At 39.2% G+C, this 54,817-nt stretch overlaps 1 protein-coding gene across 1 annotated transcript; it reads left to right on the top strand.

The window, feature by feature from the left end:
* Positions 1 to 10,361: 10,361 nt before the first annotated feature.
* Positions 10,362 to 29,270, top strand: LOC104275810 (cadherin-like and PC-esterase domain-containing protein 1; the record flags this gene model as incomplete). The annotated part of the gene is made up of 6 exons (XM_009871866.1): positions 10,362 to 10,479; positions 16,901 to 17,037; positions 25,977 to 26,197; positions 26,459 to 26,560; positions 26,759 to 26,846; positions 29,124 to 29,270. Coding segments are annotated over 6 exons (813 nt in total), but the record flags the coding sequence as incomplete, so codon positions are not given.
* Positions 29,271 to 54,817: the final 25,547 nt, after the last annotated feature.

Here is a 54,817-nt window from a genome sequence, read left to right as displayed (position 1 = left end):
GTGTGGGTAGAGCCCTTCCCATAGCTTCGTTAACAAAGCCTAGCCATGATGATGATGAATATTTTGCTGAAAAAAATCAGTATTACATTCCTTTTCTCATGTTCAGAGGATATGCAGGAGAATCCAGGGCAACCAGTTGGGACGAAAGAGATTTAAGCATCCTGAGGGAAACACACTAGGTCTAAGCAGTGTAGCTGGACTCCTTATGCATTGTGGGGAGCATTAGTAAGTTAAGGCTTGCAGAGAAAAAAATAATTATTTTTACTTTTAATAGAGCATCCAGTACAACTGGAGGAAGAAAGGACACACAAAGGGTACAACTCTTTTTAAAATCTGAAATAGAGGAGTTCAGCTTGCAAAACCAAGATTCTACACGAACCAGCACACTGATTAGGGAGTCAGATGTATCACTCCATAGAAAACTATAGGAAAAAGAACGTATCTTAAGTGTACCTTTCTCTGGGAGTTACACATCCAGTCTTGGGTTACAGGAGAGCCTTTGAATTGCTGCACGCTCTCTCAGGGAGCTAAGTGCCTACTTCAGTCGGTCCTTTCTCACACAACAGTTCACAGGGAGCCTGGTGGTGCTCCCTCTATCTAGTTTCACCCTACGTTCTTTACACACTTTGAGTTTATGAGTGCAACAGGTTCAGGGCTCTTTACAAGTCAGTATTTAATTGTATGTACAAAGCAAATGCAGACAGCTTTTGTGGGAGAGCTTGAGATAGAACCGGCCAGAAAAGCCTAAAGCCTACTGACTGAAGGGAAGACTCTGGGAGCTTGAACTGAATTCTCTGTTGCAAATCAGTTTAAAAAGGGACTTTAAACTGTGTTTGCTCTTCTATGAGTTAATGCTTTGTGCACTACACACTCCCACTGGTATGTCCTGAGAACACCTATCAGATCAAGCACTGTTGGCAAAGGGGGTTTTTGAACTTTGTTAGGACTAGAGGACCTGACTAACAAAGCTCAACTGAGCTGTGAGTGGTTTTGCCTATGCCCACTAGAACAAACTTAGGCCTTAGGAGGATGGTGGTAACTGAACGAGACTTTTGGGATGATACATCACAGGTGTAGTGTTGGGTGGGCCTCTAAGTCAACCACTCAAGCTGATAGAGAAAATAAGAGGCAGAGTTGTGAATTGAATGCAAAGATCCTAAATCTCTCCTTGGAATCTTAACCTCAATATGCCTCAAACCTTAAATAAAATTAATAGGTGTTCTTGCAAGGTCTGTAAGATTTTGTGTTAAAAGTGATAAAGAAGTATTTCTGGTGTGGCACACCCTGAAACACTGAATTAAAATCTGAAAGCCTCGCTTACTGTGAAAAGCAGTTTAACAGTAGCTTTAGAGTATATATAGATGATTGAATTGACTTTTCTTCAATCCATTGTATTCATTGTCAGAATATTTTTATTTTCAGAATTCATGAATGAAAAGTAATACTTTTCAACTCATTCTTTCTTTCATACCTTTTCATACTTTCTGAATATAGTGATAGCTATTCAATCTGAGAAGTTCCGATGTGTTTGTCATGGCTGTGATATAAATGTCTGAAATTAAAGGGACAAGGCCAGAGCTCAAGCACCTCTTGCATATAGGATGATGTAGAGTATAGATCATTCTACGATGTACACTGTGAATGCCATATACACTGAGCGTGGGAGGGTAGAATAGAATGCCGCTTAAAAACAGCTACAGGGCTGTGGGATTTCTCAGCTGATATAGTACATTTTTTACCTAATTACCAGGGAAAACCATCAGGGTCATGTCAGCACTTTGTTGAGAAAGAAAAATAAATACCTAATAATTCCTTCGGTTATCCCATAAGATATTTACTTCTTGCACTGTCAAAGCACATGGTTTTCTCAAGCTATTTCCAATTTTGAGAGAGTAGACTTGCCAAAATCTAGGTCAAGTCACATTCAGAGCTTGCAATGGGAAAATATGAGGTAAAAGAGTAGAATCCCAAACTGATGCAGCTCTTAAGTCTCTGAGTCAACATTACTGTCTCACTTTTTAAACTAAAAAACCTACCAGAACCTAAAAAAGTAAAATGCTTCTCTTTATCTGCTATTCTGTGTTCCTATTTTATCTTCATTTTGAGGGAGGAAGAAGCAATAAATTCCTTTCATTCCTTTTTTTCTTGTTCTGTGTTATAATTGTCACTATTTTTCCCTGGGAAAAGTATCATTAGAAGCATTAGGAAAACATGTTTGCTAAGAAGGCAATTGAAAAATCTGTGCAGATGTTAGCTTCAAATACTGGGGGGAGGGGGGAATAAAGAGCTGACATTATTTTTAGGATTTTTAAGTTTTCCAAAATTTGTGTTTACAGTCTTTTATTCTTGATGGAGTTGATTTTCATATTCAGTATTCTTACTTCACCTAATACTGCTGCATATCTGAGCTGTTCTGAATCATAATTTACAAGTCTCTGGTAGATTAAGAGTCATGGTTTTTAGCCTTCATGAATATTGTTGTTCTATGGCTCACAAATGCAGAACTTTGAACTACTGACTGGGAGCAGGAAGGCAGGTAGAAAGTCTAATTGACACTGTGTGCAGTATTAAATGTGATGTAAAATGGAACTGAATTAAAACATATCATAGGTTCTTTTATATTCTTAATACACAAAAGATATTTAAAAAGTGGTATGAAACTTGCAATATTTTCTCTTTATAAGCAATATTTATTTCTCAAAACAGTTTCTTAGCTTTCTGTAAGATTAGCCTTCTCAGTCCTGAGGAAGCCACTTTGCATCTGCTCTAGTGTCAAGATGAAATTTATTTGTCCATATAATCTGCATGTTCTTCGAGACAGTTGTTTTTGTAAAGAGGCACCTACTGGGATTTTCAAAAGCTCTTTAACAGACAGTAAAGATATTGTGTGGATGTGATATTCTTCTGTCACTTTTAAAAGCATGTAACTTTGTTCCCAAAAAACTTCCTATGTAGAAGTTTGTGACTGAGAGAAGAAAATCCCGCAATTCATGACATGAATGTATTCTTAAGAAAAAATAGGAAGAATTATAGTAACAACACGAATAGTGATAGTAAGAACTTGAAATCTGTTTAGATTTGATGGCTGCACTTTGTCCACATTTCAAACTGTTCTTTAACATCTCCATGCCTTGACAATAGGGCCAGTATCTCAGCTTTTCATATCACTCCCAGTCTCCTGCTGATGCCTGTGCACTGCATGCTTCAACCCTGTGAGTGCCTAGACTCCTCTTCTAAAGTGCTTTTTACAGCCCCTACCAGATCCATGTAGAACCGAGCAATTTAATAGTCTTTTAATGTGTTCTTTGTGACAGTGCCTTTGGGGTCATTAGGGAAATATTATCCCATTTTTGCAGATGGAATGCATTATGTTCCTTACAAAATGCAGCGGTAGCAGTTTCTTTCCTTTAAAACATAACTGCGACACACAGACACATTGCTCCATTAGTTCAAACCATTAATCCTATATTCTTTAATGGATTTGTGTGTCTTTTGATGTAGGCAGTCTTCTTCCATGTCTTAGGTCATGCTTTATGAATGCTAGTAATAGCCATTGTCTTCCAGCCAAAAGCTGTAGTGAAATGAAATTTCTTGGAAGACTGCTTCTCTCCTTGTGAGAGATTTCTGGGCCTATTTTGTACACCCAGGAGTTTCAGTCCAATCTAGTTAATTTGAGTGTTGAACTGAACCAGTCTGAATCTGAATCTTTGGAGGTTCATCTATCACAGAACAATGTGGCCAGATGGAAAGGAGAGGGTTGAACAGAAGTCAATATGCCAACTGTTCCTTCATTTATTACTGCCATATTAATAAAGCTGATAGAGTGGAACTAATCCATCTGCTCACAGTTTATTGCCTAGCAATAAGATACAATTTCACTATTTCATGAGCTCATTCTTTGACTAATTTTATTAGAATTCCTTCCATAGCATCATTTTAAATCACTTTTCAACCACTTATTGTTATGTTTAAAATAGTAGGGAAATATGGACAGAAGAGACGTAAAAGGATTTCATGAGAAACTAGGATCAGCTTAAATAGAACCAGATCAAATAAAGTTAAGTTAGCAAGCCTACAAAGGCCAACAAAAAATTACCTCTTTCACAGGAACATTTATTCTGTTGTGTCTGAAATATAAAGTCAAAAGAAATAAGGCAACCCTGGCAGTATCATAAGATGGACAGAAGAGATATGAAAGGATTTCATGAGAAACTGGTGGTGCCTGGGTGGCCTGACAGGCTGATGGGTAACGCTGGCCAAACGGCTGCAGAGTCAGAGCTCCTCCCTTCTTCGCCAAGAACTAGTGAATGAGGTTTGTTTCATTTACTAGTTCCCAAACATATGTGCGTGCTGGATATTAAAAAGATGCAGGGTTTTGCCTATATGTTGTTTGCATGCAATGCTAAAATTATTTTCTCTGAGCTTAGTTATAACTCTTTTTTAGTTTAAAACATTCTGATACAGTGATCTTTTATTAGTTTAATAGGGGTAATCTTCTGTGACTTGGGCTGGCTGTCTTTTCAGACATGACTACCCAAGCAGAAACTGTTACTCGAAGTGTTGAGCCCACCATTCCCATTGCTTGCTAGAGTTTTTAATACAAATGCAAGAAGAACTCTTACTGAGAAAGATGAGTGTAGGGCCTAGATGCAGAAATCCTGGGTGGGAGTTGCCAAAGCATTACATTCCTTAACATGAGTCTACTTCCATTGAAAACGATAGTTTTAGCAACAGCCCTGAATGGGCAAAGTTGGGTTTCTCCAGAAAAGTTCTGAAAACCTTTCCATTTTAAAACGCCTTTTTTGATCCGATAGGTGGCAGCAGCTACAGATTCTAAAAGTAGCTTTATTTTTGTGAGGTGGTACTCTGTTACTGATGGAGCACAGACTGATCAAACGAACACAGAAGGACAATTTGTCCCTATTTGACATGACTTTTCCCAGGAAAGTCGTGGATTTCTTACTTTTTTTCCTTTTAATTACTTCCTGTTTGGTGGAAGCATATGGGGTTAATTTGTAGGCAATTACTTCAATTTCAGAGTAATCATTCTTTCATTAGGGTGGAGATGGTAAAAAGGAACAACGTCAATTAAAAATCCATTAGTAGGTACAATAGATCTCTTAATCTAAAACATAATTGCAAGTACAATGGTATTATCTATGATATTCATTCCATGATACTAGATGCCTGAGTGTGGATCAACTTTATAATTCTTTAGTTATCTTTCTCTCTCATATCTATATGGTTTTACAGCTGCTACGGGTTTTTAATATTCACTGATTCACAGAATCACAGAATGTCAGGGGTTGGAAGGGACCTCGAAAGATCATCTAGTCCAGCCCCCCTGCCAGAATAGATCACCTACAATAGATCGCACGGGAACGCAACCAGGCGGGTTTAAAATGTCTTCAGAGAAGGATACTCCACAACCTCCCTGAGCAGCTTGTTCCAGTGCTCTGTCACCCTCACAGTGAAAAGGTTTTTCCTAATATTTTTTGTGGAACCTCCTATGTTCCATCTTGTAGCCATTGCCTCTTATCCTGTCATTGGACCTCTCTAAAAAGAGCCTGGCTCCATCCTCCTGACACTCCCCCTTGACATATTTATAAACATCAATGAGATCACCCCTCAGCCTCCTCTTCTCCAAGCTAAAGAGACCCAGCTCCTTCAGCCTTTCCTCATAAGGGAGATGTTCCACTCCCTTCATCATCTCTGTGGCTCTGCGCTGGACTCTCTCAAGCAGTTCCCTGTCTCTCTTGAGCTGAGGGGCCCAGAACTGGACACAATATTCCAGATGTGGCCTCACCAGGGCAGAGTAGAGGGGCAGGAGGACCTCTCTCGACCTACTAGCTACTCCCCTTCTAATACACCCCAGGATGCCGTTGGCCTTCTTGGCCACGAGGGCACATTGCTGGCTCATGGTCATCCTGCTGTCCACCAGCACCCCCTAGGTCCCTTTCTCCTACACTGCTCTCCAACAGGTCAGTCCCCAGCCTATACTGGCACATGGGGTTATTCCTTCCCAAGTGCAAAACTTTACACTTGTCCTTGTTGAACTTCATAAGATTTCTCCCTACTCAGCCCTCCAGTCTGTCTACGTCTCTCTGAATGGCAGCATAGCCTTCTGGTGTGTCAAATACTCCTCCCAGTTTTGTGTTTATGTACACCTGAATGAAAATCTGTACATATATGCATATGCCTGTGCATATGCATATGTGTATATGTATATAATGAGATGAAATGGCCTGTATCAGAAATGGTGTGACCAGCAGGAGGAGGGATGTGATCATGCCCCAGTACTCGGCACTCGTGAGACCTCACCTCGAGTACTGTGTCCAGTTTTGGTCACCACAGTATAAGAAGGACATCGAGGTGCTGGAGCGGGTGCAGAGAAGGGCAACAAGGCTTGTGAGAGGTTTGGAAAACATGCCCTATGAAGAGCGGCTGAGGGAACTGGGTTTGTTTAGTCTGGAGAAGAGGAGGCTGAGAGGAGACCTTATTGCCCTCTACAACTACCTAAAAGGAGGCTGTAGTGAGGCTGGTGCTGGTCTCTTCTCTCTAATTACTAATGACAGGACAAGGGGAAATGGCCTCAAGTTGCGTCAGGGTAAGTTTAGATTGGATATTCGGGGGAAGTTCTTTACTGAGCGAGTGGTGAGGCACTGGAACAGGCTGGCCAGGGGGGGGGGGGAGGCACTGGAACAGGCTGCCCAGGGAGGTGGTGGAGTCACCAACCCTGGAGGTGTTTAAAATAAAAGTAGATCTAGTACTTGAGGCTATGGTGTAGTGGTTAGATATGCTGGGATGAAGGTTGGACTAGATGATCTTCAGAGGTCCCTTCCAACCCCTAACATTCTGTGATTCTGTGATTCTGTGAAATACAACGCATTTATTGAAAGCTAAGTAAACAAAATTCTTATTAAATCAGGCATCTGGACTATAAATAAATGAAATAACATGTTCATTAATACCTCCAAACTAATAATTTAACAAAACTGTAAAGTAGCAGGCTCAAAAATACATGTGATATCTTAAAGGCTGAAGCTTTATAGAGAATAGAGTTCACTGTAATGTAGTCTGAACATAAACATTTCTCATTTCACACAGCAGATGGACTCCAGAAATGTTCACTCTCAACTACTCTCAAGTATCAAGTGATGTTGACTGAAACCTATCTAAATGCACAGAGGAAAGTTTTATTCCTCTTTTATTTCCTAATTTCCAGAAAATCTTCCATATAGATAAAAGAAAATTTACTAACAAAATGCCAAATCGGTCTTATAAAGCCTCAATTCTAACCATGCACTGAAGTATGTAATGCAGTGGAATTGTTCTTTTGATTCTAGTCCAGACATTTCAAGGATATTTTTATGTCTGCTTTCTAAAAATGTAGGTTTGCAGGGAAAACAGACACAAAGCAAGAGCTATCATTCAAGTTTACATGTCTGGCTCTCACCTTTGCCATGAGTGATCTTCTGTAAACATACTTAAAATCAGAAGATGTTTCATCTTTGGGCCAGACAAGAAAGATGTCATGTCACTGGAGTACTCAAAGAAAAAAAACTTTAAAAAAATCTGCAGGCAGTTAGAAAAGCCCTAAATGTGTCGTATATTGGTGGAGCACATTATATTAATTATGTCAATGATGATAAAAGGTAGGTCACCCAGAAAAGTAAAGATGAGGCAAACAAAGCTTGTTCAGTGATTCACAGACTTTCATAACCCTATGGTTTTAGGTGTGAATTAGGTATTAAACATGAGCAGTGTCCTTTAGAATTCATGATTTCCATAATTTGAAAACATAAAAAAGTCAAAGGGAATTGGTGACGTAGTTTGACCTGGATATCGATTGTGGTTAGTAATAAACCAGCCACATGAAACTGTTGTTAATGATATTGTCCAAGGAATGCAATTAAAATAGGTTTTTGTTTGTTTAAATATATACCCTGGGCAGAGGTAGGAACAAGAAAATCCCTGTTATTTTATGGCACTATGTTGAGAGCAATGGCAGCACATTCAGGAATTTCGGGCTTTCTTGTGAAGTCCTGTGCAAATTGTTTTACTGCAAGGTAGGAGCTGTCTGATGTCAATGTTAGTTGAAGTAATACTGTTAAATAGCTGTACAGGGTGTCCAGACCCAGACGCTCCAAAACAACATCACAGTTTAACACTAGAAGATACTGTGCCAATCATTTTGTCATAACAGCATTCCCTACTTAGGAAACATTAAGTAGAGGATTAGAAAACTGTACCTGAGAACACCCACACATCTACTATTTCTTTGACTTTTTGTGCTCAAAAATTACCTTAGTCATTTGAAGCCAGTGGGAAAAAGAAAATTTACTTTTTTTTTTCCCATCATGGAATTTAATGAAATCAGAATAATTGTGAAACAACTATTTCACTTTGTTTTTTGATTGCATAATCAAGATCCACTAGTATTTGCTAAATTCCAGGATGGATTCATATCTCCAACTATATCAGGGACATATATCCTACTAACTATCAAGTTTCATTTTGACGGTATTAGGACATAACTGTCAGTTGCTCATTTGGTCCAGTTTAGGCATAGCATTCTAAATGTAGCATAACTTCATGCAAACAGTGGATGTTCTTACATGATGTTATATGACAATTGCCAAATTAATTTTAAAAAATAAAAACAGAAATTAGTGAAGAAAAAATGAATGATTGTTTTTTCTTTTTGGAGAAAATGTATTATTCTTTTTGTTTTAAGAACACTCCTTCTTGAAATTAACACATTGCAGTAAAAATTTCTTCCATGGTGTAGGTAGATTGTAACTAGTTCGTAGTACTAAGCATATTCATTTCATTTGAAAGATAAATTTTGGATTATTGAATATTACCATGACTAATAATCCATTTAGCCAAGAAGGGCCACAAGTGCATTTTTTGTATAGTATATATATATATAAAAATCATATTAAGTAATGATTGCCAAGAATAAATTTTCATAATATTTTCTCCTTCTTGATAAAGTTAATATTTTCACTATTTTAAATCCCATTTTTATAGATTTTTAGTTTCAGAGAAAAAGAAAATCTCACTGGGTTCTGGTGAGCTTATCGCAATGCAGAAATAAGGGTGAGACAATGAAATATGAGGTGGCAGGCAACATTTCTTAATCTAACATTGACCTCAGAATGCTCCTATCTTCTGATGAAACAACTGGCAGGAGCACCAGTTTGGGTAACACAGTATGGAGGATGACTAGTTTGACAAAGTAATTTGAGGGGAGATTCATTTGAACTGATGTAGATATATGCCACTGAATTGTTCTAAACTCTTGTTATAGTCGAGGTAGAAATGCATTTTTAGGATGTGATTCATTTTATCCTGAAGTGCACATATAAAACATGAAAAATGTGTCCTAGAAGTGCCCTTTCTCTGCAGAAATGATGAAGGAAAGCTAGAATGAGCAACTCATACATCCGTATATACTGTAGATGGCTAAAATTACCAGAATATAGGCCCAATGTCACAAATGTCTTGATGTCGTCTATACTATGTCAGAGGATGTTTGAACACTCCAACACAAGACACAATGTTGATGTAACTACTTAAAATGTAAGAACCCACCTGCACTAAAATTTGCAGCAGGAAATCACTATTTATCTGGGTATTTTGTCTGAAATTTTGAGGAGTGGGTGGCTTCTCTGGGCTTCCATATAGAATAATGTTCAAGTTTTCTAAAAGCCTGTAACACTCTTCCCCTGCAAATTCTATGGGAGTTCATTTCAGATTAATTGATTGGTATTCCAGGTTGTTACTGCTAATTTTTTAGGCATCTGACATCAATTAATTCTCATATACATTCCAGCTAATGCCTACAAAATTTACCAGAAATTATCAAAATGTGAGAAGCTCAGCTCCTTATGAAGTGTTTTTAAAGTGCATGCTTTTGCATTAGCAGTCTCTAATTCCCTGCTACACTGTGTTGATTTAATAACCAGTCTGTATTTCTACACCCGAGTATAAGCATAGATAAAACATTTCTGTGTTAATTAGTAAACTTGTCTTTAACCAGAATGTGAAAAAAGTCAGATTCTTTTCTATGAAGAAAATTAATTAGAAGGTGAATGTTTCTAAACATAAATATGTCCATTATTTGTGTTACCTTTATGGTAGTGCCTGAGGTTTACCACAGATTACATCTGACATGAAGACCCACAAGAAGGTTATATTTATAGTTGTAGAGTCATATATTAAATCCTTTCCTTCAGTACCCTAATAAGTTCTTGTTTTGGCTTTTTTTCCTCTCTAAATGTCCTTGAAGAAGGTGTCAGAGTCATATGGATGAGTGCAGTGCTGTCATTTTCACAAATTTCATTTTAATGCAGGACTGTGGTTCTCGAATTCGTCCAGAGGAGTCCTGCGGCTTGCAGCCTCTGTCCCATGAGTACCTCGCAGCAATGTCACAGATGGTGTTTAAGACCTGTGAGACTGGAGACATGAAAGGTTTGTACTTGATCCTCTTTCTTCTGAAAATTGCCCAACGCACCTCTGCAAAGTCAAACTGGAAACAATGCTTCCTCTTTTCTGTAGGCATGAACTAACCCACAATAAACTTAACTCATTGCTTGTAATAGTTACTGATATTTAAAATCAGGTTAACTAGTTTATGTAACAACGTTTTGTTGAATTAGCTTCTAATCAGTGATCCACCACTGCTTGTGTTAATGTCATGGAGCCTTTGAAATACTTTGAAATATTTCCATCAAAACTGTTTAAAATTAAAATGCTTTATTCAAAACAGAAAGGATTATTTACTCAAAATTAAAATTAGCTTTAGAAAAAGAATACAGCCTTTTGATCCATTTGAATTTTTTATTTCCATTTCTATATTTGAAACACAAAAACCATTTACAATTTGAAACAGTAAAGTATGTGGTTTTGATTGTTAGGTTGATTTATTGCTTATACTTTGAAAAACAAGATGGACAAATCAAATATTATACAAAAAACAATACAATCAAGACATTTTTTTGGTTTACTTAGAATCCAGATTACAACAGTTTGTTAGACAGATATTCGTGTTTAGATTACAACAGCATGAAGATTTACCCAAGTGTACTTTAACAAATCTGAGTAATCAACAGGACTACTTCGGTATGCAGTTTTACTCAAGTTGTTACTGGATTAGACAATAAATCATCTAGTTCAATTCTTTATTAGACAAATGAAAAATAACCTAAACTGCCTGTATGGTCTACTACACAACTGTAATTTTAATCTTGCCATAGGTAGGAGCAGCTTCTCACTGCAGTAAATTTGCACAAACTCATGGAATAATAAATACAAAATAAAAGCATTGCAGGATCTGCCTGAATGCATCATTTCATGTGAAAGAGGCATATATTAATTTTGTGGGATACAAAGTGGATGCCCACTGTTGTCCCCAGTAGGATATTTTAATCATGTAGCAAGCTGTGAATTATAAAGAAGCACAACCCATCCTATGCTAAATATATCAGGACCTAAAGTTCCTGACTAGAAAGCCCAACCAAATCCACAGAAGAATGTTTCTGGAGCAGACGGTGTTTCTCCTGATATACAAAGTGCGCCTTTCGAATACTAGCTAAGTGAAGGTGAACAGAAAATATATTTTATAGTTTTATTAAGAATAATATACATAATTAAAATGGAAACAAATCTCAGACATGTAGTCTTAAAGGACAAGTATATTAAACAGGGAAGAAAGCAAAGATTTCCAAGAGGTGCTTAGTGAGCCTAAAATTGGGGTCTGCAGTATCTGGCAACAAGTGGCTGTACAGCTTTAATGTATGTCACAACTTCCAGCTGGATCTAGAAATCATGGCTTTTTGTGGAAAATCATTCCAAATCTGTAACAACTGGATGATATCCCAATCCTAGCAGCCAAAATTCTCCTAACACATATGGGAGCAATCCAAATCCCCAGCTAAAGTGTAACATCTCTTTTACTCCAATAAATTAAATTTTCAGAGAAGCCAAGCAACGTCATTTCCTCTCAGAAGAAAGCTCAAAACTTCTGCAGAAGTCAGGCACTGTCACACAGTGTTCTTATAGCAGCTTAGTTGTATGGGGCATACCGAGGTATTACCACAGCAAAATGTATCTGTGCTGGCAAAAGCCTATGTTTGTGCAGACATAGGTAGAGGCTGAGACCCAGCAGCAGTGATAGAGATGAAACCTTTGCTCCTCTTGACATTATTAGTAAAACTTGGAGGTCTGCCGTGCAATTCAGTATGACCAGGATTTCATGCCTCGTTTCTAGTCTTTTGATGCAGCGCAGAGACAGTATTTCAGGGTCCAACCAAAGGCAGAACTGGCCTCCTCCTCTCCCAGCACTGTTCTTTGAAGGAAGCTCAGCATCTTACCACATATGCACTTAAGCTATACCATTTCTTTCCCTCTCTTCCTGCCTTCCTTCCTTCCTTCCTTCTTTCCTTCCTTCCTTCCTTCCTTAATTTATTTCTTTCTTTCCTTTTTCTTTCCTTCATTCTTTCTTTCTTTCCTTCTTTCTTTCTTACCTTCTTCCTTCCTTCCCTTCTTCCTCTCTACAAATACAAACTGGAATATCCAACTGGGCAAGTTTCTCTGTTTCCACCCAGTTTAGATCATAGAAAGAGATTATGATTTTTATAGCAACAGAAATCCGTTTTCCTACTTGAAATCTGCTTTGATTCAATACGTTTTGAACCAAGCCATCACAAGAAAATTAGCTCTTTCTTCATTATCGGTTTGCAGACAATTACAAAATCTGGTGGGTAGGAGATAATAGCTTCACTTTTAATGTTCTGCCTCGCTGCTGTGACATGTGTGTTTTAGTTCTATCCTCCTTTCCACACTTTCTACAACCATATCCAGTTTCCCATAGATCTGTATGAGCTCTCTCTTTGCATCCAACAGCTATCTGGATTTGGGTCCAGCATAGACTCAGACTGATGTTCAGCCAAATGAGTGTCTCCTTTGACTACAGGGAGTACATTTCAGTTTGGACATAAGTACATAGCCCTAAGGCCACTTATTCTGTAGCTTCAAAATCATGTTCTTTTAAAAATAGTTTGTTTTTTTTTTAATTTTTTTTCTAAAAACAAAAGAAAAGAAAACTTTCTATAGCCTATTCACAGAGAAAAGTCTTCGTAAAGGTCTTAGGGTGCCAGATAGACACAAAATACAAAAGCAAACAAGTAATAAATCAACAAACTATCTTCAGCATCCATTTAGGTTAAATATTTAAATATTTAATATTTAAATATTTTTTTCTTTTTATATGGATAATTGTTTGGCACTGTAGAAAAGTTTTGGTTTTGATCTTGAAAGAAAAAAATATGTATTTGTGTCTATGACAGTGTTTTCACCTGTTGGTTTCATGGAAACAAAAGAGGCTGAAAGAAGAAATTAAACTAAATTAAGTGTACAGCCTCTATTGCTTTTAACTTAAAGCTAATTTTTTTTTTTTTAAATACAAAGTAAATGGTCCTAACAAATTATTTTAAAAGTATATTTCTTTTCATGCCATTTTAGGAGAGAGGATTTTGGGAGCACTGGGAATGTTTAATCTTATATCTTAAGCAGAAGATTTATGTATGCAGCTGATAAACTGTTCTAATGAGCCAAAAATTCAGTTTACTTTGACTCTTCCTGTGGAAACCTCCTACTTACAGGCTTTTATAAAACTTTGTTTTTCCCATGTTTTAGTTTGTGAATAAACTTAAAAGCAGCTCTTTCTCTCCTATTCTCTTTCACCGAATTGTAGGCAACTTTCCCTGGTAGAGCTGATGCTATCTCTTCTAGCTGAAACACCACAAACGCAGGCTGATTGAAATGGTGCTGAAAACTGCATTTCATGCTGTTACCTCATCTAAATAGGGAAAAAGCAACTTATAATTACAGTAGAACATAAGCTTAATTTCCAAACTAATATTGATTACTTGCAATTTTTCACTGTTTTTCACTGTTAATTATTGCCTTCTTTTATGTGTGAGATTAATTTTATTTTTTAACACAATCTTATTTTTTAAGGTTAAGAATGCATTGACTAACTGTTGTGAAGTTACTACTGGAAAAATTCATAATTATTGGATTAAAAAAGCATAAATTTACATGCATCATTTAAAATATCTATGTAAATATGAAAACTACAACTATTCTGTTAGCATTAAATATTAGTGCTTCCTATAAACATGAGTTTATCCCCACATATCCTTGTACTTGAATTTTTTTACATTTGCCATTAACCTTTATCATATACCAGAAATTGATCTATTTTTTCTTAATATACTTAGAGAGTTATTAAATATAAACCAAAGTATTTGAAAAGCTTTTCAAAAGGTACTTATTACTTTCAGTTGCCAAAATTTAATTTTTTATTGCTCAGATACTTCAGCTCCTCAATATTCATTTTATATAGTTCTACTTTTCTAGTTTATTACCTAAAACCAGCTCAGCTCATAAATGGATGGGATTTTAAAAAGAAAATTCCATAAAATGAAGGATCTCAGATGTTGTAGACATTGCCAGAAATTTTACGCATGTGGTTTGAAAGAAAAATTATGGTATCAGGGGAAAAAAAAGCCCAGTTTTCGTGTAATTTTTAAATATAAACCACTGCCCAAACCAATTTTCAGATAATTTATGAAGAACTCTACAGCAGTGGTAGACTCCAAGTCTAGACCTCAAACCAGCCAACCATTCTGTCCCTGCTGTTACCCAAAAGGCACAAAGCAGTAAAAGGTGTTGACATGGCTCCTTTTGCTATCTGAGACCCTGCACTTTCCAGTCTTCTGCTGTGAAACTGGGAATGACCCTTCAGCCATGGATTGCAAATGCACTGTAGAGGGAGCCAAGGGCAAGGTCAACAAGTGTCAGCAGAAATCTTGGAAAGTGTGAAGCATGTTCGGTCCCAGTGGCAGCCAGGGACTAAACTCTGGGTTTCTCTACTCTCCCCCAAAATTCCAGGTTATCATCATAGTTTTTCCCTGTCCTAATGAGTTTTGAACTTTAAAGTGGTCCTCAGCTGACAAGAAGAGTTGTCCTTAAGGAAAAACAGTTATGTGATTAGGACACAAACAATGTAAATCTGAAATTCCTCTGAGCGAGGACCACTGGGCAGGTCCAGCTCCTCACTTGCACCCTACCATCATGATCCTGAGTGTCCCTCATACTGTGCTGAACTGGGCTCCTTGCCCAGCAGCGCCCTTCAAGAGGCACCTGCACACGTGGGAACCATGGGAGCTGGGTGATGCTCACTGACCCACAGCATAACAAAGTCAGTGCCCAGACTTTTGTGTACATCCAATCTGTCATTATTTGCTCCACACCATCTGCAGGTGTAGCTAAGGGTGGGGTGAGCATGTTCTGCATGGGGCAGAAGCAGCGTGCAGGCTACACAGCAGCTGGGGCTGCACGGTCCTTGCACTGTGGGACATATTCTCCCTTACATGTTCCACTGTGGGCTCCCATAAAAGCAATTCTCAGTGCTTTTCTTTAGAAGGACTTCTTTATCTGCTAAAATAACTCACCCTGCTACTTACGAAAAATATATTCACTTGGGATCTTTGCTCAGCACAAGAACAAGGTGCATCCCTGGAAATTCCCTTGCTCCTGAGGTAGCAGCTCAGCCTCCCAAGGGATCCTGCAGTGGTTCCTTCACTCAGCCTCCCACTCCATCCCTGGCCTGATAAACCTGCATAGGCAGCAGCCTCTGGTATTTGTTGTGGCTTCTCAAGAACCAGCAATCTTTCACGTATGGAGAAGCACACCTGGCTGGCTGCTGAGCTGGCTGCTAGCAGTGAGGATCACAAACTCGAAGGCCAGGTCTGCTCGGTAAACATTTGATTTTAGATCTATTTGCCTGGCTGCAGTGAGAAATCCAGCTGGCTAGGAAAGCCTGATATCACTGACACAAGGAGCTGGGGGCCTCTGCACTGTTCCTTGTGTAATGCCTGTCATCAGAGCAAAAGCAGGTTTTCCTGGCAGAGGTACACAGACACTGGGAGATATTGTCAGGACAGTGCACTTGTATGGGCTAGAAGAAGGTTTTCTTATGTTGATCTGAATATAAAGGCAACTCAATTTTTTTCTGTCTTCCTTCAGAAGTTAGATCCCTCAGACTTCCATTTTGGAAACGAATACCTGTAGAAAACCAAAATAACAAAACCATTCAACCTTAGGTAAGAGATGTCTAAAACTTTCTGGTACCTAAAACCTTCTGGTACCTAAAACCTTCTGGATACCTAAAAACTTCTAATAATCCTACATTATGCCCCTAATCCGCAAAATCATTTTTTAAAATAGGGATCAGGCTGTAACAAATCATATAGGTTATTCATATCACATTGCTTTTACCTTCTGAAATGTGTGTGTGTAGTCTGGGACAGTTCTCCGAATTCTCACAAATTAAAGAACTGAGTATTTTCAAGTGAAATTCATCCCTTTTTCTGTCAAGGGACTCTCAAAGTCCAGCTTTGACCAGCCATCCAGATTTTTAGATGTTTATTTGTAGATGAGAATGAATCTTGTCTTTATACATTTCTGAATGTGAATATTTTCTTTTTGCATCCATCCCTCTCACTCCCTTTCCCTTTCTCTTATCTTTTCTGTGGAGAAAAGGACAAGCTGCTATGAGAAAGGCAACACAGACGGAGAAATGAACCCACAAACAACTGTCAAATTTGAGCATTCCCGGCTCTTGCAGAGAAAGGAAAAACTCCCACCCTAGCTAAATGAAAAGAGCATAATACAGAGGAAGGAAATAGTCTCTTCAAAGGGTTGAGGGGTATTTAATTTAAGGAAAATTCCCACAAAAAATACTCAAAAATATCTCACTTGCTGTATAATAAAGCAGCTTACAAATCCCCAGAGGAGGTGCTGACATCCCACTGCTGTTTTCCAGGGCAGTGGATTGTCCCTTGCCTCAGCTGCTTTGACAACAGGACCTGTGACTGGAGAGAAATAACGTGGCAGCCCCACGGCTGCCGGTACTCTGTGCTAGCCAAGCCCGAGCTCCAGCGCTGTGTGGAGGGCAGAAGGGTATGTAACAGATTTTACATTTCCTTTTTATTTACACAGATATTTGGTGTCCTGAAGCTTTGAAAACAATTTGATAATTGACATGTAAGAAAAAGTCCTTTTTGTTATAAATGGAAAAATATTCTTATGGAAAATCCACAGGGATGAAAACCATTATCCATAATTTACGTAGATACGTATGGATATGCATCAAATGCAGACACAGTTGTCTGCTGCCACTTCAGATAGGATCTTAGGTCACACCAGTGGAGTTTCAAGACCTCCAGTGTATGTGTTTACCAATTAGACCTGCAGTGAGTACGAAAGGACTGGAAATGCATTTGCACTGTTGTCTCAGTTTGTCTCACACTTGACATGCATGTTGGGTTCCTTCTGCTGCATACCTAATGCATGGCATTGCTTGTGCACACTAATCTTACCAAGTCTTCTTGCACATTCTTTTCTTGTAGTGAAGCTTCTAAGGTGATTGCTTGGAAATACAAGGTCTCCTTAATAAGCATGCTATGACTGTAAAACTGTTGAGAGAGAGCTCTAATCTGATGCTCAGGTACCTTACTGAGGATACAAGTATCCAGAAAGTAAGTAATGAATTGTTATAAAGATTTTTATAGTATATTGTCTAGGTAAGAAAATCATAACTAAAAGCGGCAATTTGATAAAATGTGAGAGCATTCTATATAGACAAATACAATTTGTCAATTAACATATTTTCTGGTCATTTCTTGTCTCATGTGATCCTTCATGGCCATTTGGCTTTATTTCTGCTTGTGGTTTTCTCTGTTAATGTAGTGGTGTGAGTTTCTCCTAATGTATTTTTCTAAGAAACATAGTTTTATAAAACAAGCACTTGTGGATTGACCACAGCAAAAAATATAGAAAAATTAGATAGCTTTGCTTTGACCTTTAGTTTTCATAGTCATTGGACTGCTTCAATAAGCAAAGACCCTTTGGTCAGACATTTGAAGGATGCCATAGAAACAACATGCCATGATGGAAGTGGATTGCCAGGATATTGCTGGGAGAGTTATGCTGACATCCTCACTTCTTGAATCCAACCACTCACATTCTCAGTCTCCTTCTCTGGAGACTTTCAAAACCCATCTGGACGCGTTCCTGTGTGACCTACTGTAGGTGATCCTGCTCTTGCAGGGGGATTGGACTAGATAATCCCTAGAGGTCCCTTCCAACCCCCAACATTCTATGGTTCTATGATTCTATGATTCTATGATTCACCAGTGTCCAAAAGAGGACAACACTTGCTAAGGACCCATTAAAATGAAGTACATGAAATGAATGTTTGTTAGCTTTATTTCTTAGTTCAAATTCCATTATGTCTTGACTCTCTGAGGTCACTGTTCTATTCTAGTGTGAGATGAGAGACAGATCCTATGTGATCAACATTAACACCATGTGAGAAAAATCTCCGTGAAACTAATTTACTTGTTTCCCATCTGCATCTTTTGCAAAAACCTTCCATCACTGTCTGATAACCTTCACTGCTCTGTAGAAAACTGGTGAATGACTCCTGTTTCCTTTGCACAGATGTCCATTTAACCAGTTTATTCTTTTAAAGTCATCACTCTAACGCATGTTCCCCATTTGGCATCTATCGCCTATATCTTTCCCTCTGATGTTAAGGCGGCCTGGATCTTTTATAAGAGACTTATTGAGTAGACAACAAGATACAGCTCTTGTGAACAAACACATTTTTATTACATAAAAGACTTTGGTAACCATCTATAAATATTTATGTTTCCTAATTTGTGATACTGGTTTCAAATCATTACATAACTTGTCTTTAAGCATTACAAAGATCACAATGCTGGAAATGGAAGCAGATTGCAAAAAAAAAAAAAAAAGCATGAGTGCAAAACATAAGGGCAAAAATCATCAATACAAGTGAGGACATTGAGATAGTCTAGAATTCCGTAATTTACATTGTTATTTGCTGAACTTAGCTAAGAACAACAGAACTCACTTCTCAAAAATGGGCTTGGCTAACCTGTGTGCCTCCATACTCTGGGGATTTTCAGTGTGCCACCACACTTTAAATATTCAGCTTGTGTAACTTTTGTCTCTGGAATTCAAAATCCATTACAAAGAGTCATGCATCATGATCTACATTTGAATTCCTGCTCAAAATTTATTTGAATCTAAGGTAGTAAAACCTGCACACACTCCACATAATTACCAATTCCTCCTCAGGAAAGCATTTCTGCATGTAGGTGTGTAGCATCTTTGGGTCAAATTATGTTATACCTTCCAGCCCTCTATGACTGTATTTCACTTCTGAACACTTTCACAAAAAATTCAGGCAAACAGGATTTCACCAAGAATCACAGGTAAAGCAAGTAGTGACATTCATGATTCACTAGGCTGAATTCTCTGATTTTTGTAGCGGAAAAAATGCAGTTTGGTTTTGGGAGTCTGATCTGTTGGCTTTACTTCTTACGACTAAAAACATCGTGATGAGACATTATAAATAACAAGAGTTTCTGTGTTTATGTCTTTTAACTAGGAGGTGTTAATCTCCACGCTGTTGTCAAATTCCAACTATGATAACTGCAGGGTGTTTTCTTATGCTGCCTTATGAGTTTTTATTAAAAAAAAAAGAAATAGAAAAAAAACAGGAAAAAAAGCCTTCTCATCTTTCTAAGTTTAAGGAATGCGAAGGGAAGCATGCCATGAGTAAACTGCTGCTGTGCTTTATCCCTCCCTGATCCAGGTGCACTTCAGCAATTGATGAAATAAGATGTAAAGCAAATGCTCTTTTTGGCTGAATGCAGTTCATGTAAGATCAACTGTATCTTTAACTGCAATCACTCTGTTTTTCTCATGTTTCATAGAAAAATAAAATGCAGCCTTCAGGTATGTCTCTTGATCATTATTTTTTTTATACATTTGTCAGTGTTTCTGAAATATGCTTATGGTCACCCAAACAGGGCACTTATTTCCTGTTTACTTCATAAATAAGCCTTCAAAGATGCTTTCTAATTTGTTTTCTTGCTCCAGGCTGCTTTCATGTCCTGTATTAAAACTGATTTGGTTTTTAGAGCCCACCTCTAAAATTATCATCTCCTTTCTCTATAACAGAAATTCATTTTCCCTGGCTATGAATTCCAATCGATTTTACATCATCATTAACTACAAGTGTAGACTGTGTGCATACAAAACTGTGTTTGAGCCAAGTTGTTTCTGTTTCATAAAAACATAAGACCACCTGTAGTGAAACAGTAACACTCGGACTGATGGAGACATGAGAAAGAATATACATCCACAAAAGCAATTTATGAGTCCTTATTTTGCTTTATGATGTGTTAGCAAGACTAGTCAGTCATATGTTTGCATTTCAGACACAGGAAACCCAAAAATTTTGAAGTGTTGAGGCTAAGGTGATTCTGGCTGAGTGGATTTTCATTCGGTCCACTTTAATATCTGCAGCCTTTTTTTCTCCTCCATTTTCAACTCTAACCAAGGGTAACAGATGCAGGATGTGTTGTTCTTAGGGAACACCATATGTATGCCCTAGTTGAATCAAAGAAACAGGCAAATACAATAAAAATAATATATCTGTATTATATTGGCTCAACAAAATCCTCTGTAGCTGTGGCTAATAATTTTCACCATAAGGTTTAAACAATTCTATTAAGACATGATGCTTTGATTTTTGTACAAGAACTTTAAAAAATAGGTGAAAGAAAAGAGATTCTAACACGTAATTATTTATCCAATTAGCAGCATACAGAAAGCTGGCCTTAATAGCAGGGGGATATGTATTTTGTTTATCATTGAGAAATACTATTCAGAGTTTAATCTTTTAATAAAGTACCATTGAGTCATGTGTAATTAAGAACAGGAAATCTGAAAAGGCAATATTTGCTGAAGTACTTAAAATTCAGCTGTTAAAACATGAATTTTAACTTCTAATTTCTTAATAATATTTTAGAGTTAAGTAGTGTTTTAGACTTACAGGTGTTTAAATTTGCTAAGTGTGGTTAATTTATAATGATAGGTCTGGTAAAGTGGTGAATTCCACTATGCTTACACAATCTTTAAAAGCCTTTAAGCTATAATGGAATTTTTCACACAAAACATTTGCAACAGAAGACACTGAAAACATCTGTCTGCATGAAGGTGTTGTTCTTTGTCTGGTAAAATTATAACCTTGTGTATGTCTGATCTTTTAGTCATCCTGCAGACAGATGCCCCATTGACCTGAACAGTACATGACTAAGCCTTGTGCCAGACTGTAAAGCAAATGAGATATGGTGTATTCTACACACCTGAGCCTTCATTTTGCTCATTATTGTCATAGAGCTAAGTATAGAATCATCCTTGGAGCTCTTGGTTGAAATCATATTAAACATCATATGGCATACAAAACTACAGTAAGTTCATGCATCTATATAGAAATAAATGTGGCCATAGCTACCACACATTCAATCACATGGAATTATTATTCTATGTGTCCAGTTTTGGTGCCCCCACCATAAGAGGGATGTGGATCTGTTGGAGCGTGTTCAGAGGAGGGCCACAAGGATGATCCAGGGGCTGGAGCACCTCTGCTGTGAGGACAGGCTGTGGGAGCTGGGATTGTTCAGTCTTGCACAGAGAAGACTTCAGGGGGACCTAATAGCTGCCTTCCAATACCTGAAGGGATCCTACAGGAAGGCAGGGGAAGGACTTTTTACGAGAGTGTCCAGCAATAGGACAAGGGGAAATGGGTTTAAGTTGAAGGAGAATAGATTTAGATTGGACCACAGGAAGAAATTCCTCAGCACGAGGGGAGAAAGACTTTGGAATAAATTGCCCAGAGATGTTGTGGCTGCCCCCTCCCTGGAGGCGTTCAAGGCCAAGTTGGATGGAGCCTTGAGTAGCCTGATCTAGTTGAGAGGCGTCCCTGCTTATGACAGGGAGGTTGGACTAGATGATCTCTAAGGTCCCTTCCAGCCTTGGACATTCTATGATTCTATGATTCATCAAAGCTCTTGGGATATTTGAAGGACTGAAGTTTTCTTCCTGGAGCTAAACACCACTTATTTTAGCCTTTAAGTCTTCCAAGCATTTGCCTCAAAATAAGCTGACTTGCAAAACGTGGATTTTGAAAGATGTTTTCTTAGGGACTGCATAACACAACAAAACGTGCTTGGCCAGCTCTGCACAAGGGCAGTTTGAAAAGCAGGTACGATTACCTAAAAACGTCCTCTTCTTTCACCTGGATATTTTATTATTTCAACAATGCTGTGATTTCATTGTGAAAGACATAGCTGGAGTTAAACATATTTTTTTGATTTCAGTGACAGAATCCTGGTATGGGTCACGCCTACCTGAATAGTCAAAGACTTCTTGACTGAAAGCTAATATGGTTACTGTAATTGACTGACATTTTTGAGGATGACCTACAATTTTGATGTATCTTTCTGTACAAACACAAGTCCACTTTGGCTCATCTCTCTCTTCCCCACTTACATCAAGTCTTGACTATTTTCCTATTAGACTTGTTTCTGAGTGTTTGGGTTTATTTCATATATTCCTCACTGATGTGATGCTGCCATCTGTCTCATTCCTAACTCATCCTGCTCAGCCACACCTTCTCCTAGGACTAAGGATACATTCCCAGATGGACACTGAGACACTCAATAGCATTAACTGTCCAGTCTCCTGCTTTACCTCCTCATAACAAGCTCACTTAAGAATAAAACCAGATATGTTCTGAGACTTAGATCGTCATCCTTCAGAGATGGGTTGTGTGCAGTCTCATCAGTCTTCTTGATATTATTTGAATATTTCTGATAATATTTGAATATAATATTTGCCCAAGATGTTGTGGATTCCCCCTCCCTGGAAGTGTTCAAGGCCAGGCTGGATGGGACTTTGAGCAACCTGGTCTAGTGGAAGGTGTCCCTGCCTATGGCAAGGGGTTTGGAAGTGGATGATCTTTAAGATGCCTTCCAATCTAAACCATTCTATGATTCTGTCTATGTTTGGGCCCTAACAGTTTTCTCTCTCATCCAGTTATACTGACCACTCTAATGGAATTTGCTCTAACTCCTGTCAGACCCCTCATTTTCTCAGAACATCAGGAAAACAATAACATTACTCTAAGGTGCATGTGATATTTTCATACGTTGTCCAGCATCATGGCATTTACAGATTTAGAAACATCACTTTAAGAAATGAATATACCTAATTTGTCTCTCCTGGCACTGCTTTTCTTAAGGACTGCACATAGTGCCCTCCCATCTGCAGACCTGGCCAGTTACATACCCCAGGGCAGACTTGAAAACTCATTCACGGATCCATTTCTTTTGTGTGTGTGCATGTGTAGGTGTAGAAACAGTAAAGCCCTGAAATTCTGAGGTATTTAATAAATTGAGGCGGGGGAGGGGAGAGAGGGAATCTTTTGCTCTAATTTTGACATAACAAAAAAATGGGAAGGAAACTGATGAGTAAGTTTCAGTCTTTGATGCTCTGCAATATTTGAAACTTTGGAAATACTTAAAATGACACTTCGCACTTAAATTGCCAGAGAATGAACAGCCTTGGCAAAACAAGATAGCTGTGCATCATGCTCATTGGCCCTGGCCATGGCACTTCTTTCTTCTTTTCCCATGATGGTTGTTGTTCTGCTATTTGAAACCAAGTACAGTTAGAAGGAGAAAATATCTACCAGTCTTAGTAACAGTTGAAGGAAGAGTGAGATAAAAATTCCACATCCCCCAAATCAGTGTAATTAATATTACAAAGGAGCTGAATATGCTCCTCTGCAATTAGAAATCCCTGTGTGCAGTGATAACAAAATGGTATTATTTGTTATTAGAACTAGAGAAACAACCTAGCATGTTCTACCAACTGCTCTATATGTGTAACCTGGTAGAGCCTGTTTGTCGTTCTGCTAATGATACGTTGTGTTTTTACAGAAATGTTCTCATCCACATTGCAAGTTAATGATATCCCAGCCTGTTAATATCAAGAACTGCTTTTTAAACAGATACACATCATGGACTTATGAAATGGAGATTAAAGAGACAATGGATATAGACAGACTGGAGAGATTAGAGATTTTGCAAGCTAAATGAATTGTTGTTTAAAACCTCAAGTTAACCTACTTTAGAATTAGGACATGTTTTAAGTGTGGACTGTCTTCCAAACTGTAAATAATTGTGTGCATGTTTGTGTCTGCCAGAGAGGGAAAGAGAGACTTTCCAGCCCATCTTTCCAAGGGTCCAAGGATCCTTGACCTCTGTGAGTCACATCATGCTTGGATTAAAGAGGTTCCTTCCGACAGTGCAAAAAGAGTTGGAAATACCCTTGCATATGAAAGAAGTGCTTGTGTGGTAGAAGCACAAACAGAAGCTGTTTAAGAATTTACTCTGTGAAGCGGCTTTGAGAGGTCCAGGACAGTGGGTAAAAGCCTCTGTGTGCCCAGTGCTTGCTTTAATTTTATGTTTTCTACTACATATAATCCATCAAGGGCTTCCCTGCAGCCCACAATGGGAAAGACAGGGGAATTTCAAGTTACTGTCATGCCCTTCTTGTCCCTGCCACCAGACCAGGCTACGTTCATCTGAAGCTGCTTCTGTGTGAAGCATTGGTACTCTGTGGTAGATTACTTTTAATCACAATAGGTTACTGGAATCATTTCCTAAACCCATGACATTCCTAAAGGAAATAGATAAAGATGTATTAGATGAGGTGAGTTCAAGGTGCTTTCACCACATAAAATATGTAAGAGAAGGTTTGGAAATGTATTCTTGAACATGTAACCAAGATGGAAGTGGTAAAGCATACAACAACAAAAACCCAGCCAACTACCCTGAGTGCCAGAGGAGGTCAAAGAAGTTGCACAGAGCTGCACAGGCAACAATGTTGTTACTATGTTATGGCTCTGTGGGGTTTCTGACACCCAGTTTTAGATTTATACTCCTCTATGTGAATTTCTGGCTGAGATGGCTCTGATAATAACTGACTATGCACACAGTTTCATTGTCAAATCACACTGAACCTAAGTTCTCTTCCCCTTGGACTCTTGTCATTGCTTACATGTTCTCTTCAGCATGAGGAAATTATAGCCTAACCCACTAAAACTAGGGCAACTACATTTAAAAAAACCCCACGTTATGTTCCGTGCTGTTCACATACAGAGATGTTTGATTTGTCAAGGGAGTCTACACAATGAGTGGGGTAAGCCCAGATTTCACTTCTTCATTCATTTGCAAGTTCAGGGTAGCCCAGCGAGGACTGCTGATACTTTAAGTAGTTCTGTAATCCTGAAAATGCATCTAGCTTCCTTCAGGCCATGACACATCCTGGTCGTCACATCACACATGCCAAGACTCTATTCAGATTATCTTCCACCAAAATAACCTCCTTGTTTCTTCCCCTCTGAAGCTGCAGAAAGACCATCTCTCTACAAATAAGGCAACAGCTGCATCTGTTGATTTGTGTGTATGTGTATGGAGGGGGTTACTTTGGTATAAATTCTAATGAATCACATTTATGGAAGACATACATTAACCAAGATGTGCTGTGTAAGAACAAACCACATCAAAAACTAGAGGACCAAAATCAGGAAGCTGCAAGCAATCACAAGAGGCTCTGTACTAGCAATTGCAAGTAGACATAAACTTAAGCAAAAGAATTTATCAACAAGGATGAAAAATGCAGGGCTAACTGTGCAGTTATAGACATCTCTATCTTGTACTTTTCATCTCCAAAATACATACAATAGCCTTTTGTTAATCAGACCATTCAGATTTTGCTAAAGGAGATCTTAAGTATTGAGGTGTCAGGGCTGGGGAACTGGCAGATCACAGAGATATTTCTTGAACATTATGAGAAGGGTTTTAAAACCTCCATGATAGCTGTATTCTTTTCTTAGTTATTGGGTTTTTTTGAGTGTACATCTTCTAAGTCGTCTCTTTTCTGTTCATCCAAAGATTCTTTTTATAGGCGACTCAACTAACAGAGGGATGATGTACTATCTAATAGAAAGAGTGAATAAGACTCTCCAGGAATGGCAAAAGACTCATGATGTTAAATGCTATCATAATATCAATGAAGGGAAAACATTTATCAGTTACTCCTACTACCCCCAGTTTTGGATGAAGGCAAACCAGAGACCAACTTTTGAAAAAGCACTAGAACAACTGTTGCAGAGGTACAGTAAAAACTCTGTTGCTGGCTTTCTTTTTATTCTCATTCTACTCACAAATGCGTTCAACACATTTTACAATTAAAGTCAGTAAACAGCTGAACAAAATATGTGCAGATCATATTGTCCTGTTGAAAAATAGTAGAAAATGAGATCGGACCTCTGATCAGGATGCTGAATACCCTTCCCTGAAATGCAACACAATGCAGTTAAAATGTTTGCCATCTGGTTCAAGGTAACGTGGTTTTTTTCCTTTCTGGGTTTCAGATCACGTCCCCTGGAGAACACAGACCAGACTGTATTAATTGTAGGTGGCGTTCAGTGGCTTAATTCCAATCACCTGCAAATTATCCAAAAGGTGTTGAACAGGTAATGTTATGTATTTGGTGTTATTCCAAGTCTTGACATGAGAAATTATGAGAAACAACAAAATGTCTCAAGTACAGACATTCCATTTGTTTTCTTATGGGTGTGCACTTAAGTGACTTTGAAAAAATAAAAATGCAGTGTCTTTTGGTGTGTTTATTAAGTAAAATGTGTGTTCTTTGTTTTTAATTTGCCAAACAGGGAAAACCTATCAAATATCCTGGTAATTATCAAATCCATAGGGATGGGCTTTCACCTCCCGGTGGATGGAATACATTCTCTGTCACAGGTAAGCTACGGTACATTTAGAGTGCATTTTCACGGAAGACTTGTCATTTCAGCAATTACTTGCTGTCTGGTGAAAATATGTTAGCAAGTTTTAAATGACTCAAAGAAAGATTAATGTTTGTGTTTGCTCATACTGCTTGCTAATGTGGATTCTAACCCATCTGTGTTATTTCACGGAGTCTGCTGTAATCAGAGTGCAGTTCAAGATGCTGTGCTCAATCAGCCATCCCAAGAACCAGAAGACGCTCCAGTAGAGCTTCTCCCAGAGGAGGGCCATGAAGACTATCAGGGGGTTGGAATACCTTCAGGCTGAGACAGTTGGGCCTGTTCAGCATGGAGAAGAGAAGGCTTCAGGGAGACCTTATAGCAGCCTTCCAGTACTTAAAGGGAGCCTACAGTAAAGAAGAGGAGAGACTCTTTATCAGGAAGCAAAGCGTAAAGTTTTAAACTGAGAGAGAGTAGATTTAGATTAGATATTAGGAAGAAATTCTTTACTCTGAGGGTGGTGAGACACCAGAACAGGTTGCCCAGAGAAGCTGTGGAAGCCTCCTCCCTGGAGGTGTTCAAGGCCAGGTTGGAAGGGGTTTTGAGCAACCTGGTCTAGTGGACCATGCCCATGGCAGAGGAGTTCGAACTAGATGACCTTTAAAGGTCTCTTTCAACTCAAACCATTCTATGCTTGATTCTATGATTCTATGATTAAGCCTGCTGTCAAGGTTGAGAACGGGGAACTAGGGACAGGCAGATTGCTCCTTCTACGACACTGAGCACAGGTGCTCCCCACATTTCCTCTATAGCTACTGTTGAATTGGATTGGCTGGTCTGGCTGCGTTGCAGCGCTCTCCAACATATGAAGTCAGAGCGTTACATAGTAGCTAGATAGAATATACCCGTGAATCTAGATTGTTATTTATATGTTAATCAAAAGTTACAGTCAGTTTAAATCATATCCAAATGGATGGGCTCATTTCAATGTGCTGCATAATGAATTCAACTCAATATTTTTATTTCAATTTGAACAGTGTTTCTCTTTTGAACATGTATAAAATGTGTGGATGAGGCAGGGCTGGGAAACACCCAAGGGTAGAACAGTGTAAATGATGCCTGCTAGCACTGAATGCAATGCTCCAGTTGTTCATAGGTGTTGAAAAGATAAAATTATAAGCTTTCATAGTTTACATACAGCACTCCAATCACACCTGGGACTGGCACACACATCTTTTTGCAACCATAGCACTCTGCTATATTCAATGAGTGACATAACTGCTGCGCTCACCCTCCTTTTTTGCTGTCAGATTCTGCCCATTTTTCTGTGTAAGTACTACCCGCCTTGTCTCTATGGAATGTCTTCTTAGTGATTCCAACTTTTTCCTTAATTTATCTGAATGACCAAATTAGGATACAATAGGGAAACTGTTGGCATCAACATGAAGAAACATGGTCATAGTTCCTGTCATAGCTTTCAGCAGTCCTAGGAAGAAGAAGCAGAACTTTGATTGGAGGCAGGTGAGGTAAGAGTATTAAAGGCTTCCCAGTACTACCTTTTTCTGTTTCTCACCCTGCAAATTTATAAAACTCCAGAAATCAACTACAGTGCATAGCTGACATTCTTTTCCCTTTCAAGATGGAAATCATATGCCAAATCATCCATGTGGTTTGGGTACTCTGGACTTCTGGATTACCCCAGCTACTCTCAAAGCCCTTCTGTTTGCAGTGTCAGATCCACCACCTTGCCAAATTCATAGATATTTTTTTTATATTCCTGGCTTTCCTGCAGTATCTTGAGAATTACAATCTAGAGAATTATATTGAGAAGTATCTTGCAGTATAACCACTTCTAAGATACCCATGGCCCTATATTCCTTTTTAAATAATGGTCTCAATGACTTTGATTTGAAGCCGAATTTTTCTTTACAGGAGCAATTTTAGCATTTGTTACAGACAACTTTATAATAGGATTTTTTTTCTGAATTACACCTCATATTAGCTAAGCACATATTAAAAACAGTTACCCCATAATTATATTTTAAAACACTTTGAAATCTTCCTATGAATGAAGGTGCACAGCTACCAAAAATTGACTGTAATTTCTGCAAAAACCTTCAATTTGAAATCTTGGAGTGACAGCTATTTTCGAGAGCAAATTTATAGTAATTCATGTCTGGAGCATAACACAATTGCTTTATTCAAAATGCAGTTTGTTATTCATTTCTGTGGCAGAATACAATAACCTTTAGTCCTTCTGACAAGACTTTGCAATATTTTATCTGGAATGCAGGCAGAAGTGCAAAACTTGTGGAATGAAAACTTGATGATTTTGGATACAGCAAAAAATTTTGGCTACGAAGTTGTTGACACCTTTGTCATCACCATGGGACGTTACAAAGAATTCCTGCAAGGGAAGTGTGGCTGCCATTTCCATGAGGTAATAGTTTACGCTTACATCACTCCCAGGTATTTAAGAGAGATTTTAACTGTTAGGTGCTTAGAAACAAAATGGTATGTAAGGAGTTTCTCATCTGTGACTCGAAGTTGGGCCTGAATAAAAATAATGAAGGTAGCAGGACTTGTATGATGGGACTTGTTCCTCGCTGCTCAGAGTGCGATGTCACCTGAGGACAGGCTGCACTGCTGTAGTCATAATGCCTTGAAATAAAACCAAGCATGCTCTTCTACAAAGGTAACTAATATTAAAGGATGTTGCATGGTTTCCAGGTTCTTATGTTATCTGCTGTGTCTTATACAACCCTACTACTTCTGCATGGGCTGAGTTTATCTTTTTGTGATACCTTGGTCTCAGAGGTTTTGTCCGAAGCCTTCCTATCTGAGGAGCTCAGCAGACTCCCATCAAACCATAGATACATTTAAAATGGAAATTAAAATTGAAAGACCAATCTTACTGCTGTATATCTGGTTTCATGTGTCTGAGGATGAGTTATGTGGGATAGTTACAGGGACTGATGATACAAGCTTAACTATAAGCCACTCGTTCTCACTTATACCCATAGTTCTGCTTGCTTTCTACAGAAATTCTGCTTTCTCTTTTATAACTCCTAGACTGGAGAAACAGGGACACAGTAAAATATATGAGTAGGGCAGTTAGGAACATACTTTTCTATTCATTTGAAGTTGTGGCAAGGAGTCTTCCCAATATGACAGGAGTCCATGGATTAAATCAGAAAATAAATAAGCAAACACATTATTATATCTAGGCACTAAATCAGCACAGAAGGTGTCAAGCCAGTGAAAGAGTTTGAAAAATAATACATTTAAAGTTTTTCTGATTTCCTTTAAGATGTATTTTGAGTATGTGGTATGTCTTTTCAGAGTGAGTGCTCTTCCCCATGAGCAAAGGAGGGATATGTTTTAATTTTGGATATCTTGTACCTTATGTACAGCAAATGAAGAAGTGCACCCCTTTAGTGCAGGCGACCCTGAATGAAAACAGAGTATAATTTCTGAGTAGTCAAGTAAGTAGGTGATGACAGTAATTTTCATATGACAGTTAAAGAACTGTCACCGAAGGACACCAGACTATTCCTGCAGCTTCCAACCAAGTCCTTCCATGTACACATGACACTAACTTGTTGGTATAAAAGGCCAGTTCCCAGATTCCTGTTATGAGTTGTCAGTCTGCTGAGAATCTGAACACATCATTCGTTGCCCTAAAGAAGACCCATTATTCCCTTTGGAAACCAGAAAATGCTTTGAGGAATACAGGAGGCTCATATCTTCATAGGTGTTCAGCTCCTGATTTCCAGTAAAAAATACTTCTGTGAAAACTGGAATCATTCACCCCATGCCTCAATTCATTACTGGATATAATGACAGAGAAGCCTTATCTATAGATAAAGTCATATTTAGCACAGTAATAAATTGCCTGTGATGCTACAGGGATCTTTACTCTTACAGACTGAATCCAGGTCATCTGCCTAACAAAAGATTAGGAAACTGCCACGATTTATTTCATTAAAATCTGTTTAGGACCATAAAACTTGAACCATCCTACCTTTCAAGACTGCATTTTCTCTGAGTGATCAAAAAAGAGATGACAGATGCAAGTTCTTTCACAGAATGGAATACAGAATGAGAAGAAATCGTTACCAAAATGTCAAAACTGTAGGGGAAAAAAGGATGCAATGAAAGATGCCCCTTTGAAGCCAAGAGTTAATGAATTTATGGTGTTTCACAGTGAGTTGGGGGCTCTGATCCAGTAAGAAGCTTCTAGTTGGAAGAAATCTCAGGAATTTGGTTACTGACTAGAGTAATGACACAAGCAATCTGATGTGTCATTTATAAGACCAAACTCTGCCAGTTAATTCTTGTGGAAAGAATCCTAGAACTTTTTTTATTAGAGTTATCAAATGTTAAAAAATACTGTCATCCACACAAGCGGAATGTTAACATTTTTCCAGCATGAATTTAGGAATTTGTTTTCTGTCAAAACAAATTGTTTCAAATAAGAGAGACCACTAAATGTTTCTGAATCTCTCAAGAGAAGGATAAAACCTTTTTGCTTATTTTGCCCAGTCATGCCTTTTTTTCTGTAAGCCTCACCCTTGGCCAAGCCTGTTCCCAGGACCTGGATATGTGTAGGGTTAGCACAGAAGCCCCTTAGAGCTTCAGAGGTACAGAGGTGGGCTGGAATAAAGTAGAAGCACTAATCTGTGTTGTGAAGAAATGTCAGGACAGCTATGATACATTTTCATTAAAGATCAAAAAAAGCAAAGATCTAAAAATAAGGTTTCCTTCATCAGACACCCACATATACACCAGAAAACAAAATATACTGTGGCTAATTAAACCTGGGAGTAGTTTAAACCAAACAAACTGAAATTCAGTGGTGATGATGGTAAAATTCAAGCATAGGCTCTGGAGTGTCCTTGCAGTGTCTGCTAGCGAAGGACTAGCACAGTAAACCTAAATATTTTCTTGTAGGCAGTGGATTATATTTAATTCTCTCAGCCACAGCAGTCACCTTTATATAAAGCAGAACTTTTTAAAAAATCATTAACTATAAGGCTTTTGGTTTTCCCCTTAAATATCACAGACAGAGATGTAGTATCAGAGGCAGTCTACTGAACCACAACTGTGTTCCCAAAAGAGAGTGGGGAGGCAATCAGCTGCTCCTGGATGAGAGTCTGCTCCCACATGAGTCTCACCAGGAAAGGACACAGGTTTAGAAGCATTATCAGACCCATGTGACCTCGTGTGATATGTGTCAACCTCACAGCTGGTTTCCAGCTCAGGCTCTTCAGCAGCTAACAAGCTTTCACCCCACTGCCCTGGCCTCTGTTCTGCTTTGGGACCAAACACAGCAACCATAGTTAATTAACCAATCCTTTAATCTACTCTGCTCAGTACATGAGAGAGGTACAAACACAGTTCAGTCCAAAAGGAGCTGGAAAAGGAGTAAGCTACAGAGCAGGTATTCATGTGACAGATAAATAGTCCTGTGGAGAAAATGCCTCCCTCCATTTCACACAGACACTTATATTGACCCTTTTCTCTCTAGAACCCAGATGTTGGTGTCTTCATGGGTGAGTGCCGATGCTCACCATTTCCAAACAGGTTTTGAGTGAAGCGGAGAGCTTCAAAGTGAAATATTTCAGATGCTTTGTTTGGAACTGGGTGGAAAATAGCTGGGCGTGATCAGTCATCAGCATTTTTCATGTACTCCTCCATCATTTTGCATAAGCTCATGTGCAGATTTGGCCTTGCTTCTCTGCCGGGGGAATTTCAATGGAGAGTATGTGTTTCTGAGGAGGATCAGGGGAGAATTTGGCTCATGGAGGTGTTGTTAATGAGGCTCAAGAGGTGATTGTCCCTGAAACAGACATAGATGTGCCCAAGAGAATACATCAGCCACCAAAAAACAGACTTGATCCTTGAGGAAAGCAAAAAGAAAGTCCTTTAATGTTTTTGATACATCATTAGTTTTAACAGTTTTGTCATCAGTTTATTTCTGCATCCTGGCAAATGGAGTTTCATCAGGTGCTGAAGCAGTTTGCGCTATGAAAATGGCATTTTGCCTCCAAGGACAAAGCCAAGAATGCTGTGTAAAATCCCAGCACTTTTCCTGTTTTATGAAACCAGATGAGATGGATTAAATCTAATGTGTTTTACTTTCATTTTCTTTCTCTTAAAAAATAACCTCCTAAACTCCCAGAAGACAGCACCCCTCTGTACGTGCCAACTGAGCTAAAGCATGGCCACGTGGGAATGGAGGGCTGGCTGTTCTGTGGAGTCAGAAAGTGAGAACAGAAATCCATTCAGCAATTCTTATTTATTTCTCATTAACTGTCCAAAGAGAAAACTGTTTCCCCTGATTGTCCTGATAAATTGTTTGAGTTCCCACCAACCCACTTCAGAGGCCCTCGAGTCACTCCAATAACATAGTAATCTGCAGCTCTGTAGACCCTACAATCTTCACTCATATTGCCAAGGGATCTGGATTCACAAAGAGATTATGTGGACCTGGGACAAAAAAAAAATCTTGTGTAGCTCTGTCACTTCCTGCACAAGCATACTTCTAGTTGTATGCACACACAAAAATCTGATTTTTTAATTACCTTGTTCTTCACAAGTGCTTATGGAGAAGTAGATTAGACAGCAGTTATAAAGACCTTTATGGATTTTTTTTTTCATTAGGATTTATCTCCTAATTTAACAGTAATGAAATCATGGTCACAGCATAAAAATTAGCAACCTTGGGATTTTGGTATCTTAATCAGTGGCTGGCCGCTCGTTGAACATTAGATTGCATTCCTGGGAGATTATGCCTAACAGGAATGCAGTTTGGGTGACTGGTTCAAGATGGCATCGTTTTGAAATGTTTTTAAGATCTAAGGCACTAATTTAAAAAAATGAACCTGCGTAATTGTATGAAAATAAATAACAGCCCTTGAATTAGCTGTATCAAATTGATCAGAGGATATATTAATTTTCTGCATGGATAATTTCTGGTCTTTTTTTAGTTCAGCCAGCTCCCTCATAGCCTTTCTGCTCAGTCTTTCAAGCCTTTGCACATGTTATTCCGTTTAGTATTGTATGACTTGTTTCATTTATTATGAGCTTCAATACACATGAACATTGCTTCTAATTGTTCAGTGACAGTAAATGCACAGTATTTTTTAAAAGCTGGTATGCTTCTGCAAATATATGCATTAATAAATGACGTCTGCTTTTTCAAGTGTCTGCTGTGATTGATATAGCAGGAAAATTGATGGGCATCAGAGTTATGAAGTCAGCATATATTCACTCTTTTAAAAATAAGTCAACTACTTGGCCCTTTTTCTGCTTTCTCTGGATTTGCTAGTGCCTGAGTTGGGGTCCTCTGTCTGCATCTGTGCAAGGTTCTGAAGATTTGTCTCTCTTGAGCTTGCTTCATTATTCATCAGTGACTGTGTGTTCACCGAGGTGAGACCTTCAGCGTCTCATAGGAGACCCCTCCTTGGTTATTAGGTTCCTGACAACCATACCTTTCACTTTCTCTTAGTACCTTGGGAATTTGTTTATACCATACAAATGGAACACGATAATCCCAGAGATTTATACAGAGTTTGGAGGACCAAGGAAGAGCACTCTTTTGCACTAGGTTACTGAACCACATCGTGATTATGTCACTGTGATACCCAGGGACGAGGATGTTAAATTGTACCGTAACTCCCTTCTTAAAGAAACACGACACATGAATGTTTTCATCTCAACACGTAGCTGGGTCGGGTTTGCATCAAGACCCGAGAGTGAGACATTCTCGCAGGGCTTGCAGCTGAGACACAGCATATGTTCCTCAAGTGCTTGAGATAAGAGCAGGATTTAAACTCTCCTGCAAACCAGGGCTGTCCCGAGTTTACTTTTTCCCATGGTAAATATATAGACAAGCAATTGAGTATGAATTTTGTTGTTCAGATAAATTGTCCCTAATTAAGACAACAGAGTCCAATAGACAAAGATTGAGTATAATGAGCCTATAGATTTAGATTTCAAGGCTTAAGTGAATAAGATCATCCACTTTAATTAGTATGTAACAGCAAATTGTCCACTAAAACACTGTGAGCAACTTGCAACTCAAGGTAAGAGAATCAGGATCTGCTTTATGAAGAATGGTCTCAGCATTTCTGTACACACAGCTATATATCATTGCAGGTGCAGGCAGAAAGTACTCACACATGTCACTTCTTTTGCAGGTGGTGAAATCCAACCCCTCTGAAGAAAGTCCACACATAACAATGACGTTATCAAGGCACTATACACTGGGGAAATATTTTGGCAGTCAAAGCAAGCCATCACAACTGCAGGACTATGCAACAAATTCTCAGTCCCCATATCATGTCCGAGGTCCAATAAATCAAGTTTATTCTGAAATCCTTCTCAGCAGGCTCTGTGCAAGTAAGAGGGAGCTTGTCAACACGTAGCCCCTCTTGGATATAGTGCTGGGACTGGGGATGTGCCACTACCTGAGTGAGAACTGAAGGACCATGGTGAATTTATGACATGCTTCCTTGACTGGCTGCACACACACCAACAGAGTTTGGGACATGTGGCATTCTTCATAAAACTTTATGAAATCAACACGTGTTCTGGAAACTTTGTGGTGTCAAAATGGAAGATGGGGAGTTGCAAAGGAGAGAGGAGGGAAGTTACTTGAACTGCTGCCAAAGGCTAGAACAGCTGTAGCTCAAACAACTGTGTATAAATGCTAGTAAATAAAAGAAATACATGCACTTGAATGATTTGGAAAGGATTGCATTAGCTCTTCAGCACTATTTAGTTTTCTATTTATAGAAACACTGTAATATTTGAATGTATTTAGAAACTGGCTACATTCCATTTAAAAGAGTTCTATTTTGTGTAGATGGGTTCACCTTCAATATTAAGCTTTTTCTATTTAGACACTTGGTTTATACAGTTTGCAAATGTCTATTAGCATTTTACTGCTGATGCCAAGTTTTGAACTCTAGTGTTTTTAGGGAAAACATATCCCTTCTTTGTATCTTAGATGGAACAGATGTCTATTTTTTGCATGCTCTAAAGCTAATATTGAGATAGATTACTTAGACTTGAGACTGATTATAACTGTCTCAATGTAACATGTAAATATAGTGAGTATGTTAACATAATCTTATTTATGATTCCACTTTAGGAGAATGGCCATATGCAGGTAGATATGTGCTTCAGTGTCCACCTTGGCCTGTAAGACAAGCAAATATTCTCCCCGCATGGAAATGTCATTTCTTTAATGATTTTTTATGCAATACTTGCCAATGCATGAAGCCAGTACCACAAACAGAAGAAAAATCCCCTTTGCAAGCACAAACAAGAACTTTGGGATCTGTTTTCTAGTCATGAGGAGTGTGCAATGTAATAGGAGCAGAATATATTGCTTCCATCTCATGCTTGGCAGGCACCAGACCTACCTGTAACTCAGCTACATCACTGATATTTGCAGACCTGCTCTGAGCGAAACCCCAGGGAGAGACTTTACCACTGCAAGATGACGTGCCTGATGCTCCCCAGCCACAGCACTCATTCACATTTGCAGTGCCTTGACAGGAAACTAAGCATGGTCGATGCTTAACAGCTGAGTGATGGGTTAATGGCATCCCATAGGACTGTTCTCCCTACAAAATTTCTAGTTATGGATTTATATGAATTGAATCATGGAGTAGACAATGAAGGCATCGCTCTCTCCCACCATGCACTAGAGAAGGGAGTCACAACCAGGTAAGTAGAAGTCTAAGGAAGGATCCAAGAGCTCTGTGTCATGCTTTCCCTTTCACAATTTTACATATAACCCTCCACTAGCTTCTACTGCCTTTGGGAAAGGAAGTCACAAGCAATGTCAGGGAATAAATAAATGTTAGTACAGAAATAATCATCATCCTACTGGCATTAGCAGCACACCCAGGGGCTGGCCTGCACAGAAGCAGGGCTAGAGATTCGCGACATCAAATTTTGGATTTGCCAAAAATCCTTAAACTCAACACAATCTGTATCCCCAGCTAAAATTTTGTGAATTCTTGTTCCTTCAGGTGAGATATGGAGAGATATGATGGGAAGTTGTCATGCAATATGAAGCTTGGCTTCCCTATATGACAGGAGGATCCTCAGAAAGAGGATCTGGCATATTTAATTTAGGACACCTTCAACTATATTGACATAGCTCCTAATTTAGAAAATGGCGTTACATTTAGTGAGACAGTGTGATTATCTCCGTTTTTGCATAATATGCTGCTGTTGTGCTTACAGTAAATGTCCCTAAATTTCTATGTAAAGTTTTCCCTGGCATGGAGCTTTACATGAGAGACAGGTCAGGAGCTGTGCATGAATCTGAAAATGCCAGCATTTGATTTTGGGCAATATGGTTATCTAAGGAAAATAATTTGATATTATATATACAATTGAGTCTGGAACTCCAGGGCTGCACAACGTTAAGACCAAAGGATTTAATGTAATTTCGTTAAGATTAGTAGATGCAAAATGCAGCCAGTTGTCTTTGGTATTTAAGATGATCAATGATAGGTGTACTTCAATCCTGCTTCTGTTAAGATTTTTTTGTGTGTAGCTCGTTTAAATCCCCATACTGATACTGTTATTGTCCTGTTCATAAATGTTTTTAAGGCAGAAGCTGGGTTTTTATGGTTGAGTTTTATTAATCAAAGCCTATTGCTAAAGCATCAGCTATAATGATAAAAAGGAAAGAGCTGACTTTGTTATACTGTAGCTGATATCAGTGAATGTGCAATTCATCACTTCTAGTTTCACCACTAAATGGTTTACATGTGCGGTACACCCAGATGTCTTAATGTTTTCCAAATTCTAATATTTTTCAAGTATATCAAGAGAAAATTTTCCTGTGTGTTTTATATTTTTACATGCCTATGTGTGTGTATATATATATATGTCTGTACAGTCATTGGTGCAATTTGCAAATCGATCTTTATTTAAATGAGTTCTTTGAATAAGTTTTTTCCAACATTGTATGTAATCCATGTAATCTTAGGAATAAACAAGGAAATGTTGACTAAAACAGGCACCAAAGTACATTTTTCATTATTTAAATTTAAAATATATTTAGCATCTCTGGGCATGTGAAAAAAAGAGAGTTGAGATTGACATGGAAGCATTGCTTGCTCATAAACATTAAAATTTATGAATTAAGGCAATAAAAGAATTAATTACCACATTGGAATTTCAGTGAGAGCACGGGTGTTGCTATCAATGCAGTGGTTTACTCTAGAATTATCACATCTGCTACTACATTTCACCTGAATAAGCACTGAAGTGTTCCTACTATATTGACTCGTTCATAATGTAGAATTTTTCCCCCCATATGTTTACTTTCACCCCATTATCTACCATTAAAATAGAGAAGGACTGAATTGTCAAGGTGAATTCCACCTCCTCATGCAGACATGAATGGCCCTGGAATTGGTGGTAGGATTGAAATAATCAGACTGAGGAGCAAGTACACCAAGAATTTATGTTTCCTGGTCAACATCTGCCTGGCAGCATATGGAGTTTAGAGTGGAATCAGGATACACTTTAAGCTACAAGTAGAGAGATGAGACTGGAACTGTGTTGAAAAAAAACTAAATATTTTGACATACAGAACAGTAATCTCGGCTGCTATTGCATCCCTCTAAAGTTTAGCTGAAGCTGCAATATGATGTACCAGAGTCCAATGAGTTATAACTCCATAGAAGTTGAATAGTTTTTTGGATTTGAGCCTTGCAGCGTAGATGGCTACCATGATCCAGTCCATTTCTGTGAGTGTCTTTGGAATAACTGACTATAATGAAAAAGATTTCACTATTTGTAGGGTTTTGCCTTGACAAGTCAGCTCTGTCACTGGAGATTCTGCATTTCAAATATAGCAAGGAACTGAAAAAATGGGCTACGAATACTGTTTTTACACTTAGTACTCATTTGAAAATGTTAATCATTAGAATAATCTCTTTCACACCATTAAATGTAAGGCCTTTTCTTCTCTGTGACATATTAAAGGGACATCAAAGTCAATTTATTTGCTTAGTGGGTGGAGTAGTAGAAGATCCAATTACCTGAAGGTTGAAATAACCACTAATAGTTACGCTTCTATTGCTATGTTGAGCCAAGGAGAATGCTTTGAAGATGCAGATATGTGTGATATTGACTGCAGTCCAAGGATATTTCAGATTACTTTTTTAGAGTAAAGCAATTTTTTAGAGGTGCAGTGAGCTATTTGGCATACAGTCAAGCTGCTAAACAAGCCTCTCTAGGCTCACATGAAAAATATAGTCTTACCTTTTTTTTGCCTGATAGCTTTACATCTGGCTTGTTTTACCTCACTATCTGTACCTGCTCTATTCCACATCAGCCTTCCCTTCAGATGACCTGCAAAGTTTCTGTTCCATCATAGAAACAACTTTTGAAAATCTGAGAGATGTTTATTGCAAATCCAAGCCGAATCTTCAAAATAGCAATATTACTATATGTTTTTGTCAATTCCAGCAACAAAAGATTTACTGAGGGCAGCGGGATTAGAGCAAGCTCTTCTCTAAGGCACTGATTTCCTCAGATGAATTTAAAACAACTCTGTTGTGGTAAGTACTTAGTGTGCACTAGCACTTAGGTTTTCATGAAGCTTGGCAAGCCAAAGTCCATCTTTTGTCTGTGCAAATCTTCCAAGCACTAGAACAGTCACGATATTGGTGCTACTACATATCCTGCAGTATTTGCTGTTACCTTTGCATTATCCATTGAACAGAAAAGCCCTGACTATACAGTAAAAAGATGCTGTGCATTTTAGCCTTGCTTACCTGTGATTTGGTGGTACTAAAAAGTGTTACACATGTCAGTCTAGGCCAGTACCTAGAGTGAAGTGTCTTAGGAAACTACTCAAGCCATCAACCTGAATGGTCAAGATGGGCCCTCAGGGTCACAACAGGGGCTCCCCCAGTACCAGCTTCTATTCCTGTGGACTTGTCCCTTTTCTAGGTTCATTCATCTGGCTGCTGGGCCAGCTCCTCAACAGCTGTGGACAGACCTTCCTGCAAACCACTGCTTGCTGACATGAAATAAAGGGAGGAACCTTCTACGTGCTTGTGCCTAACCGAGTGAGATGAGCTGCATTTGCATGCAGTCACTGCAGTAGGCATTTCCCTCATGTACTTCATTACAGAGACAAAATTCCCATGGTAGCTGATGTTTTCAATACTGTGATTTTTTTTACATCTTGAGCAGTGACAGGCAATGCAGTTAAAACAGTCACAGCTCGATGTCTGGCAGTGCTGCCAACCCCACCGCCGCTCTTAGGATGAGAGGCAGATGCTGGGGGAAGATAAGGCTAGAGAGGTAAAATCCTTGACTGAGGAATCGAAACACCTCAGACGCTTTTTGGCAAAGTCAGGGCAGTTGTGAAGTGTTCACTGCAGATCAAGCAGGAGAAATTAAAGTTGTCAGGAGCCCTTTAAAGTCAGTAAATTCTGTGGGATATAGCCAGGGTTTGAAGACCAGATCTGTATTTGGCAGAGTTTCTAATTTGTCATGTTGTGAAAACATCTTTTATCTTTCTTTTGTACTTGTCATTATCAACTTCCATATTTCCATTATGATTCTCTAGGATTAAGGAACTTGAAGTAATATTTCTGCTCTGCTTGATAATGACTGTGCAGTCTCCCCTAGTCAAATTGTCTTATAGATCAGAGAAGATTTATTATTTCTGCAGGATTCTTCTTTTACTTCCACATGCCAGCTCCAAAGAGTCTATGCATTTACAGTAAATCATCAGTGGTTTCCGTTATAATAGTTTTAATGCCTCCAATGTATTCAAAGAAACCTGCTGATCCCTATTTATCTTAATAGGACATAAAACAGTTTAAACATTGTAAACCTGACCTTGGAAGTCATTAGACAAACGCAGTACCCCACATGATCTAGCCCACAACTGGCTTTCTTTAATATACAGAATCACAGCTACATCTTCATGTATTGTAATATGATGATGTCTCCTACTAAAGTTATTATTGGAATGATTACAATTAGAACATGATTTAGGTGGACTGATAGGTGTGGGATTTTTCATCTCAGGGCTTTTGTTGAGCCCTCTTTACAGCAAATGGTACCTATTAGCTACTGTAAAATCCTGTTTCAACATCCTTTGTGTACTGTGTCCTGCCCAGTTATTATAAATACATACGTACCGAGGGATTTACTGCTGATGGTGAAAGGTTAAATCATAACAGGTCTTACTGCTCCACCCAGTACTGGTCCTTAAATTCCCCATTGCGTCATTTCTGTGCAGTAACAAGGAGTCAGGGTCTAATAACCCTGTAACGCTGGCTGTCTGCATGGCTCCTCAGTCTCTAGAACAGTTCAGCACTGAAGCCCTGATGGAGCTATCAAAACAGCATACCTTCAGCTTCAAAATGTGTGCAAAAGAGCCTGCAGACACACTCAAGTCACTCCTGTTGGATCAAGTTCAGCCTGGAAGTCAAGAATTACAGCTTCTAGAGACTATTTTCAGGCACCAGAACCTGGATGCTCCCTTAACTCTAGATATTTAACTGAGATATTTTAATTATGATTGTGGCCACGCTAAACTTCTTTTCATTTTTCATAGAAAGCCTAAGATCTGAATTATTCTCTAGAGTACTTCTACAATATCGCTTACTGTACAGGTAGCCTAAAGTAACTCCCAAAACCATCTGATAGGTGCCTAAAGTTTTGAAAGATGAATGTCAGCTCAACAGGGGAGTGGCTGTGGGATTCATTATGCGAGTAGAAGATGTTTTCACGTCCCCTTTCTGCTCATTTAGGCAAGGAACTTGATCACAAGCCCATTGCAGCCAGGACATGTTCCCCAGCATGACCTGTGACAGTACATTCTGTTGAGGGTTCTGGAAAACATGTTTTAAGATGAGAGGCTGAGGGAACTGGGATTGTTTAGTATGGAGAAGAGGAGGCTGAGGGGAGACCTCATTGCTCTCTACAACTACCTGCAAGGAGGCTGTAGAGAGCTGAATGTTGGTCTCTTCTCCCAAGTTAGTAATGATAAGATGAGAGGAAATGGGCTCAAGTTGCCCCAGAGGAGGTTTAGATTGGATATTAGGAAAAATTTATTTATTGAAAGAGTGGGTGAAGCATTGAAACAGGCTGCCCAGGGAAGAGGTGGAGTCACCATTGCTGGAGGTGTTCAAAAACATGTAGACATGGCACTTCAGGACATAGTTCAGTGGTTGTGGTAGTATCGGGTTGGCTTTTGGACTTGATCTGAGCGATCTTTTCCAAGCTTAATGATTCTATGACTCTATGTTTCCCAACATCTTCTCCTGGAGCTGCTTGATTGTTTAACAGTGCACTGAACCAGGGGGAAGACAGCCCTACAGATAACCTGGAGAGCAGAACATTTGATGGTAGTATCAGATACGCAGGTTCAACACTTTTCATTTGGAAAAATTTAAGAACAAATCTCCATCTACTGCCTCACAAGGAGGCTAGGTAAATGTTTCTCTGTGAGAAAAGCCAAGCTGTCAGGTACTTAACTCCAGAAAACAATAGAGATTATTTTTCAGGTTTAAAAGCCAGATCAGAGATAGATACCTAGTTGGTATCCAAGAGTTCCAGCTTTTAGCACATCGGCCTGCATTAGGTGTGCATGGCAAGCCTAAGCAATTTAGAGGCTGCTGACCTTTTTACTATGCAGTAAGAGTGCCTAATAGGTGTTAAAATACTGAGCCAAACACCTTAGTCGCGTATCTCGTTTAGGTTCTATGAAGAATTTACTGTTCTGAGCATCCCTCCACACCTCACGCACACAAACACACCCCCGACATTACTGCCCTGTTACTACATAGTTTATAGCTGTACGTGTAATTGCTCTGTAACTCACTTCATTCAGAATAATATAGGCTAAATGAGACCTCTGTGACATGAAGTGTATAAAATAACCTGGGCAATTTCATACAATTTGGGTTGGACAGCTGTTAGATAGAAGTTATGCCAGTAGGTGAATGGCATCCTTGAAGACATTAAGGGGAAAGGCAAATGGTAAACTGGAGGCAGGATGGAGCTGACAATTTCTCCCTAAGTGAGCTGCAAAGAGACACAGCATCTTTCCCCACTGAAATCCTGTTGATAGACTTGTCCTGCAGCTCCTGGGGTTTGAACGGATGGCTTCAAAGCAATATCTGTAAATTACTATGAATAAATACCTGCTACAAATACAAGTCTGTAAATGAGACAAAAAGGATCAAAATCAGGAACTTCTAAATGTTCATTGACTACATCTAACTGTGCCTAGGGAATCCCAAGGGGCTATAATGAGTCTATAATACAAGTTAACACCTGCTCCTCACAGTTTTGTTAATTAAAATTCAGTAGAGGTGTAAGCCATTTTAATGAGTGATCTGTTGCTCCACAGGAGCTAGTCTGGAGCTGAGGCTGTCTCGACAATGCTGCAATTACAGCAGTTTGTACTCAGCATATCGTCTTCAGTGCTGCTCCGACACGGGAGCCGAGTTTTTCCTAGGGACTGAGGGACAGAATATCAACTATTCAGTCATTATTTGCCCCTAAAGTTTGCAGTTCTTTCTATTTCAGACTGACAACCTCCATAAAATCTGTGTTTTGACTGTGGGAAAGTCAATTCAGGTGCGCTGATTTGCCTGTAGGGCATCAACACCCAAATCACAGAACCACAATCGCAACGCCACAGAGTAGCATTGTGCGGCTACCAGGAGAGAATCAGTAGAGCAGCACACCCCAGGCATTTGCAAGCAAAGTGACTGAGGACTGTACTTGCCAAGGACACCACTTGCACATCTAGCAAGACTTTTCTTGTCCTACAGATGTGCTCCCTGCCGTGGGCTTGCCTCAGTTTCTTCAATTTGGGAATGCAAGACCTAGCTTTTTTCTCTCCACCATAAATAGGGCTCTGTCTTCTTCTGGGCTTGGGGAAGCTGGGATGATCCTGCTCCTTTCCGTCGTCCTGGCCACACTTTTTCCAAGATGTAACTTGAAAACACCACACTATTTGCTGCCTGGTTCAAGGCTGTTGTTGCCCTCACTGTGCAAAGGCTTTCTACAGAGAGTGTAGCAAATCTGGGTGAGAAGAAGTGATGGGAAGAAATGTCTTTCAGCACATTTAAGGTTTTGATGGTAATTCAGGTACAGACAAGTTGCTGAAGGGAAAAGTGTGGCTAATGTCCAAGTGGCAACGCACTTCAATATAAAATGAAAGAAAAATCAAGGCTTGATTTACAAGGGCTCAGGTAAAAATGCTAGGACACAACACTAGCAAATTTTTCCCTGTTTGTGTCTTAAAATCTGTCACTATGCAATACTGATGGACTTAGCCTCATTTTTTTTTTCAGTGTCAGAAGGAATATTTGCAAGTTTTTTCTCATCACATGATATTGGTGGCATTGCAAGCTTTACCCAACAGACAGAAAAATAAGATCTAATCCTGGCTTGTTCATGCATGGTATCTTACTTCTTTTGCAGGAAAAGCAAATACCCAGCAAAGGTACACACTATCTTTCCAGGTTATTGTTGACATATTTAAAGACAACTGTTATGAAAGTATCTGAGCAAATGCCCTGTCACAGCCACATGTTCAACTGCTACTAACAGACTTGTTTCCTGGATCCACAAATATTTTATGGTAGAATAGTTAAGAACGTAGATAATGCTGTTTGGTGTTAATTTGTTGCACATAATTTCAACATGTGAACCAGCTACTAGGGTGTTTTTCACAGAATCACAGAATGTCCAGGGTTGGAAGGGACCTCAAAAGATCTAGTCCAACCCCCCTTCCAGAGCAGGATCACCTACAGTAGGTCACATAGGAACGCATCCGGGAGAATTTTGAATGTCTCCAGAGAAGGAGACTCCACAACCTCTCTGGGCAGCCTGTGACAGGGCTCTGTCACCCTCATAGTGAAAAACTCTTTTTCTAATATTTTTGTGGAACCTCCTGTGTTCCAGCTTGTGTCCACTGCCCCTTGTGCTTCCCTTATGTCCAGATTCCTTCCTCCAGCTGTTGATAATTTTATTTGAAAAAAATACCCAAAAAGGGCTTCCAGATGGCCAGAAAATGACAAACCTCTGAAGGCCAAAGTTCTTCAAAGTTGCTCATGCTTTACTTGGAGGCACATACTGCTCTCTATGAACAGGACTGCATGCACGAAATTCATGGGCTCTCCTGAGTCACCTTGACTAGTTCTGCAAACAAATTATTCCCATTGTATTATAAAAGCATCTCAGCCTTTTCCTTTTCTTGTTTTTCATGGAATACTCCTTGTAACGTCTTTCAGCCCTTCTTTCTCACTTCCATCATTTTGCCTTACTTCTGGCGAGGTTCCATGCTTTCCACTTTCATAAGGATTACAGACTACCTTGCCAACCAACAGAAGGGGCAAGTTGCACCATTTGCTTCCTCAGAAGGTCAGAGAGAGCCAGATTACAGCCAAACTACAATGACCTCTGCATCTCAGCAAGCCTCTAGACTCAGCATTCCTCTCCCGAGCTAAGACTCCTTGTGTTTACAAATTGAGTCTACTGCATGATTAAAATCTGCTAGAAATAAAAGTTGTGAGAAGATGAAAATTAAAGTAAGGTGGGAATGCATGTCAGTATTCCACATTCTTCTACAAGAGCCATCTCTTCCTTCATCTCCCTTGTTTTGTTCAACAGAAAATAAATTTTATCAAATCTCTACTTTCATAGAAATGTGTTCTACCTACCCTTTTTTCTTCCATTGCCTGTGCCTGTATAGGTGAAATTACACGGTGTATTTACACAGCCACATCCTCCTTTTTAATTGATCCTAATATAGTGACAGTGTACTAAAGGAAGGAAAGTTTTGCATTATTGAGATGGAGACTCCTGATTTAAATAGGTGGAGCTGTATTCCTTTAACATATCAGATTCAGGATTTTGGTGAGTAAATTGCACCAACTCTCACACTCACACATGCATAAGTGGTCTCAGAAGTCTCATTGTAAAGCAGCCTACCTTGGAACACATCACCTCAGCACACAGCTTTAAGTGTCTTAAAGCTTTCTTCTATAAAAAAGACATTTCCATAGCTCCTGGCCACTTCTGAAACTCACAGATTCTGCAGCTAGGGAGCAGGTTTACGTTGGATTTATTTTTTTTTAAAACCAGTTTGCTTACTTTTGTAAGGCAGGTAAATTTGAGGTTAATATACAGCTCCACTATAGCCACAAATAATACAATGAAACTTTGTCCTCCAATACTACTGCAGTGGCGGATCTAGTAGACACAGGTAAATTTATATGACGTAAATATAGTCTATTCAGTAGACATCTATTTTGATTCAGCAGACATCTATTTCTCTATTTTATTTATACTGTACAGATAGTGTCATTTATTCCTTGAAAGTAGTCACAGATACAAAATAGAGACCATATGTAACATTTGCAAGCTCTGTTATTTTTATAACCAGATTTGAGAATATGTTCCTCTCCATTTTGAATACGTATGATTCATTTAACATGTTGTATTCCCTTCTAACTGTGCTGCATTAGTTCTTGCCATTGCCAGTTTCTATGACAGTACAAGTCATCTTTATATGTAAAGATAAGTGAAAATTATTTACTCTATGTCCTTCAAATTCAGTTTATATTTTTGTTTTGGCTTTGTCAGTATATTTTTACCTCTCAGTTTCTACATTTGTCAGAAGAAGATCATTGAGACATTATTGTTGGCATTGCTAAAAATAGCATTTTCAATCTCAAATATAAGAATAAAAACAATACATCAGTATTTCAAAACTGTGGTAATATAAAATTTGTGACAGCTACAATAAAACAATATATATTGATTTCTCTTTCACGTATTTTTGTACTGTTATCACATGCTCAAGCTTCCTCTACAATCACGACACATAACCACATGCGCCCATCAAGTTCTACTTCAAAACACAAGCCGAGTACCACCAAGTCAGTCTACAAATCTTTCCTATTGAATCACCTGTATTACTGGTCAGCATACTGTGATATCCTGGACAGCCTGATAGACAAGAAGGGCACAGAGATAATGGATTTGCATGCTAACCACATCAGCTTTCTGATAATAAAAATAGAAAACCCCTATCACTTCCCTCCCCTTTGCTCCAACAGGCATTGAAGAAGTGTAGCAAGCCTTGGAAAATACAAGATGAGATGAAGATAGCTATAGTCATTTCCAGAAAACAGGCTCATTTTCCCTTCCTTTTTTTTGGTATCGGATCAGGCCTGTTATATATCATTGTGATGTTTGTCCATGAATGAACGAACTCTTTTAGGACCCCTGCAGATAACACCCCCAGGGTGCGGCTGAAGAAGGAGTATGTTCCAGTAAAACACAGATAATGGGGTGTCTGACACTGGAAAGTAATTCTGAGTAATCATATATAGCTTACACTCCTAATCAGTTCTGTAGAAATAGCCATAAATTTAAAAAAAAACCAGCAAGAGTAATGGAGCACCTGTTAGGCTCTCACACACAAAAGCACCAAGAAAAGCTAGAGCAGAGTGATGAGATGGAGTAAATTCTATCCCAATTGCGGAAAATACTTGAAAAATAAAATAGATTAATACTTACACTAGTTAAAAACTAAAAGATTTGATGGTGCTGCCTGTTGTTCTTCACTACTTAAAGGGCAGGAAAATTCTCAACCACAAGACAATTGAATTTTCCGAGCAATAATGAGGGTTGAAAACCTTTGCCATAAGCATAAATATGCCTAACTTCTAGGCAGAAGGGGTCATTAACTTGGTGTTGAGGCTGTAAATACATTTTTCATTCAAGAGGGAAACTTAATACTGTGTGGGCTATTAAAAACAGATATTTATGTCACCGCAGCACTTAATTTTACAGCTGTGTTTGTGAACTCCTTTACACTTCATCTGGGGAATCTTTTGCACACAGCATGAACTGCAACCAGCAAGAGATCGCAGCCCTCCGGGCAGCAGCAAAAAAGAGGACAGGGAGTGACAAATTGCCCGACACCACTATTGGGGTCCAAATTAGCCACCGCACTTTGAGGGGCTGAGATTCCTCCTTCAGAGCTGCTGGCTTTGATGGAGTCCTGGCATCATCTGGACCCTCCAGAGCAACACTGGACCATGCACCTCCTGCTTGCCTCTCCATAAAGACTAACTGGCTGTACTAGGTCCTGAACAGGGTTGGGGTAAAGGGTGCTTTGTTCTGCTCTCTGGGATGAATCCTAAGGCATGTTTACTACTGCCCACGCCGTGCCCTCTACTCACATGAGTAGGAGAAGTTGTAGATGCTCAAGCTCTGCATTGGCCCCATTTTTCACTGGTGGTCATTGGAGATGTTGAACCACTCAAACATCTCAGAAGACAAGAGACAAAGTAAGTTTTCAAATAAACTACCTGTGGGAAGTACATAAAAACATAAAGAACATCCTCAAGCAACCTGAACTATTCCCTTTTATCCGCACCAGCCTTAACTTTCGCATGATTTAGGTCTATGCTATTACAAGGCTGCTGCATGTCAAACCCCAGTTATTTTGATAACTTGCCAGTTTAGCAGAGTTCAATTAGTTGGGGACAGCCTAAACTCTGTAGACTCTTGGCATTTTGCCTGCGGCTACACACATTTTAAACCACAACCACCCTGCCTTATGCAACAGTGGATAAATATCACAGCTGCAGGGGTAAGATTTCCAAAGCTGAAAGACTCTCTGTGACAACAGTGCTAAAAGGTTTAAGTGGGTTCAAATACTCCAGTGCAAGGCCCAGCCAAAAAAAGCCATGTTAGAAAGAGAGAAGGAGGGAATTACTAAGGAGAGGAAATAAGAAGGTGGTTGAAGAAACAGGTATCGCATAACACTGATTTAGCAAGATTCAGTAAGATTCAAAGAAGAATTTGCTGTCTATCAGCTAACTCAATCAAAACTTTTGGAAATTATATAAAATCCAGTGTTTCAAGGCAACCTGTAACTACTAGACATCAGAATGAATCTTTATGAAAGTACAGATTACATTCTTACTAGGAAGCTTGTTGCACTTTGGTGTTTAAGATCTGCTGGGCTCATTATCAATGAAGAGAGATAATTTTACATGGGCCTTGGATTACTCAGAACCTAACTGTATGATTTTTTTTAGTTTTTACTTAATTTCATTTTTAACTACCAAAAAGTGTTAAGTGGAAACAGGGCAAGAAGCAAAGCAAGGATTATTGAGGGCCTAAAGGAAAAATGTCAAGGCAGAATAGATGACATTAATGAGCTTAAATGGGTAAGATCATTGAAACTAGGAGAAAGGGTAGTTAATGAATTGTTTGAATCCCAGGCGTGTAATTTTTTAAATGTTGTTGTATAAGCTGAATGACTTGAAAAATTAGGCTATTCATATTGCAGGTAGCAAGGGACTACAAGCATGGCTGTGGTCATCTACACAATATCGTTCCCCCCATTTCTTCCTGGGATTCCTCCTTTTGAAACTGGCCTTGTAGGTAAATTTACACATCTGATGCAAGTAGTCTGATGACTGCACCAAGTGCTTTACAGATCAGGCACACATTTGTACCTTGATGAATAAGGATGTAATAAATTGAGTGCCAGCTTTGTGTTATGACAATTACAGAGTAGATTCTTCTGTTTCTATCATTATCCTCACTCAAAAGCTAAATAACTCATTAGAAATGGAATTAGCAGTGAAAAACTGAGGCCCTAATTGTGGTTTTGACGATGACGTGCTATCTGACACCAGTGAATTAAATATCCCTCTGAATCTCAGTTGTCTCATCACAGGATGACAATAGCTCTGTACATGTGAATCATGGCACTATTATGAGATACAGTAAAATTATTGCTGTAAAAGAGCTGTGTGGAAAGTGTTGATTCAAATTAGCACTTGTGGCAGTAATACGGACTAAGCCTCAGACAGCACTGCTCCAAGGGGAGCATCTCTCCCTCCTGCCTCTACCTGTGGTACCCTTAAAATACAGTGATGTCCTTGTGAGATAGCAGCTTCTGTGCACACAACGAATGTGGACACACCTACGCACGTGTGCAGACGGAGCATCTTATCCTGCTTCTCTCCGAAACTTCTGCATAAAGTTTCCACTTACAGCAACAGAGCAGTGGTGTCACACCCTCAGGGGAGTCTGATCTAAAAAACTAAATAGGGAATATTTCCAGACTTCTCCCTCCACTAAATTTACTTGTGTTCTTCCATGCACTTGAGCTACCATTTTCACTAACCTCCATAATTACTCCCTAGAAGTTCCACAACACCAGCCGGCAGCATCAGCCCTCCTCTAATCTCATACACTTTAACTGCAAAATAATTCTTAAAAGTGTAAATAATGATGATTTAAGCATTAAAGAAAAACATTAAGCATATTTTATGTCAGTGAAAGATTTCATTTTTTATAATATCACATCTCCTAGAGCATTTGCTACCCTCAGAACAACCAGGGAAGTTCATCGATGGCATAAAGGTGCACTGTTATCACACACAACTTTAATACTAATTTTAATTTAGCAGTAAGTAGGATATGGGTGAAATCATAATTAAAAAGTGGGTTTTATTCCACATCTTTCACACCCCTCTTAGATATGCTTTGAAGCCTTATCAGCATTCCCTTTACACAATTTACTTAATACAGGTATGCCAAAAACATCTCTCTGTAGTAACTAGAAAATACCTACATTTAGACTGCCCATCTTAGAGAACAGAATTTTCCAGTAGTGCTTCAGAGGTATCTACTTCCAGGATCCTCAAGATATGAGCAGATCTCAAGCTCTTGTATAAGTATTGTTTGAGTCCAGGACACTATCTCCAGATTTCCCCCCCCAGGGAACTGATGATTTCAAAGTCAGTCTGAGTCCCTTCTTCCTAATCCCTCGCTTTCTGGCAACACATCACCAATAGATGTAGATAGCTCATAGCAGTAGATCTGCTCAGTAATTGTTTCAGTAGCTGTCCGGTTACGGGCTCTGGAAGACTTGCTTGGAGGCTACACTAAATTTCTTCTCTTTTTTTTGGTAAGGATGGAAGGGATTGTGAGAAGTCTGCTTTTCCCTTGCCTTCCAGGTCCTACTTCTCCATTTTTAATATATGCACACACATAGAAGCAGTTCTATATACTGTGTTGTGCACCTATTATAAAGACAATATTAAGAGGCAGCTTTGGAATTATTACACATTGGTGAGGTCTGTTTGTGAGATCTCCATCTGCCACCATGTCATTACTGGATGCACTTTAATTGCTGTCCCAGTCATTTGTGAATTCTGCATGCCAGGTCTAAATTAGCAACAGACGTGTGTATTTTCAGCATATACATACTAAAATGAAAAATAATACTGAGAACAACAACAGTATTTAAATCTCTGGACAAGAGGCAGAGGGATCTCGGGGGACTATGTATGGGAGAAAAGGCATCTCTTTTCCTTTCTAGTTTCCCTTGTACTACCAACCTGACCTTATCAAGGGCCTTGGACTTATCTGCTGAGATATCACCCCACAGAGAGATGCTACAGTATAAGGGGACATCGTATTAAGAGTGAAAGGAATCCTGGCCTGAAGTATGGGGTTTGACTGTACATCTCTTCTCATGCCCTTTCTCACCGAGAGTACGGTACTCACACAACCCCCGTAATGCAGGAGCTCTCTTGGGTACCCGTATTTTGCTGAGGAGTGGGATGCAAGCACAGGTTGCCCCCAGTCCTTCCCCACTGCCCGAGCAGGGTGGCTCACGCAAGCAGAGGAAAGAGGCACGGGATGGCTAGGCTGGGTCAGGCCTGGTTTGCAGACTCTGCAATACTGTGCTCTCGGTTCCCAGTAACCCTGGCAGCAGAGCTGCCCAGAGAGCCGCAATACCACTGTGCTATCAGGGTATCGGCCTGCTCGGTGTGACTGATAAGCGAGCGCACAGCAACTCACAGCTGCTGGCTGAGCTGCAGAGATCTTTACACTTAACTTCAAGGCTCTGCTGGCACGTGACCTTAGGAAACAGCCCACGTGCTTTCCTTAAGAAGTGTTTGTGACAGCCAACACATAAAAACCGTGATGACAACACCTAATGCTGACACAGTTCCAACTTCTTTGGTGCAAAGACTCAGCACGTCCACGGTGCCCAGGGCTGATGGGTGATCCCATGCAGCCGAGCACCAAGGTGGATTGAAAGTGTGTTTGTTGGCCATCAGACGTGATAAATTTCATAGCTGATGGGATAAGCTGATTTAGGGAATACAGGAGATTTTTCTCTTTGGATGGCAGGTTTATCATTGCTCTGTTTTTTAAGAGAAGAGGCTAATGCCCTCATATGTCAGTAGGGCCCACGTGTATGGGTGGGATAATTCAGTCTCCTGTGTTGTATTCACATCTCTGCTGCGCATCAGAAGTTCCAGGAGAAGGAAAGTAATTTGAATGAATCTTTCAAAAGTGACCATTTGCTTGGGAGAAGTTAACTCTGTATGTACTTGCGTCTAATAAATAGGCAGACTTTGATTATAGTGAGAGCACTAGACAATAACTTTTCAGAAATAGTTGGTCTATCTCTGAAGCATATTACCTGCCAAGTGATCTGCTTATTTACAGAGATTCTGCACAATAGAGTGTTTTTCCTTATCTAAATCAAAAGTATATATATCTGTAGTTAACTCTGTCAAGATCACACTAATCATTAAACAGTAAATCAGTAAATGTCCTGTCAGGAAATTCCACTCAGCTTAGACACATTTCCTTCTTCTTTTTTCTTTTAACAACAGATTATTGTTTTCTTCTTTAAATAGAAAAATGTGAGCATTTAAGTATGAATAGATACACAGATAGACCCACCTTGGCCAGAGAAAGTAAGATAGGCACTAAGTCTAATTTATCTTCCCTGATTCATAGCAAATTTCGATCACCAAGGCTCGGCACTTGGCCTTGGCTTGGATTCTGGTTCATTGTCTTTGCATTACACTCATGTTGCTGTCTATTACAGATGGAATGGTCTTTCAGCATAAAAGGCTCCCAAGAATCACAGGTTTTAGAAGCACTTAGCAAATTTCAATACATTTTGGAAGATCAGCAAGGTCTTTCCAAAACGTGTCCCTCTGCAGATTTGCAAAGCACGGAGCTTGCAAAGTAATTTTTGAGCCCTTCTCTCTCCAGCAGCCAACTGACCTATTTGCAGACACGTAGCTCTAGACTAACAGAAACACTCCTGTACGTGCTGCTTTTGCACAGAGAGGAGAGTATTGCTGGAGGGAATAAAGAAGAGAGAAGGTGTAAATGGCAGCAGGAAGCTGAGAGGAAGGAGAAGAGCAGAGGCTGGGGGATCTAGTGGGCAACCGGGCTGCACCAGCCAGAGAGGGGTGCAAGGGCTGTGGGAAATGGTGGAGTGGTTCTAAGACAAACAGATGGGAAGAGAGGCAGATGGAGGATTAGGAGACAAATACATAGTACTCCATACTTCTTTAAATCAGATGGCCATGGAAAAATGTCGTTTGTTTCCAGTTACACATAGAGATTGAACTGGATGATCTCAAGAAGTCTCTTACAATTTATGTCATTATAATTTTTTTTTAGCATCAGCCCTCCAAACTGCAACCGTTTGACTTCACACATGTGATCAAAGGGTTTTCCTAACTATTTAACGGTTATCGTAGCAAAAAAATGTAAACAAAATCAGATTCCAGCATATGGGAACTCAACAGAGAGGTAATTTTTTTACAGTATCATATAATAAATATGGTACAAATACGATTTGAATCTTTGAAATCAGTATTTTTTCTGATTTAAATCTTGCCTTGTTATTAGTATATAAGATTCTGCAGCTTCTGGAGAAAAATTTGCACATAAGAATTTAGAACCCAAAGCTCCATGCTAATTTAAAAAACCAAACCAACCACAAAGAAGGGCTCTGTTAAAATAACTGGCAGGACAGATTCATTTCAGAGTGGATGATAAACACATATAGCAGATCAAGAAGCACTAAAGAAATACACAGCTGCCAGACCAGGGCTTTGAATTAACTTTAGTAGGTGGAGCCAGGAAGCAGCAATGAGGATAAAACAAACCATGTGTCCTGGAATAATTAAATAATTCTCTGGTACAGCCCACACAGTTTTGGCTGCTTCAGGCCTGTTTCATGGCTGGTTCCCTGTGTTCCAATGTTGTCCACCATCCATTTCCTTCACTTCAAACTAAGTTGCTCTGCAACCACAAGCAGATGTTCTCCAGACTAAAATTCAGAACAGGGAAAACAAGCTGTATCAGAAGGCTTAAATAGCTCGTGGGGTCATATGGCATCTGCCCAGAACTGATGGTGCTTTGGAGACCCTTTAAGAGCAGGCAAATGAGCACGGAGTAGGAAGGAGACATAATTTTATGGATCTAAATGTACCACAGCCTAAGCTCTTAAAATATCTCAGCACATCCATGGAGAAAAAGACAGGGGGAACACCACATATATGTGATTATTGTTGTACTCTTAAAAATGTACATCTGCCATTGGAGATGATTTATTGTGCTCTTCACTTGGAGCTGTTGTCAGTCAACAAGAGCTATTTCACTAATTTACAACTGTCTCAAATCAAAGTCTTTACAGAACTGCCATTTCATCCAGATTATTTTTAGTGCAGGTGTTTCACTTACACAGAAGGAAGTAGCAATATATTGTGATCAAAGAGGACGTGAAAGTTCAGAGTGCCAAAACCAGCTCTTCATCAGGTGCTAGGTGACTCACTGCCTTTTAATGTGTAAAATGAGTAACTAACAATTATTAAGGTAGTAGTTGATAAGACTGTCTCCCTGAAGTTAACATGAGTGGCCAAACACTGTCCCAATGAACACGGATGCTGACACTGGAGCCAGCTAACTAATACCGCTAAAGCGTTAGAAAATTCGAATAAACTGCGTAGGGAACGTTACGATTTATTGCTATCAGTATTTTGTGCCTTCCCTGCTTTCTGTGGGTGAAATCACTGCAGCCCTGCAGGCTCGGGTGCCCGCAGCCCC

Source organism: Apaloderma vittatum, unplaced genomic scaffold (genome assembly GCF_000703405.1).
Source record: "Apaloderma vittatum isolate BGI_N311 unplaced genomic scaffold, ASM70340v1 scaffold16406, whole genome shotgun sequence".
Lineage (NCBI taxonomy): Eukaryota > Metazoa > Chordata > Aves > Trogoniformes > Trogonidae > Apaloderma > Apaloderma vittatum.
Note: the sequence above shows the minus strand (reverse complement) of the source record. Positions and strands in the feature narration are given on the sequence as shown.